Here is a 72,089-nt window from a genome sequence, read left to right on the forward strand (position 1 = left end):
CCACCCACAGCAAATGTGTGTGCAAAACATTTCTCTCGTTTAGGGCAGATAGAAATAATATGAGAGGCATCTCCACAGAAAAAAACATAGCTTATTACTCCTTCTATACTCCTGACGTTGCATCCTAGACAAAACTCTATCACATTGCATAGGTTCAGACATTTGTTGAAAAGGTGGCAACACCTCTCGTGTAGTTTTACGTTCACGTAAACGCCGATCAACTTGAATGGCTAATGACATAGAATTGTCAAGACCAGAGGGAACAGGAAATCCCACTATAATATCTTTTACAGTTTCTGATAAACCCTTGCGAAAGAGAGCTGCCAAGGCACCATCATTCCATGTAGTAAGGACCACCCACTTTTGGAATTTTTGACAGTATAACTCTGCAGAATCCTGACCCTGGTTCAATGCCAATAGGGCTTTCTCAGCTTGATCAATGGCATTAGGTTCATCATACAACAACCCCAAGGCTTGAAAAAATGCATCCACATTAGTCAGAATAGGATTTTCAGGTGTCAAAGAAAACGCCCAATCCTGGGGATCGCCGCGCAGCAAGGAGATGACAATTTTAACCTGCTGCGCAGAGCTCCCTGATGAGTTAGGCTTCAAGGCAAGAAATAAGTTACAATTATTCTTAAAATTCAAAAATTTAGACCGATCCCCAGAAAACACATCAGGAGTAGGGATTTTTGGTTCAACAGCATGTGATTGAGCGAGATAGGCGGAAATTCCCCGCACTTCAGCAGCGAGCAGCTCCACACGATCAGACAATTGCTTAATCTCCATTAAGGAAAAAATCCTCCTACGGCCCCAGAAAAAAAGAGGAAAAAATACATATAAAAAAAAAAATCTGACACTTTATTTTTTACAATTTTTTTTCCTGCTTTTGAGTACCCTAGGATCTGCGGTATGGTTGGTGATTCTGTTATGAATGAGTCACCGAGGAGGAAAAACAAAAACAAGCTAAGCCCCAGAAAACCAGAGAAGTTGGTAACTAAGCGGATTGCAGACCCCTGATCCTATCCACACAACTAGCAGTAGCCGTGGAGGGTACCTATGATGATCCTAGACGCCTCATCACAGCCGGAGAACTAAATAAGCCTAAAGCAAGAAAAGGGGAAATCTAAACTGCCCCAGAGCAGACCCCTAAGCAATAGACAGCCCCCAAACATGTATTGTCGGTGAGACAAGATGAAAACACAAACACAGATAGAAAAATAGGTTGAGCAAATGATGGGGCCCACACTAACTAGAAAGGACACGAAAGGAAAGATGCTGTCTGCAATCACGCACAAAACCCTGACAAAAAATATCCAACACTTTCTGATAACAAAAACCCTGAAGTCGCTAGACTTCAATTCCCTATATCAGCACTCTGGTATGTTCTGAAGACAGAGCAAAAAAGAGACCAATCTGATCAGGGACAAAAAGCAAACTGGCATAAACAGAGGCATAAGAATGGAAATTCAGCACAGCCCCAGCAGGGGCTGGATGACCACAAACACTGAGTAAACCAGACCAAATCTCATGTGAAAAAATAGCAGAGCACACTTAGCTTGAGAAGACAGGAACAGAACTGGAAACCAGAACCTCAGGGCAGGAAAAATCACCAGCACAAAATTAGGGAGTCCGCTGTCTTAAATCCAGTCAGAGACTCCTGATGTCCACTCACAGTCCTCCTCCTCAGGTGGCAGGTCTCTGCCATTTAGATAAGCTTCACTACCTGCTGTCACCACCAGAGGGAGCCCGGATGGAGAACTTATGACTCCTCTGTCAACACAGCCAGCTCCACCACCCTCACCAGAAGCCAGAGGTAAACCAGAAAATGAGTTCACAGCAGTACTCCCCCTTGAGGAGGGGTCACCGAATACTCATCCATGCCACCAGGCCGATCAGGATGGGCCCGGTGAAAAGCACGAACCAATCTATCGGCATGAATGTCAGAGGCAGAGACCCAAGAATTGTCCTCCTGGCCACAAGCCTTCCACTTGACCAAATACTGGAGTCTCTGTCTAGCCAGACGAGAATCCAGTATTTTCTCTACCTCATATTCCCCATTACCTTCAACCAACACAGGGTCAGGAGGTGCTGCCATAGGAACCACTGGCTCAACAAACCTCTTTAACAGAGACTTATGAAACAGGTTATGGATCTTAAATGTAACTGGAAGAGCCAATAGAAACCGGGTTAAGAATCTCCAAAATCATATAAGGTCCAATAAATCTTGGCTTGAACTTTGGAGATGCAACCTTCATAGATATTTTTTGACGACAACCAAACCATATCATCCACTTTAAACTGGAGACCAATGGTCCTATGCCGGTTGGAAAACCGCTGGGCCTTTTCTTGAGAGAGGGACAACTTATCCACCACTTGGTCCCAAATCTGCTGCATTCTCTCTATCACAGTGTCAACACCTGGGCAGGCTGAAGATTCCACTTGCCCTGAAGAAAATTGAGGGTGAAACCCAAAGTTACAGAAAAAGAGCGACATCAATGTGGCAGAACTAGCTCTATTATTTAGGGTGAATTCAGCCAAGGGCAAAAATGAGATCCAATCATCCTGATCAGCAGATGTAAAACATCTCAAATAGGACTCCAAAGTCTGGTTTGTTCTCTCAGTCTGCCCATTGGTCTGTGGTTGAAACGCAGAGGAGAAGGATAACTGAATTCCCAGCTTGGAACAAAAGGCTTTCCAAAATCTGGAGACAAACTGGACTCCTCTGTCCGACACAATGTTCTCAGGAATCCCATGCAACCGAACCACCTGTTGTAAAAACAAGGGCACCAACTCTGAGGAAGATGGCAGCTTTGGGAGTGGTACAAGATGGACCATCTTAGAAAATCTATCACAAATCACCCAGATAACAGTCATTCTCTGAGAGACAGGAAGATCAGAAATAAAATCCATTGAGATATGGGTCCATGGCCTCTTGGGCACCGGCAAGGGCATCAACAACCCACTAGAACGAGAACAGGGTTTAGACCGGGAACAAGTCCCACAGGACTGCACAAAATTCCTGACATCACGAGATAAGGCGGGCCACCAAAAAGACCGACTCACCCAATCTCTGGTACCAAAAATACCTGGATGACCAGCCAACGCGGAGCAATGAACTTCAGACATCACTCTCTTCCTCCACTGGTCAGGAACATACAATTTTCCCATAGGACAATGCTCAGGTTTGTCCTCTTGAAATTCTTCCAGGGCCGTCTCAAATCGGGCGAGATGGCAGAACTACCCCCTCACCTAGGATGGTAGTACGTTTGGTCACAATAGGAGAATCAGCAAAGAAACTCCTAGAAAGGGCATCTGCCCTAACATTCTTAGTGCCTGGAAGAAAGGAGACCACAAAATCAAAACGCGTGAAAAACAAGGCCCACCTAGCCTGTCTAGTATTCAAGCGTTTGGCCGACTCAAGGTAAATCAAATTCTTGAGGTCAGTGAGGACCACAACTTGATGTCTAGCTCCCTCCAACCAATGTCTCCACTCCTCGAATGCCCACTTCATGGCCAACAATTCCCGATTCCCAACATCATAGTTGCGTTCAGATGGGGAGGACTTTCAGGAAAAGAAGGCACAGGGATTCATTTTAGAAGTCATCGGATCTTTTTGGGACAAAACAGCTCCTGCACCAATCTCCGAAGCATCTACCTCTACCTGAAATGGAAGTGAGACATCAGGTTGCCGTAAAACCGGAGCAGAAGTGAACCTCCGCTTCAGCTCCTGAAATGCCAAAACAGCCTCTGGAGACCAATTCAGCACATCAGCGCCCTTCTTGGTCAGATCAGTCAGTGGTTTGGCAATACAGAAAAATTAGCTATAAATTTACGATAAAAATTAGCAAAACCCAAAAAATTCTGGAGAGCCTTCAAAGAAGTTGGCTGAACCCAATCATAAATGGCCTGTACCTTGGGCGGGTCCATTTCAGTAGTTGACAGAGACAAAATAAATCCAAAAAATGAAATCCTCTGTACACCAAAAAGGCATTTCGATCCCTTAACATACAGGGAATTCTCCCTCAAAATCCGAAACACAGTCCGAACATGTTCCACATGAGAATCCCAATCACTTGAAAAGATCAGAATATCATCCAAATAGATGATCAAAAACTTATCCACAAAGTCCCGGAAAATATCATTCATGAAGGATTGGAAGACAGAAGGGGCATTAGTGAGCCCAAAAGGAATCACCAGGTACTCAAAATGTCCCTCCGGAGTATTAAACGACGTCTTCCATTCATCTCCATACTTGATGCAAATAATATTATACGCCCCCCTGAGGTCAAGCTTAGTAAACCAGCAGGCACATTTAACTCTGGAGAATAAATCAGAAATCAGGGGTAACGGATACTGATATTTAACCGTAATCTTGTTAAGGGAACGATAGTCAATACAAGGCCTTAATGAACCATCTTTCTTAGCCACGAAAAAAAAACCAGCACCTAAGGGTGAAGAAGATGGTCTAATATGACCCTTCTCCAACGACTCCTTAATATACGATCGCATAGCCTCGTGTTCTGGTACAGATAAGTTGAAAAGCCGACCCTTGGGAAATTTACACCCAGGCCTCAACTCAATTGCACAGTCATAACTCCTTTGAGGAGGCAGGAACGCAGACATACTCTCACTAAATACATCATAAAAATCAGCCAAATAGTCAGGAACATCATGAGACTGGGAGAGGTGGAGAAAACAGGAGTGTCACCAAGAACACACCGACAGCCCCAACTCACCACAGACACAGATTTCCAATCCAAAACTGGATTATGGATTTGCAACCAGGGAAAACCCAGAACAATAGTATCATGCAAATTATGCAGTATCAAAAATCTACAATTTTCTTGGTGGTCTGGGGCGACCCGTGTTATCACCTGGGTCCAAAACTGAGGTTTATTCTCCGCCAAAGGAGTAGCATCAATACCCCTCAAAGGAATAGGCATCCGCAGAGGTATCATGGGAAAACCACAACGTTTAGCAAGATCCAAATCCATCAGATTCAAAGCCACTCCTGAATCCACAAAAGCCTTGGCGGAAAATGTGGATAAGGAGCAGATCAGAGTAATTGCCAAAAGAAACAGGTTGTACGCCACCCACAGCAAATGTGTGTGCAAAACATTTCTCTCGTTTAGGGCAGATAGAAATAATATGAGAGGCATCTCCACAGAAAAAAACATAGCTTATTACGCCTTCTATACTCCTGACGTTGCATCCTAGACAAAACTCTATCACATTGCATAGGTTCAGACATTTGTTGAAAAGGTGGCAACACCTCTCGTGTAGTTTTACGTTCACGTAAACGCCGATCAACTTGAATGGCTAATGACATAGAATTGTCAAGACCAGAGGGAACAGGAAATCCCACTATAATATCTTTTACGGTTTCTGATAAACCCTTGCGAAAGAGAGCTGCCAAGGCACCATCATTCCATGTAGTAAGGACCACCCACTTTTGGAATTTTTGACAGTATAACTCTGCAGAATCCTGACCCTGGTTCAATGCCAATAGGGCTTTCTCAGCTTGATCAATGGCATTAGGTTCATCATACAACAACCCCAAGGCTTGAAAAAATGCATCCACATTAGTCAGAATAGGATTTTCAGGTGTCAAAGAAAACGCCCAATCCTGGGGATCGCCGCGCAGCAAGGAGATGACAATTTTAACCTGCTGCGCAGAGCTCCCTGATGAGTTAGGCTTCAAGGCAAGAAATAAGTTACAATTATTCTTAAAATTCAAAAATTTAGACCGATCCCCAGAAAACACATCAGGAGTAGGGATTTTTGGTTCAACAGCATGTGATTGAGCGAGATAGGCGGAAATTCCCCGCACTTCAGCAGCGAGCAGCTCCACACGATCAGACAATTGCTTAATCTCCATTAAGGAAAAAATCCTCCTACGGCCCCAGAAAAAAAGAGGAAAAAATACATATAAAAAAAAAAATCTGACACTTTATTTTTTACAATTTTTTTTCCTGCTTTTGAGTACCCTAGGATCTGCGGTATGGTTGGTGATTCTGTTATGAATGAGTCACCGAGGAGGAAAAACAAAAACAAGCTAAGCCCCAGAAAACCAGAGAAGTTGGTAACTAAGCGGATTGCAGACCCCTGATCCTATCCACACAACTAGCAGTAGCCGTGGAGGGTACCTATGATGATCCTAGATGCCTCATCACAGCCGGAGAACTAAATAAGCCTAAAGCAAGAAAAGGGGAAATCTAAACTGCCCCAGAGCAGACCCCTAAGCAATAGACAGCCCCCAAACATGTATTGTCGGTGAGACAAGATGAAAACACAAACACAGATAGAAAAATAGGTTGAGCAAATGATGGGGCCCACACTAACTAGAAAGGACACGAAAGGAAAGATGCTGTCTGCAATCACGCACAAAACCCTGACAAAAAATATCCAACACTTTCTGATAACAAAAACCCTGAAGTCGCTAGACTTCAATTCCCTATATCAGCACTCTGGTATGTTCTGAAGACAGAGCAAAAAAGAGACCAATCTGATCAGGGACAAAAAGCAAACTGGCATAAACAGAGGCATAAGAATGGAAATTCAGCACAGCCCCAGCAGGGGCTGGATGACCACAAAAACTGAGTAAACCAGACCAAATCTCATGTAAAAAAACAGCAGAGCACACTTAGCTTGAGAAGGCAGGAACAGAACTGGAAACCAGAACCTCAGGGCAGGAAAAATCACCAGCACAAAATTAGGGAGTCCGCTGTCTTAAATCCAGTCAGAGACTCCTGATGTCCACTCACAGTCCTCCTCCTCAGGTGGCAGGTCTCTGCCATTTAGATAAGCTTCATTACCTGCTGTCACCACCAGAGGGAGCCCGGATGGAGAACTCATGACTCCTCTGTCAACACAGCCAGCTCCACCACCCTCACCAGAAGCCAGAGGTAAACCAGAAAATGAGTTCACAACAGTACTCCCCATTGAGGAGGGGTCACCGAACACTCATCCACGCCACCAGGCCGATCAGGATGGGCCCGGTAAAAAGCACGAACCAATCTATCGGCATGAATGTCAGAGGCAGAGACCCAAGAATTGTCCTCCTGGCCATAACCCTTCCACTTGACCAAATACTGAAGTCTCCGTTGCCAGACAAGAATCCAGTACTTTCTCTACCTCATATTCCCCATTACCTTCAACCAACACAGGGTCAGGAGGTGCCGCCATAGGAACCACTGGCTCAACAAACCTCTTCAACAGAGACTTATGAAACAGGTTATGGATCTTAAACGTAACTGGAAGAGCCAATAGAAAAGAAAATGGCACAAATGTCATTCTGTGCTCTCTGTTTGTGTTTTGAGTCAGTGGGTGGTATGAACAGTGTCCTACCGACTTGTTCATATGTGTGCATGTCACATGTGTTTTTAATCCAGTTTTTTCCGTGCCTATGCATGATTTGAGAGACCCCACCCCTCTCTTGTGTGACATGCACATAAAGAGCTGGCTTACACCACGTGCCCATGCTAGGAAGTGGCCTATCTTCATCCTGATCATTTAGAAACTGTTCACATGTTCAGGTTTTAAATACATTAGATAGGGACTGCTTCAATAGGGTTACCTTGACGCGGTGAAGCAGCTTGATATACATTTTTTTGCAAAAAAAAGTATCGATTAAATACCCTGTATTTGTTATCATCTTTTCATCATCACTTGCTGACTACTGCTATATGTTTTACTGCAGGATATTTCTGCACAATTGTCATTCTGTGCTCTCTGTGTGTGTTTGACCACCCTCATCAGAAGCCAGAGGTAAACCAGAAAATGAGTTCACAACACTAACCCCACCTGCTGGCCAGAACTTATAAGGAAGCTCCCCTTTCTGGCCTGCAGTAGTAATTGCCATGTAAACTGTGTTACCTGGCATGGGGACCCCCCTCCTGCCTCCAGGCATGACATCACCCCTTAGAGGGAGGCAATGTCACTATGGCAACTGGACTGCCACACAAGTGCATAACATTATATAGCAGACAAAACCATTTAGCACTTGAAATCAATCAATGAATAGTGTGATACATGATAATAATAATAATAATGCAAATAAAGTGCCATATAGTGCAAAAAAATCAATATACATTTATAATCGATATAAAATTGTGTTTCAAGATAATTGGCAATCAGTGGCAGCTGTGTATAATATGCAAAGAGCAAGACTCACCCCACGCATAATGAAAAAAATGTGCCGTTAACCAGCGTTCTCAAGAATACACTGCGCATGTCAGGAACTTGTTGTAACACATCACCACTACTTCCGCTCACGTGCGGATAAAAATTGTAGTCCATAGCAAGGCGCCATGATGGACAACACACTGTGCAAGCATCACCAGAAAGAAATCAAAAGTACAGTGAGATAATACGCGCATGCCTACTGGTGTATTAACACTATCATGCGGTGTGTATTGCGCAAGTGCAGAAAAAAGAAACCAGATTGTAGCGCTAAAATATATGTGCGCTCTCTGGATGTCAGCAATCCAAAAGGAACCCTCTTTAGACAAAATGAGAGTCGGACATCAAAGTCTCCAACAATCAGTATAAGCACACATAAGTATACCAACATGCAGCTCTATTCCCGAGGAATAAGACCAAGGGAAAAACCCAATGGTGTCGGGAGCACCCCCATAGGCTGGGATGGGTCACCCAAGACACCAAAGGTCGGTGGGAGTACTCCCCCAACCAGGAGAGCACTCAACCACTAACCAATCGGGTAAACATCCACAACAGGCCACTAAATACCACCGAACAAATGTGTGCACAGGAGGTGCTGATAAATACTTTATTCTGCTAGACATATAACTAAATGATCAAAAAGTGATGTGGCAACAATATACACATATAAGAATAATTTTAATGAATGCAGTCAACACAAGTGGGAGAAGTCATGCTTCTAAACAGTAGAATAAGGTCACCCCATTCATCTGTAAAAGAAAAAAGATAAAGAAAAAAGAATATATATATATATATATAATTTTTTTTTATTTTTTTTTTTAAAGTAGTTTTCTGCATTGCCATATTTCGAGAGCTGTATCTTTTTTATTTTTTGGTGAACCGAGTTGTATGAGGGCTTATTTTTTGTGGGACGAGTTGTAAAAATTTTTTGGCACCATTTTAGGGCACGTAATATTTTTTGATGGATTTTTGTTCAGATTTTTCAAACACAGAATAAACAAAACCCAGCAATTCAATTATTGTTGTTATTTTTTGCACTGTTCACAGAGCAGTAAAAGTGACAAGACCGATTTGTTAGTTGGACCAGTACAATTACATCGATACCAGATTTATATAGTTTTTTTGATGTTTTGCTATTTTTACACACTAAAAACAATATTCTGCAAAAATGAATTTGTTTAAGTATTGCCTTATTCTGAGAGATGCAACTTTTTTATTTTTATTAGAGCTTGTTTTTTGTGGGCCCGTTTGGCACTTTCATTCATACTTTTTTGAGGCATATGACTTTTTGATCACTTTTTATTAACTTTCTTGTGAGTATAATGTAAAAGCAATAATCATTTTTGGCATGCTTTTGCATTATTTTTTACGGCTTTCACCATATGGAATTCCAGTTTTATAGAGTGGGTTGTTCTGGATGCGGCAATACCAGTTATGTGCAATTTTTTGTTGATTTTTATTTTATCACAAACGCTGTGTTTTGAGTGGCGAAACAGATTTTAGTAATTTGTGTGCTCTTTTTTGTGTGTTTCTTTACTTTTTTACATGTTTTATGTAACTTTTTTTCACTTTTTTACTAAGCCCCATTGTGCGACATAAATATAATTTTCAGTTTGATCACTGGCCTCATACATTGCAGTATGCACGTACTGCAGTGCATGAGACTGTCAGTGTCTCACTGATACAACCTGTGAGACCCAACTTATAGCTGGATCTCACAGGCCACCATAACCTGGGTTCATCATATGACCTTAAGATTCCATGGTAACTATCAGGACTCACAATTCTCATCGCAGGGGTCCAATGTTTACTAAGAGGTTCTTGTACCCCCATTTGTAACCAATTAAATACCCCTGTCACAACTGACAGCAGTTTTCAAGGGGTTAAATGGCCCCGATCGGTTACCAACCATGGCAGGTAATGCAGAGTGTCAGCTGTCATGTACAGCTGACGGGAATTGCAGCCGCTGGGTGGCGCTATTCTTTTATTCCTCAGTGCCATTAAAAAGCAGCTGTGAGGAATAAAGCCCCTTAACGATCGCTGTTAAAAGGCCTATTGGCAGTCGTTAAGGGGTTAAATTGCTTTCATTGTTTATAATTGAGAACAAGCGATTCACAATATTCATAGCCTCCCTGACATAAACATGTTTTGCCTGACTGGTGTTCCTTAATAGAATTTGGTTAAAATGGAGGCCCTAACCCCTTCTAGATGCCAGTCAGGTGAAACATGTTGGATTAGGCTTTGAGTGTTGCTTTTTAATTGCATGTGCAATTGTTCTCAAATATAAACAATGACAATAATTAATTTGTAGTATAGACTGCAGCTATCACAGCAGATTTAGAAAAGAGACATAGCATAAGGGTCCCGTTTCACATTGCGACGCACCAGCGATCCCGACAATGATACAACCTGGTAAAGATCGCTGGTGCGTCGTTACATGGTCGTTAGTATAAGCTGCCAAACAGGCAAATCTCTTCAGCGACGCACCAGCGATCTCGACAACAATGCGACCTGGTAAGGATCACTGGTGCGCAGCTGCTCTGAACGATTCCAGCCTGCGTCCCTGAGTTCTGCGTCGCCAACAAGGTCGCAACGACGATGAAAAAATGGCCGGTCGCCGCTATGTGTCACATGTAGCGAGATCGCAGGTGAGATCGCTGTTGCGTCACAAAATCGGTGATGTATCAGCGATCTCGCTAGCGATCAAGCGATGTGAGACGTGGCCTTAACTTTAGTAATGAGACTTTATCTGGCCTGAACTTCACCCTGTGACCCCTGTACAGGGATTTAAGCTTACATTGACACCACTGGGCTGGTGCCACGTAGTCAGTTGCTGATCAGTGGAGTAAGCAGGCCTTAAGAAGGGTCATCACAAAAATCATAAAGCAAGCGAGTGGTCAAAATACAAGCCGAGGACAGAAAATGGAATAGACATAGTAGCTGTGGAGGACACAACACAGGACCCGTTCCTCCCACGTCACCAATGTGACGTAACTACACAGGCACAGCTCTCCGACGCCCCCTTGGTCTCTCAGGTCAGTAAGGGAAATGCACCTAGAGCAAATGGCCGCCGGGGAGGATGTCCTGTTACCCACTGGGTATTCTAAGATTTGTGATCAGAGTAAAAGCATCAGCCCAAGATTAATTTTATAGTTTAATTGCCTTAAGTGCGCACTAGATAATTACAGAAATATACAGAAAGCTATACAATGGAATTACAGTGCATTTGCAGTCAGAGTAAAATATAACAATAAGGGTACAAGACTTAGAGATATTAAGCTGGAGGTCAATTTACCCGATTGTAGGGTGCATGTGGGTGCCGGGAGCTCTGCAGTCCACAGGTACAAGAATCTTAGTTGCCGGACAGACCCCCAAAGCACGGGCCGCTGCTCCCCTTGGCAGGTCTGTCCCCAGTTCCTTCTTAGATCACCATCGTCTGGTTCTTCTGTGTGAGTGTCTGTCTCTGCCATGGGCTGCTAGTTCTTAAACACGCTAGGTTCCTCCCCCTGTGTCAGAGGGTGGGCTAATATTCTCCACCCTTTAGCTCTCTGCAGAACTTATTCCCAATATCTAAGAAAGGGGGTAACATTCAACAGCATGATCGGATCAGGACATGAGAGGTACCAGTGAATGCGGTTTGTTTTGCCTGTCATGTGGAGAGCAAACATGACCCCGTTGGGTCGCTGTGGAGGGCCAATCTATGTATCTCAGGTCCCAGAACCCTCACCGACTCAGGAGTCACACTGCCAGATGCGCGATTTCCTCAGAGTCACTCAGATATTTTTCATGAGTCCATAACTCGAAAGATGTGCTCATAATCCATGATCCTAGGATGCAGCTGGAGGGGCTGGGAGAGACAATGGATGTGTATTTCTGTATCTAGCTGGCAGGTACCTTCTAATTGAAGCCGTCAGGCATCTTCCTGCCCCATGCTGGCGTGGCTTCTTACCTAACTTTGAAGTTCTGTTTTGAGCCTTATCTCATTATCATACTAAAAGGCCTTGCTATTCAGCATTGGAACACTAAATCCTGCTTTCTTGAATATGCTTACAGGCCCAGCAGTTAACTCCTTCATCACAGTAGCATTATATGAGAAATGTATCACAGTTGTGACCAATTCTAACTGAGCTAAATAACTGGTAGCTAGAGGACAGGAAAGGAACAACTAGTATCAGCAATCGTAGAGCTAGACAGCCACACGCTGCCATCGACCAGCAGTATCTGCAGAACTAGTGAGGTGCCTCATAGCAATCAGGGCTGAGATATCATCAATATGTTCAGACATGGATGTGACACTATTATCTTAGACAACCACACAATTGATGAGTAAAGCAAAACATGTAGGAGTACATGATATGTACATATACATTTAATTTCAAGCACTGAAAAAATGTACTGTAGACAACTATATCACTTTTAATCTAAGTGTGCAGTATATCATTTAGGTTTATTTTTATTAATAAGATTTAAATGTTGTATTTTAGTTCTGCTCTTGACTTTAGGTTTTTTTTGCCTTGGGCAATTTGTATCTAATTATATATTGAGTATGTTCTACCTAGAGTCTTGGACACTCAGTGTTGTTAATAATTTGTAATACAGTGTCAGTTTCACTTTTGTAGGCAAGCATGCACACATGGATACAATAGCCGTGCCACTGCACTTATGTTCGTATTAGTTTCACAATTCTTATGCATGACCTAAACGTTACCAATTCTAGAGGAGGGATGAGTCAAATTTACTAAAGTACAAAAAAACATTATTAACATCCATTCCCGAAGCATTTAAACTGTAGGTTACACTCATACATGAAAGGTCGGCACATCTCACTATCCATGAAGTCCTGTGAAATGGACTTGAAATGGCTGAAAACATTGGTAATAACAGAGGCCTGGCTATAAAGGGGTGAGAGATGGACTTCAAAAGCTGAAGTGAGACTGCTGCACATACACGGCTCAAGAGTTCAGTCTCCAACTTTTATTTTGTTCTCTTTGAAGAATGAAAATTAGCGGGGGAAAAATCAAACATTTTTGACATAAACTCTGACACTAAAATTGCAAGAGAGTGAGAGATAAAAAGCAGGCCGCCTTGATTGTCTACAAAATAAGAAAGGAGTGCCTCCATAATCATTGATCCTGAAATGTTTCTTCTAAGATTAGTGCTCTCCATGTGAAGGGTATTGGAAATGCTGGAAAAAGCCATCCCGCAGTAGAAAAGGATGATGTACACTGGAAACACTTTAACCCACAATCTGCCAAGTAGTATGGTAACTTAAAGTCATGCAGTGATGCTGGAATATTTTTCCATACATAAGAACACAAAGGAGGACAAATAGCAGCAGGATTTGTACAAGGAGGAGAACTGGACAAGGATTAACAGATAAACAGATTGACCTATCAATAGCTAGACAGACAGGAGGATGGACTGATGGATGGACAGACAGATAGACATCTAAATACAAATGGATCATGGATGCAAAGGTGTTATAATTGTATATCAAATCATAATACTGAGCAAAAGACATCATATAGATGATTCTTCCCAGAGCTGTTTTCATACACATTTTTTGTGTTGTCAAATTTAACCACTTTACGACCGCCTATATGCCTTTTAACAGTGGTAACATAGTAACATAGTAACATACTTATTAAGGTTGAAGGGAGACTTTAAGTCCATCTAGTTCAACCCATATCCTATCCTAACCTGCCCTAACATGTTGATCCAGAGGAAGGCAAAAAAAACCCATGTAGCAAACAGTAAGCTTCACATTGGGGAAAAAAATTCCTTCCCGACTCCACATACGGCAATCAGACAAGCTCCCTGGATCAACGCAATATTAAGGAAACTAGTGTATATACCCTCTAATATTATACTTTTCAAGAAAGGCATCCAGTCCCTTCTTAAATTTTAGTAGGGAATCACTCATTACAACATCATATGGCAGAGAGTTCCATAGTCTCACTGCTCTTACAGTAAAGAATCCGCATCTGTGAGTATGCTTAAACCTTCTTTCCTTCAGACGTAGAGGATGCCCCCTTGTCCCCCTCACAGGTCTAAGAGTAAAAAGATCATTAGAAAGGTCTTTGTACTGTCCCCACATATATTTATACATTGTAATAAGATCACCCCTAAGCCTTCGATTCTCCAAACTAAATAACCCCAAGTGTAATAACCTGTCTTGGTATTGCAGACCCCCTAGTTCCCTAATAACCTTGGTCACTCTTCTCTGCACCCGCTCCAGTTCAGCTATGTCTTTCTTATACACCGGAGACCAGAACTGTACACAGTATTCTAAGTGTGGTCGCACTAGTGACTTATATAGAGGTAAAATTATGTTCTCCTCATGAGCATCTATGCCTCTTTTAATGCATCCCATTATTTTATTTGCCTTTGCAGCAGCTGCCTGACACTGGCCATGAGTTTGTCGTCCACCCATACACCCAGGTCCTTTTCAGTGACAGTTTTGCCTAGTGTTTTACAATTAAGCACATAATTATACATCTTATTCGTTCTACCCAAGTGCATGACCTTACATTTATCCCCATTAAAGCTCATTTGCCATTTATCAGCCCAAGCTTCTAGTTTACATAAATCCTCCTGTAATATAAAATTGTACTCCTCTGTATTTATTACCCTGCAGAGTTTAGTGTCATCTGCAAATATTGAAATTCTACTCTCTATGCCCCCTGCAAGGTCATTAATAAATATGTTAAAAAGAAGTGGGCCCAAAACTGACCCCTGTGGTACCCCACTGCTAACTGTGACCCAGTCCGAGTGTGCTCCATTAATAACCACCCTTTGTTTCCTATCCCTGAGCCAGCTCTTAACCCACCCACACATATTTTCCCCTATCCCCATTGTTCTCATTTTATGTATCAACCTTTTGTGTAGCACCGTATCAAAAGTTTTTGAAAAGTCCATGTACACCACATCCACTGTATTCCCTTGGTCCAGTCCGGAACTTACCTCTTCATAAAAGCTTATCAGATTAGTCTGACAGGAACGGTCCATTGTAAACCCATTTTGATATTGGGTCATGAGGTTATTCTTCTCCAGATACTCCAGTATAGTATCTCTTAGAAAACCCTCCAGAATTTTACACACAGTTGAGGTTAAACTTACTGGCCTATAATTTCCAAGTTCACTTTTTGTCCCCTTTTTGAATACTGGCACCACATTTGCTATACGCCAGTCTTGTGGTACAGACCCTGTTATTATGGAATCCTTAAAGATTAAAAATAATGGTCTATCTATGACTGTGCTTAATTCCTGCAGTACTCGGGGGTGTATCCCATCCGGGCCCGGGGATTTGTCAATTTTAGTGATTTTTAGATGCCGCCGTACTTTCTGCTGGGTTAAGCAGGTGACATTTAATGGAGAATTTTTTATCCATGATCATGTTATCCGTCATGGGATTTTCTTGTGTAAATACTGTTGAAAAAAAGTCATTTAGCATATTGGCTTTTTCCTCATCCTCATCCACCATTTCACCCAGACTATTTTTAAGGGACCAACACTATCATTTTTTCGTTTCTTACTATTTATGTAGTTAAAGAATATTTTGGGATTATTTTTACTTTCTCTGGCAATGAGTCTCTCTGTCTCAATCTTTGCTGTCTTGATTTGCTTTTTACAGAATTTATTTAATCTTCTGTATTTAGTTAATGCCTCGTCATCACTACCTACTTGCTCTAATTCTCTAAATGCTTTCTTTTTATCTCTTATTGCACCCCTTACAGCTCTATTTAGCCATAGTGGTTTCCTCCTATTTCTCGCATGTTTATTCCCAAATGGTATATATTGTGCACAGGTCCTATTCAGGATGCTAATAAACGTCTCCTATTTTCTTTGTGTATTTTTATGTCTCAGGATATCGTCCCAGTTAATTGCACCAAGATCATGTCTCATCCGTTGGAAATTTGGTTTCCTGAAGTTTAGTGTCCTTGTAACCCCTCTACTACACATTTTATTAAAGGATACATGAAAACTTAATAATTTGTGATCACTATTACCCAAGTGACCCCCAACCCTTACATTTGATATGCGGTCTGGCCTGTTGGTTAATATTAGGTCTAGCAGTGCCCCCCTCTTGTTGGGTCCTGAACCAGTTGTGAAAGGTAATTGTCTCTCATAGTTGTCAAAAACCTATTACCTTTGCCGGAACTGCAGGTTTTGGTTCCCCAATGTATTTCAGGGTAGTTGATGTCCCCCATAATAATGACTTCTCCTTGAGTCGCTGCTTCATCCATTTGCTTTATGAGGATATTCTCTGTTGCTTCCATTATTTTTGGAGACTTATAGCAAACCCCTATCAGTAATTTATTATTTTTCCCCCCTCCCCTTATCTCTACCCAGAGGGACTCTACATTTTCATTAGATTCATATATATTATCACGAAGGATGGGTTTTAAGGATGATTTTACATATAAACACACGCCTCCCCCTCATTTATTTGTATGGTCATTTCTGAACAGACTATAGCCCTGTAAATTAACCGCCCAGTTATAGCTCTCATCCAGCCATGTCTCAGATATCCCCACCATGTCATAATTATGTTCCAACAACATTAACTCCAATTCCTCCATTTTGTTGGCGGGGCTTCTGGCATTAGTATACATGCACTTTATGTATCTCTCTGTACCTCTATTCTTTCTTAAATTATTAACTGTTCTAACCCCACCCCCCATGCCACCCCCACCCCCAATTTCATTATTTGTGCCCAGGTCTCTATCTGCACTGTCTTCCCCTCCTATAAAAGGAATACCCTCCCCCCATCCCTAGTTTAAACACTCCTCCAACCTTGTAGCCATTTTCTCCCCCAGCACAGCAGCACCCTCCCCATTGAGGTGCAGCCCGTCCCTAGCGTAGAACCTGTAGCCAACTGAGAAGTCGGCCCAGTTCTGCAGGAACCCAAACCCCTCCTTCCTACACCAATTCCTGAGCCACTTATTAACCTCCCTAATCTCCCATTGCCTCTCTGGCGTGGCACATGGTACAGGAAGTATTTCCGAAAATACCACCTTGGAGGTCCTTGCTTTAAGCTTACAGCCTAATTTCCTGAAATCATCTTTAAGGACCTTCCACCTACCTCTAACTTTCTCATTTGTGCCAATGTGCTCCATGACCGCTGGATCCTCATCAGCCCCTCCCAGTAATCTGTCAACCCGATCAACGATGTGTCGGACTCGAGCGCCAGGTAGGCAGCACACCGTTCGACGATCTCTGTCTTTGTGACAGATTGCCCTATCTGTTCCCCTAATAATTGAGTCTCCCACTACCAGAACCTGTCTGGCCTGCCCTGCTCTCCTATTTCCCCCCTTACTGGAGCAGACACTTCTCCGGCTTTCAGAGGACATGCCTTGCTGCAGCAGTGCTACTCCTGTACTAACACTCCCCTCATCTGCCAACTTAGCAAACTTATTGGGGTGTGCCAGATCAGGACTAGCCTCCCTGGTGCTCTTCCCTCTACCCCGCCTTCTAACTGTCACCCAGCTAGCTGCTTCATTGTCCTGCAGCTCCAACCTAGCATCCCCCCCTCATCTATCCCATTGAGCGTCTACTCAGTGAGCAGAAGACTCCTTTCCATATTGTCTATGGATCTCAGTGTTGCCAGCTGCACATTTAGATCCAGTATCTGGGCTTCCAAATGCACAACGTGCTCACATCCTGCACAGCAGTATGCGCCCTCGACCGGCTGTTCAAGGATTTCGTACATGCGGCAAGACGTGCACTGGACGGCATTGGCAATAGTGGAGCACATCCTAATGGGGATTGCACCAGACAATAAGATAAGCAAAAATAAATAAAAAGTATTAATAAAATGTAACAGAAATTCAGTAATACCTCCCTTGGAAACTCCCTGAACCCAAAGTAACTGAATCTCAAGTCACACACTTACCACAGTTCGCACTTGCGCTCAGGTCACACTCAGCTCATTCACACTCGCTCAGGCAGAAGATTTAAAAGATTTTTTTTTCCCTTTTACCAGTACACCACCCTGCTGCTCAATGCATTTCCAAAAGGAGTTGAGGCCCAACCAGCTGCCGCTTACAAACCCTTAATTATGAACTCCCACCCTTAATTAACCCCTTGTGAATATAGTTACACTTCAAGATTTAAATGCAATATAGTTAACCCTTAAAAACACAGATAGTAAAATAAGAGATTAACCCAGTAGAGAAAAAATAGGCTAAACAAGCCCCCAAGCCCCCCAAAAATTGAACAGGTAGAAAGCACTCAGCAACCTACAATTCAGCAACTCACACAGGTATTTGTTATAGGTTTTCCAAACACCTCTTCACTGAATCTCAAGTCACACACTTACCACAGTTCGCACTTATGCTCAGGTCACACTCAGCTCATTCACACTCGCTCAGGCAGAAGATTTAAAAGATTTTTTTTCCCTTTTACCAGTACACCACCCTGCTGCTCAATGCACTTCCATGGTAGTGAATGGTACTTAAACCACAGCGCCGTTAATTAACAGCGCTGTGGAAAAAGTGTATAATGCCCCCCAGAGTTGGATTTTCTCTGGGGTCTTGTCTGCCGGGGGTAGCTGAGACCCCAGAAGGCATGATTCGGTTCGGTTTTTAACGACCCCACTTTTGCGATCGCTTTTATTAACCGTATAACGGTGACCGCAATAAAGCCTCGATTTTGCATTTACTTTCTCTCTCCTCTGATGCGATTGCCCTCCTGCATCCTCTGGTGGGCTCCACCATCTTCTTCCGGTAAATAAATGGTGGGCGCATGCGTAGTGCGCCTGTCGAGATCTGCCGACTGGCAGATTTCATTCATTCATTCAACGTACATTTTGATCACTGTGATAAACCCTATCACAGTGATCAAAATAAAGAAAAATAGTAAATGACTCCCACTTTATCACCCCCTTAGTTAGGGGAATATAATTAAATAAAGAAAATATATTTATTTTCATTTTCCCATTAGGGTTAGGGTTAGAATTAAAGTTAGGGTTAGAATTAGGGTTAGTGTTGGAATTGGGGTTAGAGTTGGAATTAGGGTTAGGATTATTGTTAGGGTTGGGATTAGGGTTAGGGATTAGGATTAAGGGTAGGGTTGGGATTAGGGCTAGGGTTAGAATTAGGGTTAGAATTAGGGTTGGAATTAGGGTTAGTGTTGGAATTAGGGTTAGAATTAGGGTTAGGGTTGGAATTAGAGTTAGGGTTGGAATTGAGGTTAGAGTTGGAATTAGGGATAGGATTAGAGTTAGGGTTAGAATTTGGGTTAGGGATTAGGATAGGGTTGGGATCAGGGTTAGAGTTGGGATTAGGGTTAGGGGTGTGTCAGGGTTAGGGTTGGAGCTAGAATTGAGGGGTTTCCACTATTTAGGCACGCAAGGAGGTTTCCAAACGTGACATTGATTCCATCAAATTTTGCGTTCAAAAAGTCAAATGGTGCTCCCTCCCTTCCGAGCCCAGACGTGTGCCCAAACAGTGGTTTACCCAAACATGGGGCATCAGCGTACTCAAGCAAAATTGTACATCAACTTTGGGGGTCTAATTTCTCCTGTTACCCTTGGGAAAATAAAAGAAATTGGGGGCTAAAATATCACTTTTGTTGAAAGAAAAATTTTTTTTTTTTTTTCACGGCTCTGTGTTATAAACTTCTGTGAAGCACTTGGGGGTTCAAAGTGCTCACCACACATCTAGATAATCTCCTTGGGGGGGGTCTAGGTTCCAAAATTGGGTCACTTCTGGGGGGTTTCTACTGTTTAGGCTCATCAGGGGCTCTGCAAACGCAACATGATGCCCGCAGAACATTCCATCAAAGTCAGCATTCCAAAATGGTGCTCCTTCCCTTCTGAGCTCTCCCATGTGCCCAAACAGTGGTTCCTCCCCACATATGGGGTATCAGTGTACTCAGAACAAATTGCACAACAATTTTGGGGTCCAACTTCTCCTGTTACCCTTGGGAGAATAAAAATTAGCAGGCTAAAAAAATCATTTTTGAGAAAAAAAATTTTTTTTTTATTTTCACGGCTCTGCATTATAAACTTCTGTGAAGCACTTGGGGGTTCAAAGTGCTCACCACACATCTAGATAAGCTCCTTCAGGGGTCTAGTTTTCAAAATAGGTTCACTTTTGGGGGGATTTCTACTGTTTAGGCACATCAGGCGCTCTGTAAACGCAACATGATGTCCGCAGAACATTCCATCAAAGTCAGTATTCCAAAATAGCACTTCTTCTCTTCTGAGCTCTCCCGTGCTCCCAAACAGTGGTTTGCCCCCACATAAGGGGTATCAGTTTACTCAGGACAAATTGCACAGCAACTTTTGTGGTCCAATTTCTCCTGTTAGCCTTGTTAAAATAAAAAATAGCGGGCTAAAAAATAATTTTTGAGGGAAAAAAATGATTTTTATATTTTTACTGCTCTGCGTTATAAACTTCTGTGAAGCACTTGAGGGTTCAAAGTGCTCACCACACATTTAGATAAGTTCCTTAAGGGATCTACTTTCCAAAATGGTGTCACTTTTGTTTTTTTTCACTGTTTAGGCACATCAGGGGCTCTCCAAATGCAACATGGCATCCAATTTCTAGTCCAGCCAATTCTGCATTGAAAAAGTCAAACGGTGCTCCTTCCTTTCTGAGCTCTGCCGTGCACCCAAACAGTGGTTTACCCCCACATATGGGGTATGGGCATACTGAGGACAAATTGCACAACAACTTTGGGGTCTAATTTCTCCTGTTACCCTTGTAAAAATAAAAATTTTGGGGTGAAAAGATAATTTTTGTGGAAAAAATATGATTTTTTATTTTCACGGCTCTACGTTATAAACTTCTGCGGAGCACTTGGAAGTTCAAAGTGCTCACCACACATCTAGATAAGTTCCTTAAGGGGTCTAGTTTCCAAAATGGGGTCACTTGTGGGTTACCACTGTTTAGGCTCATCAAGGGCTCTCCAAACGCAACATGATGTCCGATCTCAATTCTGCATTGAAAAAGTCAAATGGCGCTCCTTCCATTCCAAGACCTGCCATGCTCCCAAACAGTGGTTTACTCCCACATATGGGGTATTGGTGTATTTAGGAGAAATTGCACAACAAATTTTGTGGTTTATTTTCTCTTTTTACACTTGTGAAAATAAAAAAATTGGTTCTGAAGTAAAATGTTTGGAAAATAAAGTTAAATGTTAATTTTTTCCTTTCACATTGCTTCAGTTCCTGTGAAGCACGTAAAGGGTTAATAAACATCTTGAATGTGGTTTTGAGCACCTTGAGGGTTCAGTTTTTAGAATGGTGTCACTTTTGGGCATTTTCTGTCATATTGACCTGTCAAAGTGACTTCAAATATGATGTGGTCCCTAAAAAAATGGTTTTGTAAATTTTGTTGTAAAAATGAGAAATCGCTGGTCAATTTTTAACCCTTATAACTTCCAAACAAAAAAAAGTTTTGGTTCCAAGATTGTGCTGATGTAAAGCAGACATGTGGGAAATGTTATTTATTAAGTATTTTTTGTGACATATCTCTCTGATTCTAAAGCATAAAAATAAAATTTTGAAAATTTTCGCCATATTTCCAATTTTTCATAAATAAACGCAAGTCATATCGAAGAAATTTTACCGCTAACATGAAGTAAAATATGTCATGAAAAAACATTCTCAGAATCGGTGGGATCCGTTAAAGCATTCCAGAGTTAGAACCTCATAAAGTGACAGTGGTCAGAATTGTAAAAATCAGCCTGGTCATTACGCTGCAAATTGGCTCCATCACTAAGGGGTTAAAATAATTTCAAACAAACAATATGCACTACTTTATTGGATACTTTATAGATACTGACTCCCCACCTCCAAAAAAATGTCAGTGAAGTCTTTAAACTCATATGCATAAATAAGGACCAGGGTTAAAACCTTTGCGTGGGTACGTTATAGGTATACTCGTTGATTTTCTGAAATCATTCAGGATAAGTGCAGACCTCCTGTACTAACAGAAAGGTAAAAAAATGTTCTGGGCCTAGCTGAACCCAAAAAAAGAGCCAGATCATATGTTGGTGTAAGTGCAACGCATAAGTGTGCAGTCACACTGTGGCCATTTAACAGGCAGAACCTAAGATAACATGGTGAATAAGTGAATAGGGATGACTGATATGACTTCAGAAAAGAGGTTTGATTATGACTAGAGTTGAGCGATACCGTCCGATACTTCGAAGTATCGGATCGGAATGGATCGGCCGATCTTAAAAAAAAGTATCGGTATCGCCGATTCCGATACCGGAAGTCCCATTCAAGTCTATGGGACTTCCGGTATCGGAATAAGAAAAATCCTGTTTTTCCCTTGTACAGCCTCTCTGGGGTCTGTACGGGCCTTTCGGGGGGCTGTGCCGGCCTGCCAGGGGGTCTGTGCAGGCTCCGGTGGTCTGTGCCGGCCTGCCGGGGGGCTGTGCCGGCCTGCCGGGGGGCTGTGCACCCTGTAGGGGGCTGTGCCGGCCTGCCGGGGGGCTGTGCCAGCCTGCCGGGGGGCTGTGCTGATGTCCGGGGGTCTGTGCAAGCATCGTCCGATGGGACTACAAGTCCCATCTGGCGATGCCTGCTACCATGTCAGTGATTGACACATTAGCCAATGATGGGACAGTAGTAGTCCCATCATCCGGCTAATGTGTTAAATGTTAAAAAAAAAAATAAATAAAATAAAAAATACTACATACATACTACATGCATGCTACATACATACTACATGCTACATACATACTACATACATACTACATACATACTACATACATAACACATATATACTACATACATACTACATACATACTACATATATACTACATGCATGCTACATACATACTACATGCTACATACATACTACATATATACTACATTCATACTACATACATACTACATACATACTACATGCATGCTACATACATACTACATGCTACATACATACTACATATATACTACATGCATGCTACATACATACTACATGCTACATACATACTACATATATACTACATACATACTACATACATACTACATGCATGCTACATACATACTACATGCTACATACATACTACATATATACTACATGCATGCTACATACATACTACATGCTACATATATACTACATACATACTACATATATACTACATGCATGCTACATATATACTACATATATGCTACATACATACTACATATATACTACATGCATGCTACATACATACTGCATGCTACATACATACTACATGCTACATACATACCACATATATACTACATACATACTACATGCATGCTACATGCTACATACATACCACATACATACTACATACATACTACATGCTACATACATACTACATATATACTACATGCATGCTACATACATACTGCATGCTACATACATACTACATGCTACATACATACCACATATATACTACATACATACTACATGCATGCTACATGCTACATACATACCACATACATACTACATACATACTACATACATGCTACATGCATGCTACATACATACTACATGCTACATACATACCACATATATACTACATACATACTACATACAATACATTCATACAATACATACATAGACATACAGTACATATAACATAGAGTAACATACTTACCAATACTTGTCACATTGTTCCCCGAAGCCATTGTCTTTTACGGAATAAATATTAACATAACAAACCACAAAAATACTCACCCACGATCCGAAGCAGTCCACGAGTGTGTCCCACGACGATCTTGGGTAGAGAACTGCAGCATCAGCTGTTGCTGCCGTTCTCTACGGGCTGCAGGAATCCAATGACGGAAGGTAGGTATCCTTCCGCACTGTATTCCTCCGCCACTTAAAAAAAAAAAAGTCCCTAGTCTCACTTTATGCCATTGCTGTGTGGGAAATTCCCACGCAGCAATGGCATAAAGTGAGACTAGGGACTTTTTTTTTTTTTAAGTGGCGGAGGAATACAGTGCGGAAGGATACCTACCTTCCGTCATTGGATTCCTGCAGCCCGTAGAGAACGGCAGCAACAGCTGATGCTGCAGTTCTCTACCCAAGATCGTCGTGGGACACACTCGTGGACTGCTTCGGATCGTGGGTGAGTATTTTTGTGGTTTGTTATGTTAATATTTATTCCGTAAAAGACAATGGCTTCGGGGAACAATGTGACAAGTATTGGTAAGTATGTTACTCTATGTTATATGTACTGTATGTCTATGTATGTATTGTATGAATGTATTGTATGTTGTATGTATGTAGTATATATGTGGTATGTATGTTGCATGTAGTATGTATGTAGTATGTATGTAGCATGCATGTACTATATATGTAGTATGTATGTAGCATGTAGTATGTATGTAGCATGCATGTAGTATATATGTAGTATGTATGTAGCATGTAGTATGTATGTAGTATGTATGTAGTATGTATGTGGTATGTATGTAGCATGTAGCATGCATGTAGTATGTATGTAGTATATATGTGGTATGTATGTAGCATGTAGTATGTATGTAGCATGCAGTATGTATGTAGCATGCATGTAGTATATATGTAGCATGTATGTAGCATATATGTAGTATGTATGTAGCATGTAGTATGTATGTAGCATGCATGTAGTATATATGTAGTATGTATGTAGTATATATGTAGTATGTATGTAGCATGTAGTATGTATGTAGCATGCATGTAGTATGTATGTAGCATGTAGTATGTATGTAGCATGCATGTAGTATGTATGTAGTATGTATGTAGTATATATGTAGTATGTATGTAGCATGTAGTATGTATGTAGCATGCATGTAGTATATATGTAGTATGTATGTAGCATGTAGTATGTATGTAGCATGCATGTAGTATGTATGTAGTATGTATGTAGTATATATGTAGTATGTATGTAGCATGTAGTATGTATGTAGCATGCATGTAGTATATATGTAGTATGTATGTAGCATGTAGTATGTATGTAGCATGCATGTAGTATGTATGTAGTATGTATGTAGTATGTATGTAGTATATATGTAGTATGTATGTAGCATGTAGTATGTATGTAGCATGCATGTAGTATATATGTAGTATGTATGTAGTATGTATGTAGTATATATGTGTTATGTATGTAGTATGTATGTGTTATGTATGTAGTATGTATGTAGTATGTATGTAGTATGTATGTAGTATGTATGTAGCATGTAGTATGTATGTAGCATGCATGTAGTATGTATGTAGTATTTTTATTTTTATTTTTTTTTTTAACATTTAACACATTAGCCGGATGATGGGACTACTACTGTCCCATCATTGGCTAATGTGTCAATCACTGTCATGGTAGCAGGTATCGCCAGATGGGACTTGTAGTCCCATCGGACGATGCTTGCACAGACCCCCGGACATCAGCACAGCCCCCCGGCAGGCCGGCACAGCCCCCCGGCAGGCCGGCACAGCCCCCCACAGGGTGCACAGACCACCGGCAGGCCGGCACAGCCCCCCGGCAGGCCGGTACAGACCCCCGCAGGGTGCACAGACCACCGGCAGGCTGGCACAGCCCCCCGGCAGGCCGGTACAGACCCCCACAGGGTGCACAGACCACCGGCATGCCGGCACAGCCCCCCGGCAGGCCGGTACAGACCCCGGGCAGTCCACACAGCCCCCCGGCAGGCTGGCACAGCCCCCCGGCAGGCCGGCAGAGACCCCCGGAAGGCCCGAAATGACGGCGCATCACGATGCGCGCACACCGCGCATCATGATGACGTCAGGCTGTCAATCAACTTTGAACTTCCGATTCCGATGCCGACTTCCGATATTGAAAAAATATCGGAAGTCGGTATCGGAATTCCGATACAGCAAGTATCGGCCGATACCCGATACTTGCGGTATCGGAATGCTCAACACTAATTATGACAGAAAGTTGTAACAAATAGATACCCCACTCCAGAAGCGGATACAGACAGAACAGGGCTCTTGTGTAAGAACAATACATGGGCCCTTTGCAGTTCAGTAGCTCATCATAATGCACAATTCCACTTGCTATTGACATAGAATTGGCCCCCTTACCTCTTGGGCCCATGTGTGGCTGCTCAGTTTTCACTAATGGTATGTCTACCCCTGTTCCTCTAAGGTGCTTGCCATTAAAAGTTGGCACTCATGCTTTTAAGTGACATTATTCTCTGACTGGCAAGGAGGACAGATTTTCCAGTTAAAATCTAATTGACACCCATATATTTAAATTTCACAATACAGAAAATACAGTAAAAAATAGGTTACCTTCAAAATATGTGAGACTTCAAAGTTAGCTTGATACCTGAAGCTTGTTAAGGAAATAATACAGCACACTTATTATCATGTAAAGCACAAGAAGATGAGCAACTACTAGCCACTTGCGGAAAGATTTTTGGATCTTGATACAGTGGGCAAGTTTGTATTTTGCAGCTACCCGACCAGAACACTGCAAATCTACTACTTCTTGCCAAATCTTCCATCTCCAGTACCTCTTCTAATTAGTAAATCTCCATGACATCACACCACAATGGAATGATGTCACAGGGATATACTAACCATCAGAGGCACCAGCGATGCCACATGAAGTAGGGGGTTCATAGTGCTGAAGTGGCTGTTGCTCCAGTGGCCTACAGATTGTTTTGCTCATCTCTAGCAACTATCAAGTACCTCCTGTACTACCAATTTCAGGAAAATGAAGATGTGGATAAATTAAGTTACTCCTTTCTCCATTAGTAATGTTCACATTGTCTTCTTTAAATAAGCCCTCCCATCAAAGTTTTATTGCATTGGAAACATCATATTATACTGCACTATGTACTTACAATTGCTCATTTTACCTTTCTACCCAGCTAATTCTTCTCTTTTCTCTGCTCTATGTAGAATCATGACGTCTCTTGTCCCTGCATTTATTTTTTCCCTGTTCAACTCTTGACCCAGCTGCTCACTCCTTCCTCTGCCTGAGACTTTTGCAGTAATTACTCATGCAAGGAAAATCGACCTCCTGTTTCTACATAGAGCTTAGAAGGATTTAGGTTGCAAATTTTTAAACATGAGATATCATGATTAAAGAATTAGCTGAGTAGAAAGACAAAATGAGCAATTGTAAGTACACAGTGCTATATCATATGATGATTGCAATTTATTAAGAGGATAACATTTTGATGGGAGTGCTTCTTTAAAAAGATTTAAAAGGAATACACTCTTGGACCCACATCACTTTGACATGGCTTTAAACCTAGAATGTGAAGGTCCAGAAGATTAGAATCATAGAATGTTAAAGTTGGAAGGTTCCTCCGTGGTCATCTGGTCCAACCCCCTTGATTCAGATGAAAAACTCAACAGAACCACCCACCATAATGAATCATTGAATGGTAGAGTCTGAAGGGACCTCCAGGGTCATTGCGTCCAACCACCTGCTCAAAGCATGATTCATTAAACCATCCCAGACAGATGTCTGTTTGAAGACTCACCACCTCTTGTGGCAGCCTGTTCCACTCATTGATCACCTTAACTGGCAAAAAGTTTTTTCTAATATCTAATCTGTTTCTCCTCCGATTCAGTTTCATCCCATTGCCTCTAGTCTTTCCGTGTACAAATGAGAATAAAGATGATCCTTCTACAATGTGACAGTCCTTGAGATATTTGTAGACAGCTATTAAGTCTCCTCTCAGTCTTCTTTTTTGCATGCTAAATATTCCCAAATCCTGTAACCGTTCCTCATAGGACATACTCAGACCGGTCACCATTCTGGTTGCTCATCTCTGAACTTGCTCTAGTTTGTTGATGTCTTCTTATAAAATGTGGTGCTCAAAACTGGACACAGTATTCTAGATGAGGTCTGACCAAAGGGGAGTAGAGTGGGATAATTACTTCATGTGATCTAGATTCTATGCTTCTGTTAATTCATCCCAGAATTGCATTTGCCTTTTTTGCTGCTGCATCACACATTTTCAGTCTGTGATCTATTAGTATACCCAAGTCTTTTTGACATGTGCTGTTGCTTAGTACTATTCCTCCCATACTATATATGTTTTTTTCATTTTTATTGTCCAGATGTAGTACTTTGCATTTTTTCTGTTAAAAAACATTCTGTTAGTTGCTGCCCTCTCCACAAGTTTATTTATATCTTTTTGAATCCTCTCTCTCTCTCTTTTCTAGTATTAGCTATCCCTCTTAGTTTTGTGTCATCAGTAAATTTAATCAGTTTACCCTCAATTCCTTTCTCTAAATTATTGGTAAAGATGATGAACAATACAGGGCACAGGACCCAGGACAGAGCCTTCTGGTAATCCACTTGAGAGACTATTCCAACTTGATGTGCAACCATTTACAACCACTCTTTGAGTCCGATCACTAAGCCAGTTATGAATCCACCTAACGGTTGCCTTGTCCATTCCAAACTTAGTCATTTTTTCAATATGAATTGTGTGAGACACTTTGTCAAATGCTTTGCTGAGGTCAAGATATACTACATCTACCGCATTTCTCTGATCCACCCAGTCAGTGAGTCTGTCATAGAAGGAAATTAAGTTAGTCTGACATGACTTATTAGTTAAAAACCCATGCTGACTCTGGTTAATCACTTCATTCTTATGCAGGTACTTACATACATATTTTTTAATAATTTATTCAAAGATCTTTTCTGGTATAGAAGTCAGACTCACTGGCCTATAGTTCCCTGGGTCTACCTTCTTCCCCTTTTTGAAGATAGCAACAACATTTGCTCTTCTCCATTCTTCTGGGACTTCTCCTGTTTTGCAAGAATTTTCAAAGATTATGGAGAGTGGTGCAAAAAATTCTTCTACTATCTCCTTCAGTACTCTGGGGTGTAATTCATCTGGACCTGAATACTTGAATTCATTTATGTTAGCTAAGTGTTCCCTCACTATCTTTCTGTTTATAGATAGCCTGGCTTCTTCTATTCCTTTAATAGAACAGTGAAGATCAGTTGATGTTACATTTCTTTTCTGAGAGAAAACAGAAGCAAAATAGGAATTTAAAAGTTCGGCCTTCTCAACATCCTTTCTTACCATTTCATTAATTTTATCCTGTAAAAATCATATCACATCTTTGACTTTTCTTTTACTTTTGACATATCCCTAAAATCCTTTTTGATTGCTTGCAAGCCTTAATTCATTGTTACCTTTAGATAATCTGATTCATGCCCTGCAGGTTCTGCAGACAGCATTATATTCTTCTTTAGATATACCTCCCTCTTTCCATTTCATAAACATTTCTTTCTTCCTTTTTAGCATGTGTTTAAACTCTGTGTTCATCCATCCTGGTTTCATTAAATGCTTCCTATTCTTCCCTCTTTTCAGAATCGTTAATGATTGTGCTTTGAGAATCTCATTTTTCATGATTTCCTTGGACATTTTTGTCCTTAAGGATATCCAACCATTGGATCCCTCTGATTCTCTTTCTCAGTCCCTTAAAATTTGCCTTTCTGAAGTCTAACCTTGAAGTCTGAGTCTTAACAGGACTTTCTCCTCTAGCTATCCAAAATTCTAAAATAGCATGGTTGCTACCTCCTAGGGTCCCAGCCACTCTTACCTCTTCAACCATTTCCTCCCTGTTTGTAAGGATTAGATCCAAGGTAGCAGAGCCCCTTGTTTTTCCCCAACCTTTTGAAAGATAAAGTTGTCAGCAAGAAAGGATAAAAATTTGCTTGACCTGTTAGTGTGGCCTGAGAGAGATTCCCAAGAAATGTCTGGATAGTTGAAAACTCTCATGACCACTTTGTCATATAACATAAGACATGTCTCATATGACATGAGACATATTTTCAAACAGTTATTGAATGACTTTTTACCAGGGACAAGACTTTCAATCATTATTTGTTACTAACCATATAACTAAATTGTTCACATTATGAATAAAAAGACCTGTTTCAAGAAAACACAAATAGACAATGACATACAAGCAAAGGCCACATTCACATGGTCAGTATTTGGTCAGTATTTTAAAACAGTATTTGTAAGCCAAAATCAGGAGTGGACGAATCAGAGGGAAAGTATAATTGAAACAGGTCACCACTTCTGCATTTATCACCCACTCCTGATTTTGGCTTCCAAATACTGATGTAAAATACTGACCAAATACTGAACGTGTGAACGTGGCCTTTGGTTGATACTGAGAGGAAAAATCAAAATGATACTGGGTATATAACAGCTATATCCAGACATGCAACATATTTCTAAATAATTTCAAGTTTTGCATGATGTAACAGAGAAATGTAACATATAATGATATAACTTCTTTAGGAGAAGGATGCTTCCTAAATATTGTCATCAACATGACTGTTTTCTGTGTTTTTGTAAATAATCTCATCCAATTGTTCAAGGCTATAGAAATCATAATAATCCAATATTCTATTTATTATTGTATTAATGATCTCATCAGTGTAAAGAATGGCACCAATCATGGTTACCATAATGCAGACATATGTCCTGTGATTGTTTTGTGGCGCTGTGTTTTCTCTGCATTGTATTCAGCTGTCTGTCACTACACAACCATGGAATCACAATGAGCTTTTTGCTAAATAATGCGTCATCATTAATGTAAACGAAAATCAAATAGCTGCTCCAGCAATCCCGTTAGATGTTTGGTTGCAATCCATTAGCATATAACTAAAAGTGGAGCAGATGTAAGAGAACACATTCCTTAAGGGAGCACATATTTTTACATATTTTGTAATAAGAAAACTGTCGCTCCCAGATGGCAGCCTGCGATTACTGCTGGTATTCTTACTGGTGAGGCCCTAAAAAACAAATTAATTGTAGTCTGTTTCACGGCATGCAAGCAATAAGCCATCATAGGACACTCGTAAAGTAAACTTGCCCAAAAGATAATTTACCGCGCACCTTAAAACCACAAAATCGATTAACCTTAATAAGAGAAAACAGCTGGTAACAATACAATTACCACTTAGAAACAAAAGATCCTCATCTTATAGCCATCTTAACAGGCAGATTCAGTATCCTAATCTTTTTTTTTCTTGCGAGTCGGCTTGTTTTAGCGTTCCATTCACTTCATATGTTGAGTTTCTAGCTCTCAACACATCAATACCTGATCCTCGGAGTCTATAGCTCTTGCCCCCTCTTTCTCTCCTTCTCGTTCTTATATTTCTTGACCGCCTCAAGGTGCATCTAAGCACCTCTCACAAATAATTTAGTCTGTAAGCTCTCACGTGCAGTGCCCTTGTCTGCCTTTCTATCACTGCCTATTCATTTTAACAGTTACAAGTCTCAAGCTCTATTGCTTGTCATCCTGAGCTAGTGCTGTAAGTGTGCCATCATGGGCAGCAATACGATTCCCGCTTGAAACTATTTACAGAAATAGAAATCTCTAGAGTTTAGAGGATGAGCAAGTGGTGCACATTATAAGGGTCCAGAAATGATGTATATTGTGGGCAGAATGTTAAATCACAGGGTAACACTGTTGCCTTGGAGCACAGGGATCCTAGGTCCAAGTCAGACAATGGATGACATCTACATGGAGTTACTTTGACTTCTGCAGAAAATAGGAAAATGTATTTTCATGATATTATTTAGATGTCTGTAAAAAATAAATGTATTATTTCTGCAACATGACATACAGTATATCTAACCAAAGAAAAGCTTTTACTATTAGAGTCCTTTTCATACCAAAGAGGAATTAAGACCAGAAGGGGAATTCACAGCAAACTTTACCATTCAACCTCAACATATTTCAAGTATATCTTTATGGTTTATAGATGTTTTCATGGTTGCTGTCCAGGCACCAGAAATTTTAGGCAAGTCCCATTTTAGAGACCCCTTTCTTGCCTAAAATATATTTAAACTCCTTTGCTAGAACTGTAGAAAAAAAGACATGGTCCGCACATCCAAAAATCATAAATTGATCTAATGCCGTAAGGCAAAAATTTACAAAACCGAACAAGAGATTCTTAGTTTAACATTCTGATAAGACTATGTGAAGCCCACTGCGAACCTCTCACTTTTTTTAGCCTTAAAGGTGATGTGCCATGTGTCATCCACAACAAGGGAGGTGACCTGATGCCTCACAGCACCCATGCTACAAGGCTTAATCACTATTTAAAGAAATAGAAATCTCTAGACTTTAGAGTAAGAGTAAGTGGTGCACATTATAACGGTTCAGAAATAATATATAATGTGGGCAGAATGTTAAATCGCAGGATTTAAAACACTGTTGCCTTGGAGCCCGGTTGTCCTAGGTCCAAGTCTGACAAGGGATGACATCTACATTGAGTTAGTTTGACCTGAGAAAAATAAGATAATGTCTTTACAAGACATAATTTGGATGCCTGCAAAAAATAACTTTATTATTTCTGCAACATGACATATATCTAACTAAAGAAATTCTCTTACTGTTAGAGTCATCTCCATACCAAAGACAAATTAGGACCAGTAGCTGTATCCACAGCAGATTCTATCACCTACAAAATATTCAAGTATATCTTTATGGTTTATATATGCTTTCATGGTTGCTGCCAAGGCATCAGACCTTTTAGGCTTTAGCAAAACCTCATTTTAGATATCCTCTTGATGCCTATAATATATTTAGGCCGCTTTACCCATGATGAAGTATTTTAAGATTTTATCAATGGTGGTTGCTGTCGCTTGTGCAAGTAAGGTGGTGTACACTGCGAGTACATTATCATAACTATTGCAGTAGTAGGAGAGTGTAAACGTATAGTAAAAGTGCTGAAAATTAGATAATAATATTGGAATATCCATAGATTAGAGATTTTGTCCACTAGGTGAAATTTTAATAATTTAGTTCTGAGTATGTCACATTATTAAATTGAGGAAAAACCTTTATAAATTAATATTTTTAAAAATGCAAGTGGATATGGTGAAAGAAGGGTAAGTATATGCACCTTATATTCCCTACCTCCTTTCTACGGTCCGAAACCTGCTATTGCTGAACCCTTTAATGCCTATTTTCCACATATCCATGAGTATTTTTCACTCCATCCACACATTAATCCCTGCCTTTCAGAGATGGTGGGGCTTCAAAAACCTTCCTGAATCTGTGAAATTTACTAAACTGAGCATGCTGCATCTTAGCTCTCATTATTTCCAGTATTGGAATCGCCATTGATCAAGTAGCAAAGCAGGGAGGACAGAGATAAGTTTGGAGAGTGAGGAACAGGGACATTATGTGACTAGTTAGGTTTGAGCACTGAGACCAGCTCAGTGCCACATTCGGAGGATGCAGTATGCAAAGGAGCAGAACTATACAAAACTGTACAAAAAGACAAAAAAACAGTATAGAAGGCACTTGTGAGTGTGGACTTGTGCATTTTTTTGTGATACTATGCACTGTCACTTTAGAAATGATCAATAGTAGGGGATGTGGGTGTGCAGCGCTAAAGGTTGGTATGAAATATCCAGACTATTGCTAAATCACTGTGGCTTTATTCTCAAATGTGTCATTAAATATATATAACTTCTTCATCATGAGAAACCACTAACAGACTGTGGTTCTCCTGTGGAAGAAGTTCTAGATACTTTGAAAATCTTTGAGATTAATACTACAATTATTTAACAGCATCCTGGACTCACTGGATATTTCTTATTTCAGCACTGCACACCCTCACCTCCTACTAACGATTTCTACATTGGACTCGCCAACCTGCGGAGGAGCAGCAGCAACTGGATTTATATCTTGAGTCTACAAAGTGTGTTCAAGTTTCGCACAATACCGGGTGAGCATGGCGCATCACCATACAGCGCTGTTAGTTACATAACGCCCTATTGCGTTTCTTTGTCCCCACCCCAGTTTTACCAAATAAGACTGTGATGGTGCCTTATAGTCTTTTAAAGGTGATCTCAATGGCAATCATGGCATTAGATGTCAGATCATTCTACTCCGGTGCTAATATGGGGAATTCGACAAATAAATTGCATATAAAAAATAGATGAGTTATCAGCAGCATCAATAGTGAGTGCATGTACCAAGGAAATACATAAGGTGTATCCTTGTCATGGTCTTGTGAATAAATGTCATTTACTTTTACCTTTATTATATTATCATGTCGCTGTATTACAGTTATTTCATGAACACTGCTAAACAAGTCTGCCGATGAATAGAGACACAATAAAAGTATTCCTGTGGGACATCCTTACCCAACAGTTAATATAATTACTGACGACAGTACCGAAAACAGCAGAGAAGGGAGGATGTTAGTCGAACAGATTTTATAATAGTCATAAAAATATCAGCAGAGGATATACATAATCATTAAAAATTAGTGTAATTAGGAAACATCATAAACCACAGAGATATTAGGATTACTTTTAATAGGGAGCCATCAACATTGATAGCACTGTTAACAATTTAATAATTTTATAATCTCTATAATAAAAGAATTGAAAGATGGTGTCAGACAAGAAAACACAAACAACGATAGACAGTGATGATATATAGATTCAGAACACATGACACATGCACAAAAAATGAACAGGTCAGTAAGACCCTGTTCACACCACCCAAGAACTAAGACACAGAAAAAACACACAGTATGACAAACGTGCATAAATACTCTGTTGTAAAATATATGTAACAGTAAGTGGCCATTTTGCCCAGCGAGCCCATACTGGGCAGCACCTTTCTGAACCCTGCTCATGGAGGTATTGTTCACATGATCAGGTTTTAAATATATTAGATAGGACTGCTCCGAGAAGGGTATACCGTGACATGGTGGAGAGGCTTAGCATACTTTTTTTGCAAAAAAAGTATCAACTAAATACCCTGGTTTTGTTAACATCTTTTACTAGCACTTGCTGCTTACTGTTACATATATTTTACAACAGAGTATTTATGCACGTTTGTCATACTGTGTGTTTTTTCTGTGTCTTAGTGACGATATACAGTAGGCAACTGCATATGGCAACCATATACCTTCTTCTAGTCTAAGCAAGCATCACAGTGCGGTTATTGCTTCTTAAAAAGTCTGCACTGTTACCATGATTTAAAATATTTCAGAACTAAATCCTAAATGTTTATTTAGTTATAATTACAACTATAGCGATCGGTTCATAATGACTTGTGTTTTTGGCTAAGTCACAAATTAAGTGTTTCCCCAATGACCTCCAGTTGCCTGCTGATTGAATGTGTCATTTTACCAAAGTAAATACAGAAGGCATTCCCCAATTAGCAGTTGTTAGTCAAATTACCACTTTTGAGGTATGGTCCCATGTGGCATATCTCCTGAACTACTCCTGGTTCATCCTACTGTTGATAATGCTGTAGAAAAGGTGAATATTTTATGCGCATTTCACGCTGATACTTCTGGTGCTATAGAATGCAGTGGAAGGTCTGTGAGTAAATACTCAATGGCATATCTGCTGCATTTACTCTATGTGAAAACTTACTCTTAAACTTTTAAGAGGAGGATATTGAGTTGTTCGTCCTGTGGACTGTGAAGTGGTTGTCCTTACCTAAATATAGTGGACAGCCCTCTAAATCAGGGTTCCCCAACTCCAGTCCTCAAGGCCCACCAACAGATCATGTTTTCAGGATTTCCTTTGTATTGCTCAGGTGATAATTGCTTCACCTGTGCAACACAAAGGAAATCATGAAAACATGATCTGTTTGTGGGCTTTGAGAACTGGAGTTGGGGAACCCTCCTCTAAATGATCTGCCCCAAGATGAAGCAGTGACGAAACGTGTGAAATATTACAAACATCTGAGCCGGTGTGGTTTGTTTGATCCAGTCTTACCATATTTACTGTTTCTTATCTTTTGTCCCTTTGTGGTCTCTTACATGGACACATCAGGACTAGCTCACCCATTATACACTTATTAAAGGGAATCTGTCACCCCATTTTCAGCCAATAAGCTGCGGCCACCGCCATCAGGGTCTTATCTACAGCATTCATAGGACACTCGTAAAATAAACTTGCCCAAAAGATAATTTACGGCGCACCTTAAAACCACAAAATCGATTAACCTTAGTAAGAGAAAACAGCTGGTAACAATACAATTAACACTTAGAAACAAAAGATCCTCATCATATAGCCATCTTAACAGGCAGATTCAGAATCCTAATCTTTTATTTTCTTGCGAGTCGGCTTGTTTTAGCGCTCCATTCACTTCATATGTTGAGTTTCTAGCTCTCAACACATCAATACCTGCCCTCAGCAGGGCAGATAAAGTACGCCTATGCAGGAGCCACAGCAGAAGTAAGAAGAAGGATGTCATCTCTACAAGATGGGAGGCAACGGACCTTACCGCGACACCCATCAGACCGGACCGGATTCCCGAGTGAGAATAATCTAACTTGTTTCTCTTATCTTTCAGGTTACATTGGGGGCTTATCTACAGCCTTATAGAATGCTGTAGATAAGCCCCTGATGGCGGTAGCTGCAACTTATAGGCCAAAAATGGGGTGACAGATTCCCTTTAAGGAGATTTACTTACTTATGCCTCAGTATACAACTTATTATATGCAGTACTTTTCTTGCACTTTGAAGTCCCTTTTTCACCTAGATATCTATTATTATTATTATTATTATTATTATTATTTATTGTTATAGCGCCATTTATTCCATGGCGCTTTACATGTGAGGGGGGTATACATAAAAACAAGTACAATAATCTTAAACAATACAAGTCATAACTGGTACAGGAGGAGAGAGGACCCTGCCCGCGAGGGCTCACAATCTTCAAGGGATGGGTGATAATACAGTAGGCGAGGGTAGAGCTGGTCGTGCAGCGGTTTGGTCGATCGGTGGTTACTGCAGGTTATAGGCTTGTCGGAAGAGGTGGGTCTTCAGGCTCTTTTTGAAGGTTTCGATGGTAGGTGAGAGTCTGATATGTTGTGGTAGAGAGTTCCAGAGTAGGGGTGATGCGCGAGAGAAATCTTGTATGCGATTGTGGGAAGAGGAGATAAGAGGGGAGTAGAGAAGGAGATCTTGTGAGGATCGGAGGTTGCGTGCAGGAAAGTACCGGGAGACGAGGTCACAGATGTATGGAGGAGACAAGTTGTGGATGGCTTTGTATGTCATGGTTAGGGTTTTGTAATGGAGTCTCTGGGCAATTGGGAGCCAGTGAAGGGATTGACAGAGGGGAGAAGTTGGGGAATAGCGGGGGGACAGGTGGATTAGTCGGGCAGCAGAGTTTAGAATAGATTGGAGGGGTGCGAGAGTGTTTGAGGGGAGGCCGCAGAGCATGAGGTTGCAGTAGTCAAGGCGAGAGATGATGAGGGCATGGACTAGGGTTTTTGCAGATTCTTGGGTGAGGAATGAACGGATGCGTGAAATATTTTTGAGTTGAAGTCGGCAGGAAGTGGAAAGGGTTTGGATATGTGGTTTGAAGGAGAGATCAGCATCAAGGATTACTCCGAGGCAGCGAGCTTGTGGGACTGGGGAGAGTGGGCAGTCATTTACTGTAATTGATAGGTTCGTAGGGGGGGTCACGTGAGATGGGGGAAAGATGATGAATTCTGTTTTGTCCATGTTGAGTTTCAGATATCTAGTGGAGAAGAAGGATGAAATAGTGGACAGACATTGAGGGATTCTGGTTAGTAGGGAGGTGATATCTGGTCCAGAGATGTAGATCTGTGTGTCATCAGCATAAAGATGATACTGAAAGCCATGAGATTCTATGAGCTGTCCCAGGCCAAAGGTGTAAATAGAGAACAGCAGGGGCCCTAGGACTGAACCTTGTGGGACTCCGACAGATAGGGGGCGAGGTGAGGAGGTGGTGTGTGAGTGGGAGACGCTGAATGTCCGGTCTGTTAGGTATGATGAGATCCAGGAGAGGGCCAAGTCTGTGATGCCGAGGGATGAGAGGGTCTGTAATAATAGGGAATGGTCCACTGTGTCAAAGGCAGCCGACAGGTCCAGGAGGAGGAGGACAGAGTAGTGTCGCTTGCTCTTGGCAGTTAAGAGGTCATTGGTGACCTTAGTAAGGGCAGTTTCAGTGGAGTGGTGTGACCGGAAGCCAGATTGTAAGCGGTCGAAGAGGGAGCAAGAAGAGAGATGGGAGGACAGTTCAAGGTAGACGTGTTGTTCCAGTAGCTTGGAGGCGTATGGGAGAAGTGATATAGGGCGATAGCTAGATGCAGAGGATGGGTCAAGAGAGGGCTTTTTGAGGATAGGTGTGATGGAGGCATGTTTAAAGCTTGAGGGGAAAACACCAGTTGTTATTGATAGGTTGAAGAGATGGGTTAGGGTTGGGATGAAGACTGTGGTGAGGTTTGGGATGAAGTGGGATGGGATCGGGTCGAGTGCACAGGTGGTGAGATGTGATCTTGAGAGTAGAGTGGAGAGTCGATCTTCTGTAATGGTGGAGAAGTTGGTTTTGAAGGTGGAGGGCTGGGAAGTCGGGAGGAAGGGCTCTGGGGGTTGTTGACCAAAACTGTCCCTGATGTTATCAATTTTCTGCTTGAAAAATGAGGCAAAGTCTTCAGCTGAGATGAGTGGGGAGGGAGGAGGTGCTGGGGGGCGGAGGAGAGAATTGAAGGTGTTGAATAACTGTTTAGGGTTGTGAGACAGGGAGGATATGAGAGATGAGAAGTAGGTTTGTTTAGCTGTGGCGAGTGTGGTCTTGAAAGTAGTGAGGGACTGTTTGAATGCGATGAAATGCTACCTCTGTTAGTGGTGACATCGTGCTACTGTAGAATATACTCTTTAAATCTATATATTAAGAATGTTCAGCATCAGGTTTCATGAAGGTTTCCATCATTTCATCAAGATAAATATCACTAAAAGTGATGCTATTTTTGCAATTAAATTAATAATAAAATCTGCAAGCTGAGTGAGTAGAGCCTTTTCTATTACTAATGTGCTCTTTCCTTTAATGGATATATTTTTTTAAATGAGTTCTAGACTTTCGAATGCTTGATTCTAGACTATACATCAAGAAGGTCCTTCAGCACTGAGCTCACTTCTAGGAAGGACTCATATACATTTGCTCATGATTAAGAATCAGTTGTAAAGTTACGTCTGCCTGATACCAGACTGGAACACGGATTGTCGGAGGGCTAATGATTGCAATAACTGTTTTTTTTTTTTCTATCTAGCATAGAAAGTATGTCAAGCAAAACTGTTTCCACCTGTGTGAAATGCTTGCATTTTAAGCAGGGTTAACTATGGAGCAGCATTTGGAAATGGTTTATAAAAATGCCTGAGCACTCTCAGGGGAAGCTGTGTGCACTGTGTATCCTGCTTTGTGGTTTGCTGAATGCTTTGGAGTTTATACTGTATCTCGGAGTCCGTCAACTGGGATCAGGGGAGAAGATTGGATAACAATTTTACTAATCAAAACAATTTCAGGAACATTATTGAGCTCTAAAGACATTTTCCATTTAACTGAAGGGATAGTCACAACAAGTGAATCAAGTTAAAAAGTGAGTTCTTTAAATACACAATTGTAAAAAAATATTTTGCTATTTCTCCAGCTTGTAATACTGAGCTATTTCCACAATATGGATATAATATGTCTGTATACATATATGCAATGCTATGTAGTGCTCCCTGCTAAATGCTGCAGGAAAGGAAGAGTAGTCTAATTATAAATATGCTATGGTGGGCAGGATGTGCCTTTACTATATATATATATATATATATATATATATATAGTATAATATACTGTCATGGCCAAAAGTGTTAGCACCCTTGAAATTGATCCAGAAAATGACATTTTTACCCCTGAAAATTACTGCAATTATGTTTTCTAATACACATGTACTTTTTGTATGTATTGGAACAATAAAAAACAGAGAAAAAAAGCAAATATAATTTCACACAAACCCCAAAAATGAGCATCCAAAATTATTGGCACCCTTAACTTAATATTTGGTTGCCCGGCCTCTGGAATAAATCACTGCAATCAATTGTTGTGTATAACAATCAGAAAGCACTATCCTGAGGGAAGACCCATGACCTAAGATGCAAACCCAGCTTTATGACAAGGGCACTGCATTGTGACCCCAAATCCTTTTTAGGCAGAAAAACAACCCAAGAGCATATTTGAATCTCCACTATATTTGACTGTAGGTGCTGTGCCCTTTTCATTGTAAGCCTCATTCTGTTTTTGGTAAACACAAAGAATATTGTGCTTTACCAAAATGCTCATTCTTGGTCTCGTCTGTCCACAAGATGTTTCCAGGGCTGATTTTGGCTTACTCGCGTACATTTTCGCAAACTGTAGTATAGCTCTTCTATGTCTTTGCATCAGCTGTGGGGTCCTCCTGGGCCTTGTACCAGAGCTTTTCATTTAATTCAAAATGTTGATGGATAGTTTGCACTGACACTGATAAACCCTGAGCCTGCAGGTTAGCTTGAATTTCTTTGAAACTTGATTGGGGCTGCTTATCCACGTCCATCCACCTTCATGGAGATCCGCTACAGTTTTATGGGTTGTAGACTTCTTCATTAGGTTGTGCACCTTTAAGGAGGTTGCTGGGAGCCTCGTGTACCTTCTCTCTCCTTGATGCTATTCACTTGTATTACTTGCAGCACCTTGATGTTTTATTAATGCTTTGCTATTGTGTGCACTTTAATGTATTTGTCATGTACTATAATGTGATGTATTGTGATTTAGCTTAGGGATAGATTAGTGAGTAGTGCAGAACCATAGGGGGATTAGAATACAGGGGGCACTGTAGAGATATAGCTTGGAATAGATAGAACTGTTAGTTAGATACAGGCAGCATAGGGGTTAAACAGATGGGAGGTGTCACAGAGCAGAGCAGCACAGAGCAGAGAGGTAAAGGAAAATCATTTCCTGATTATAGGCAGAGACCCGGGCAGCTTGCCCAAGGGCAGGGAGTGTGAATATAGAAAAAGAAAATAAAGTCCTCTCTCCTTCTGTACTTGTGTGTCCCTTGCCTTACACATGTTTATTGTACTTGTCTATATTTTCCCTTTTCACATGTAAAGCGCCATGGAATAAATGGCGCTATATAAATGTATAATAATAAAGGACTAAAGCCGTGGGGATAAGTGTGTGGATTGCAGTAAGGGTCCTCAGGCTGAGAAACGTGCAGGCAGTCACCAGCTTAGACAGAACCGTTTCAAGGAAGGACCCTATGTGCAAGGTGCCGGGGTGCTCACTGACTGTTGCTTAGTGAACTCGCCCATGACTACCACCCCGTACCACTTTGCTACACACCGTGGACAAAGTAACATTAAAATCTCTAGAGATGGGCTTGTAGCCTTGAGATTGTTGATATTGTTCAACAATTTTGGTTCTCAAGTCCTCAGACAAATCTCTTATGCTCTTTCTGTTCTCCATGTTTAGTGTTGCACACACAGACACACAATGCAAAGAACATCTCCTTTTTTATCTAGTTTCGGGTATGATTTTCATCTTGCCCACACGGGTTACTTGCCATAGATGAGTTTGAATGAGCATCACATGCTTGAAACAAAGTTGCCTACCCACAACTTTGGAACAGTACCAACAACTTTGTCTGGATCATTTTGGGTTTTTTTTGTGAAATTATGTCCAATTTGCCTTTTTTCTCTGTTTGTGTATTGTTTATATTAAAATACAGCCAAAGGAATTAAACATTTGTATAATAAAACATCTGTATTTGTAATAATTTTCTGAAAGAAATACATCACTTTCTAGAATGATTTCAAGGGTGCCAACATTTTCGGCCATGATTGTATGTGTAGGGTAGTGGTAGGGTAGATGAAGATACCATGTCAACAAGGGGGTTACATAATATAGTTTGGTATTTGATATATATTTATGTGTGATAAAAAGTTTGTTTTATTCTTATCACTAGTTTTGTGTTTCAGTTCTCCTGTAGGCTTTGCCTGAAGGCTGTACCTGGGAATGTGGGAGGTTGGTCCACTAGGGGAACCATACTAGGCATAGAAATATAGCTTTTGCACTACCTAGCGTATTAGAAAGTTAACAGTGTTAGGAATAGCCCCCTTTTGGGAAGGGTTAGATGAGTTTTATATGAAAAGGTTTTTCCAGTTAGAGAGTGGTTGAGTTCTGAGAGAGGGTTTAGTCAGGTGTGAATGAGTGGACGTAAAGCTAGACATTACAGTGCTGACTGGTTCTAAGAAAAGTAGATGCAGCAGTGGCGAGAAAGTTCTGTCAGTTCATGTCTCCCCACAGCATGAGGACACATCCGAAGTTTCATCTGGACGCCGGGACAGTCTTGGGCCCCAGGTCCGGAAGAGTTATTGAGTGCCATATCTCTGTCTACCCTATGAGGAAGGTGTCAGTTGGGTCACAGAGAAAGGGATGGCTGCTGGTCCTCAGAGAAGCTGTTATGCCGGAAGGGGGATCCCTAGAGTCAGCAACAACAGTTGGGCTTGGGACAAGTTGGGCACAATGGAGACGAAGATTGATAGGACAGAAAATAATTGGGAACATCACTAAACAGTGACTCTGTCTTATTCTGTATTCTGCAGCCATGTATAAATAAATTGCACAGTAAACCTGAACCTGTTAACCAGGATCAAAAGTCTCAGCTACAGCCGTACCTGGTTCAATTGATGGGGAGATAGAAAGAACTTTTGAAGGAATAGTGAGCAACGAACAAACTACAAAGCACCCCACACACCTGTCTGACTCCTGTTTAGAAGAGGGGCTTCTGGGATACTATAACTCAGTTCCAGAGCCCAGAGCAAACTTGCCCATTACCTGCCTTCATGTGTATATAAAATTATCTGTCCAATGTCTTCATGGATAGAGGATAGATAGATAGATAGATAGATAGATAGCGAAAAAAAATGGTCAGCACTCTATAGCAAATATGCAATGGAAAAAATGGTTTATCAGCCCATGTGAACAGGTAGCACTGTTACTACCTGTTCACATTGACCAATAAGTATACCAGTTTTTTTCCAATAAAGCCGGATTCACATTAGCGTCTGAGTCCGCAGCGTGGTGCTGCGGGCTTGTTTCCTTAAGCTCTGCCTATTTCCGCATGTGTCCTGCGTACCTATTTTGAACATTGCGTTACATGCGGATGTGTCCACGTGCGTCGTTTTGAAGTGCCCTCTGAACTCATCATGTTGCATTTTCTTGCGTTCGTAGGGCACGTCAAAATGACACACGGCCACATCCGCATACAACGCATGTCCCTGCGTACACAATGTTAAAGACAGGTACCAGGACGCATGCGCAAGTAGGCGGAGCTTAAGGAAAGAAGTCTGCAGCACAACGCTGCGGACTCAAACGCTAATGTGAACCTAGCCTAACTGCACTATTTCTTGTACCATTCAATTTTTAGTTTAGATAGACAGATTGATAGCAGGTGCAAGAGTTCACTCCCAAACAATAGCCAATCCATAGAAAAGACAGCTCTCCAGTACAAAATGAAGAAAAGATGATACTGTTATTTGCCTATTTACACAACAATTTAATACAGTATGTTTGGACCCTTTTGAGGTTAAGTGGCTTGTCTCAGGAGTGAAGCATTTATGGCATATCCTTCAGACGTTTGCTCGATGCTGTTCCAAAGTCTGGAACCTGCAATTCTCGATCAAGGGTTTTCAAGTAACCCCAATCCCTTTCTGGCTGGCATCTGAACACCAGTAAGTGGAGGGGTGATGATGTATTCTTTCTCCATTCATTGCTACTTGAGTTCCAAGTGCAATCAGCAAATACTCTTAGCTGAATTCAAAAATTCCATAGCAAGGAATGCAGCTGGAGAATGTGCCACCAAGTTTCCACACACACTGGTGATCAGCCAGGTGTTTCAACTTCAACCATTTCTCTTCTAAGCTGCAAAGGAAGCTCAAACCTGAAATGTTGCTTAGATGTGCAAATAAAAAGGATAGATAGATAGATAGATAGATAGATAGATAGATAGATAGATAGATAGATAGATAGGCATACTGCCCCTTTTTTTCCCGTAAAGCTTACCGGGCTTTGAACCTAGCTTTATAGCTTTACTGTAAATCAACATGTACCAGAATCAGTGCGGAATTTACTTGTGGATTTGTGCAGATAAAATCCACAACAGATTGCAGTGCCAGGTAAATGGATGAGATTTTATTAATGCCGTCCCATCCCTAATAAAGCAATGCTGCTGGAGCAAGAGAGACGTTGCTAAATTAGCTGATTTTGCATTCAGGGCATTAGAAAGATGGGTGCTCGTCATTATAGTAACGGCAATGTTAATATATTTTTATTCTTCATCTGGCAGCGACCATTTTGATGAAGTATAGCATCACAAAGACTTACAGTGTACATACTGGTGTATACTGGTGTTTACTGTTCTATTTACTGGTATAAAGTACAAATATTCCCAGTTGTTCTGTCTGTATCCCACCATTTTTCAGGACTGTCCTTTTAAGTAGGAAATGCATAATGTGTAAATAAAACAATGCAACACAAACTAAACTAGGGCATATTCTGTGTCTCCTCTAGCACCAGGAATAGTGAAGGTCTCTGCAGGGGGACTGTGGACAAAACACAGCAGATTGTATGTACCCTGAAGGAATAGCTGGAGACGCAGTTAAGGTTTTCTCGATCAGCACTGCCGCATGTTCTGACATTGGCCCTTGGGGTGAACATGATCACGTCAGTTCAAAAATACACATAACCTTCTTGGTTAAAGGCACCTCGCTTACTAAGTATGTCAGTGATACCAGGCTTTTGGCTGTTTGATGTCAGTTCAAGAAGTTTTGCTGGGTTTGAGACATAAAGAAAAGAACAGAACAAACAACATCCATGTTTATGTTCCTGTTAAGCGTAAAAGTATTTAACCAGTGGAGAAAAGGATAAACAAAATATTTAGCAAAGCACAGTCCACTTTATATCTGTCTCATATGGGATGCGATAAAAGTAAGTGTTATTATTAGTTATTTATTTTTTGTTTGAAGTGGTAAGTGCTTACAAATGTTTCCAGCAATGGGGATATTTGGAGAAACGAATAAAGGAGCCAATGCTGGAGATGCTGTATTCTTTTGTATGTTGTTTAAATGTTTTTTTCTATTTCATTTAAAAATGTAAATATTTCCAAAAATGTTTTATGCATATTTAATGAACGCTTGTAAATTTAAGGAAAAATGCTATAATTTTTTCACAAAACAATATTTTATATGTAAATAATTACTTATTTCATTATATTCAGAATTTATTGTAAGATGAATCTATTTTTAAAGAAGCATTACTATTAAGAAATTTTTAATAAATAAGTGTACTGTATCCAGTGGCATAAAAAAGTTTGGTCACCCCTGGTCAAAATTACTGTTAATGAGAACAGTTAAGGAAGTTGAAGATGAAATGTCTCTAAAAGGGCTAAAATTAAAGATGGCACATTTCCTTTGTATTTTATACAAAATATATCTGCATAGTGTCATCTTTTGTAAAAAGAGAAAAGAAAGTGGACAAATACAAAAGTTTAGGCACCCTACATGGTTGATACTTAGCAGCACCCCCTTTTGCAAGTATCACAGCTTATAAATGATTTTTGTAGCCAAGAGTGTTTGAATTCTTGGTTGAGGGATTTTCATCCATTCTTCCTTGAACTATTCTTCCTGTTCTGTGAGATTCCTGGGTCGTCTTTAATGCACTGATATTTTGAGATCTAGCCACAGATTTTCATGATGTTCAGATCAGGGGACTGTGAGGGCCATTGTAAAACCTTCAGCTTGTTCCTTTTGAGGTTGTCTATTGTGGATTTTGATGCGTGTTTAGGATCATTATCCATATGTAGAAGCCATTCTCTTTTCAACTTCAGCTTTTTTACAGATGGTGTTATGTTGGCATCGAGAATTTGTTGAAATTTCATTGAATCCATTCTTCCCTCTACCCGTGATATGTTCCCTGTACTATTGGCAAAACAACCCTAAAGCATGATTGATTCCCCCCCACCCCATGCTTAATGATTGGCGATATGTTCTTTTACTTAAATTCTGTGACCTTTTTTCTCCAAACATACCTTTGTTCATTGTGGCCAAAGACTTCTATTTTAACCTCATACGTCCACAGGACTTGTTTCCAAAAATGCATCAGACTTGGTAAGATGTTATTTTGCATACTTCTGACCGTGAATTTTATTGGGAAGACGCAGGAGAGGTTTTCTTCTGATCACTCTTTCATGAAGGCCATATTTGTGCAGGAGTCTCTGAACAGTAGAACAATGTAACGCACTTCCAAAGTCTACTAAATCTTTCTAAAGGTCTTTTATAGTCAAGAGAGGGTTCTGATTTGCCTCTGTGGCAATCCTACGAGCAACTCTCAGTGAAATTTTTCTTGGTCTTACCTTGACCTCCACTGCTCTTCTTAACTGTCATTTCTTAATTACATTTAGAGATGAGGAAAGCGCAACTTGAAATCGTTTTGCTCCCTTCTTTATAGCCTTCTCCTGCTTTGTGAACCTCCACCATTTTCATTTTCAGAGTGCAAGGCAGCTACTTAGAAGAACCCACGGCTGATGCTTTATGGCCCAAGGTAAGAGGAGACTGGGTTTTTATAAAACTGGGAAATTTGCATCACCTGGCCATTCATATTTATGATAGTGAACAAGCCATAACCCTAACAAGCTAATTAACGTCTGAAACCTTCATCAAAGTTATTTGAGCACACAAATCTCCAAGGGTGCCCAAAATTTACCTTGGCCCATTTTCCTTTTTGCTATTTTTAAAATGTAAAAATGCCAATTTTTTTTTTTGCCTAAAATACAAAGTAAATGTGTCATCTTTAACTTTAGCCCTTTTAGCCCTTAGATCATTTCATGTTCAACTTACTTAACTGTTCACAGTAACAGCAACTTTAACCAGGGGTGCCCAAACTTTTACATGTTACTGTATGTGTATGTAATCTAGTGTGCTAACATAGTCACCTACCACCACTTTCTTTAAGATCCAGTGCCATTCTCCTCTTCTCAGCGACATCACCATTATTCAGAGAGTCAGGGTCACCATGATCTCTGTGTGACCCAGAAATGGCTTTTATAATGTAAGCCTATGGAGCGTCAGAGCAAGACCCCATATACACTTACATTGTATGAGAGACTTCCGGATCACACATAGAGCATAGAGTGAGACGGAGAGTCTGAAGTGAGGTGATGTCACTGTGAAGAGGAGATGTATGATGCTGGATCCTGGTGAAGATAGTGGTAGGTGAGTGTATAAACACATACAAACTATATCACATGCACATATACAGTATATATATGCAGATTTATAAAAAAAAAGTGCTCCTTTAAAGGGAATGTGTCATCAGAAAAAAAGACCTACTGTTTAAATTAGGTGTATTTGTTAAATGTATATTCGTCTTTTTACATTTTTAGTCATTTTTTTACATCATCTGTATAAAAATTTAGAACTCTTCTAATATTCACACTGACTACAGGATCAAATTAGACTCATGTTTCCTGTTCTTTCAGGAAATCCACATGTGCATTAGCAGCAACAGACTGACTTCGACCTTAATCTTTTGCATTGAAGCAGCTAATGAGCATGTGCAAAGCTAATTGCAAAGGGAATGGACCAGGGTGAATAGTGAACGGTGGTTCCTATTTGTTTTAGCGTTTTGTGATATGCAGTCATTGCGAAATATGAAAGTATACATTTAAGAAAAAAACTTTATTTAAGTTTTTGATGAAACCTGATTTTGACATTAAAATCAAACCATTTTTATTCTGAATTTATTCTGCTTTGTTTACATAGCGGCATCATATTCTGCTTCGCTTTTATGGACAATATTATCACTATCCCCAATGGGGCTCACAATCTAAGTTCCCTATCAGTGCCGTATGTCTGCAGGGTGGGAGGAAACTAGAAGACCTGGAGGAAACCCACTCAACACACAACCTTATCTCTCAACGCTATTGGAGAATTTTGCATGGGTGATGGAACTTTTTATTGGAGAATTTCACTTTAGTTACCATAATAAAATTTGGAAACATTTCCTAAATCCTGTTTCATTCAAGTCTATTATAAAATGTATGTAATGCGTGTCTGCAGGTCAGTATTTCTTCATTATTGCATTTGTATTTGTACAGTATTCATTGGAATTATTTTCTATTGACCAAATCATAATCTAGAATCTGTATTCTCTTTTTGAGCTTTATGGTCCATGAATAAAATCAGAGCTAAAGTAAAGACTGACACATGCATAGAAATACGAGGGAACATATTTGTATAATGGTGGAGATTTATATGTCATTCAAGGTCATGATCGATGTCGACCATTGCTGATTCCCTGTACGATGGGAAGCCTGGAGTAAGCGACTCTGGAGCAGATGTCTGCCTGCTATTGACTGTCAGTCGCTCTCCGCTGGTTGCTAATTATTGTGATGCTCCTAAGTTTGCGATGAGAAAACCAGAGACCTGACTTCCTAATGTTTTATATTAGGTGATACTGTCTCTCCTTGTATAAACTGAGAAAGAATTGGGAAGGGATGAGGCTCCAGTGCTAAATCGGATCCAGCCTTCTCCCTAAAGGCAGCTTGGGAAGGTAAAATGAGGAAAGTCTTAAACTTCACAATTTCCAATAATGAACAATCATTACTCAAATTACACCAAGCACTGATTAGGTTTAAAGTAATGAAGAAAACAACACAATCAATCACCATCAACCCTAAGGAAGTCAATCTGTACTCTCAGCATAGCAGGTGGGGAGGGATCAGAGCGCCATCTGCAGGATTTCTGGTTATGACTTACAATTCTCTAACGACATTAACAGTAAGATTTGCATAGAATTCACTAAATGTTGCATGTAAGGAAAATACTTTGCAAAACTTTTTGCACTGCAAGTTGAGGATACACAAGAGATTTTTTTATAGTAATATATCAGATTCTTCTTTATTTTTAAGCCCCAAATTTCCAATAGCGCACTAAATCTTTAATTCAACTGGACTTTGTCAGTACCATTCAGAAGCATTAATGCTATAAAGGTAAACTCCTAAATTGGATCTGTCACCGGTTCTCACAAAAAAATGACATACAGTACATTTTTATACAGATTTTTAGATCTGATGAGGCTGGTGCATTTATATTAAATGTTCATGTCTGAATGGCTGTATAAATCCTGATATTAAAATAAACATTTTATCAATCCAGTTAGAGCTGGACTCATAAAATTCTTATTTAATATTAGACTTCACAAATTTTAGACAGGATTATACAGTCACCTTGACATGGATTTTCACAGGAACTACACCAGTCTCATCAGGCAAAGAGATTATATATATACATATATATATATATGCAGATTGTTTTATGAAACCTGGTGATGGATCCTCATTAAACAAAACTAAGTATCAAGAAATCATTCAAGTCAGTCAGTGCAACATAGCAATGAGAAATGGATATTTTACAAAGACAGACTTTATTTCCACAAGCCCCAATGCAGCCCCTAAATCTGTCCATCTCAACCATACTCTTGCTAAAGAGGCCTGACAGATTCTCTTCCAGATAGGTTCCAAGTAATTTTCCAGAACCATCAATCCTCAAGATAATCCATCCATCCATATACAATCAGTGGAGTGATCTTTCAGAAAATCACCATCCTGATTTGTGTATGTAAGTAAACATTTATTATGTACAAGTATTTGATTATATATTATTTTTTGCAGTGTATCAATAGCATCAACATGCTCCACAATGCTATGCAAAGTCCCTGTCCTAGATATCAAATGTCAAAGACACGCACATGTAAAGTAGGACCAAATGTATAGGAAGCCATTTAACCATTTTGGTTTTATAGTGTGGAAAGATACCTGAATAAACATCTAGAAAACATAAAATTACATTTAGATGCTATTCATGACTGGATGCAGCCCAGTTGGGGTACAGTGCTGACCTCCGAGACATTATGCCACCCTGCCTTATGAGAAGCACTCTGGAGCTGCCACCCACCACTGAATGCTTACAAATGCTCAAGACCAACTTTTTGATGGTAAAAGTTGACCCATAAAGTGTATTTAAAGCACAATCATTTATCACATATGCACTAGATAAATATTTGTTGGATTAGTGGAGTTCTGCCAGTTAGAAACCTTTGCAATCTCTGAACTGGTAATCCTTTTCTCCCTCTTTACTACACCTCCACAGTGAGAAGTTGAAATGGAGTACTGATCAAGAGTTTATGCTGAAACACCTTTCCAACTTTATGGTTCCATTCAACTTGCAAGTCTAATGTCAAATTGGACTCTAAGTGACCAAGTCTCTAATAAAGTACATTTGTGGCCAAAAATCCTCTTTAAAGTGAAATTCACATATTTTACATTTATTGACAATCCACCGTAAATGTCATAAAAGTGTATTAGATACAAGTCGGATCAGTGGGACCTGCATCTATTTCAAGAACGATCCTCCATATTCTGCTTCCAGTGGAGATGTCGGATATCTGGATAACGGGGCACCATCGCACAATACTTCCAGTGTAGTGGTGGTTGAATATCTGGAGAATGGGACACCATCACACCTTGATTCCAGTGGAGAGGTGGTTGATTAACTAGAGAATGGGACACCATCACATCCTACTTCCAATGTGTCATGGTCCAGTCCGGAGTTTATTTTCTGCTGTCTTCACTCCAGACTGGTCATGCGGGAGTTAATCTCCTCAGCCTCATTCTGGAGCTAGCTGGGCTATTTCAGCCTCTCACAGCCTGCTGACCAGTGTTAGTGATAGCTCAAGTTTCCAGTTTAGAGCCTCTGACCCTTGTACCTTGGTGTTCCTCCTGCCTTTGACTGATATTCACGTGTATGACCCGGACTGATTTCTGACCCGGTCTCTTGGTATTCGTCTCTGCTGTTACGTTCCCTCTCTGGCATCTGACTCCCCGGCTTGTACCCCGACCACATATTTCGTCGCACGATTTGGTCCCCGTGCTCATGTTCTGGCTTTCTGACTCTCGGCTTGGTATTTTGACTGCGTGTATTGCTGCTCCTTCTGGTATGTCTGCTCCTGCTAGTTTCTGACTCGGTTCATCTGACTATTCTCTCTCATTACCTGTGGCACCTGTGCTGTTGCTCAGGGTTGCTGCTCTTAGTGTGTAACCTCTCTTTCCTCACCAGCTCCCCCTGGTGGAGGTTTCACTACACAATGGAGAGGTGGTTGGATATTTGTAGGACGAGGCACCATTGCACCCTGCTTCCAGTGGAGAGGTGGTCGGATATCTGGAAAATTGGGAACCATCACACCCTGCTTCCCGTGGAGAGGTAGTCAATATTCTGGAGAATGGATCACCATCACACCCTGCTTCCAGTGGAGAAATGGTTGGATATCTGTAGAATGGGTCACCATCACCACATGCTTTCAGTGGTGTATATGATATAAAAGGATTGGTCAGATGAATGTGATAAGCATAGGCCTACATGACAGGGAGTGGCTGTGAGTAAAATTGTATGGGATAGGGGATTAATGGATTGAGAAAAAAGGAATGGGAGATGCGAAGATGGGGGAATATATAAGGAAAGGTGCAGGGAGGCGGCCATTTTAGGGGATTTTAAAGTTAAGAGTCTCACCCACAAACCTTATTTAATTGTATGTTTGCATTTTTGTTTAATTAAAACAAAAATAGTTTGTTTTTGCCTGCTTAAAGGTCATTTTAATTTTTGAGTCGCAGTGCTTGAGGTGGTGGGGGTGGTCCGTGGAGTTGTTGCAAAATTGGATTTGGGGGGATTATATAGATGGTTCCCTTTAGGATGGAATTAAGAATGGCTGAACTGGCACTTAGTGGGTCTCTGGACGAGGGTGGACCCTGGGAGCCCTCGGTGGTTGTGGTTATTTTACCACTGACAGTGGCGTGGTGTCCTTATGCTGAATATTACGACTGAGGGTGAAATAATTCTAATTTTGAATAATTGATGCCAGATCTCATAGCGCTAAGGACCTCCCCCATTTCGATAAGCTATAATTATTGCTGTTGTTATTAATGGCCTCTGTGTCCAATTTATCCAAAATATAGTCTCCTGTGCATGATTATTACAGTTGAGAGGGAGTTGTACTGAGAAGTTAGTAAATGGGGAAAGGTTATGAATGGAATGAATCGGCCGTACCCTGTCATGTACGCAAAGGGAATACTCCTTTGATGAAATATTTGACAGACATATTAAGCAAAATAAGACTTCACCTTAACTGACTTTAGTGGTATTTTCCCCCATAACGTATTCACTATGGAATTTCTGGAGTTTGAAAATATTTGGGAAATCATAATCAATAAATAGTCCTAGAGATTCTGCTGGAAATAAGGTGTAGATTTTCTGCATCTTTCGCATAGGGTGAAATATGCACTGACACCCACAGCATGAATTGACATGCTGAGGTTTCCAGATCCGCAGCGCAGGTCAATTTCCTCTGCAGATTTTTTTTATGCAGTATGGGCATAGGATTTAGTTTAATCTTATTCCCTTGTTAAATCCCTCACTACTTCCATAGCTTTTTTAAACAAGGTCTTTCTATATTTCCACGCTATGTATTCTTATAAGCAGGAGAAACATTACTGAGTATAAACTTTGAAATCATTTTCTTATAGACTACATACATTGTTACTGGAGAATCAGTGTGGAGAATCTATTTAAATGCTTAAAGCCGGCTAAGTTGTGTGAGTTACCGACAGGTCATTGGTGCCAAATGAGAAATAAGTTACTTTGCAAAAAGATTGAGTTATAAAACTATATTTGTGACTCTAACTTTGCAAATTATGCTTGCTATTCATTTTCTGTTTATTTGGTTGCCTCTGAAAATGTGCTAAGTGGAGGATTGTGACAGTTTCACTAGCAAAACTTTTCCTTGTTAGAGAATAAAGTTTTCTTTAGTTGAGGATAATAAACTATTTCCATGGAAACACTTGGAAAGAACAAAAGAGGATCATCTCAGAATGACAGGGAAAGTAACAACCTTAAATAGTGTAGAAAACAAGCTGCCATAGGAAAGTCCATTCATCTGTGCTTTCAAGAATTATCAGAATGAAAGTAGAGCCCTTTCAGAAAGAGCGGGGGCCTCTACATCCCCAAATAGATATTCTTAAAGTACGAAGCAGATCTTCATTATCGTAATTATTAATTATTTGTACCGATCTTTGCTGTTTCCTGACAACTGTGTAAATTTCAGCAATGCCGGGCGAGAGACATGAATAATCTATTTCGTAGCGCTTTAGTTATGGAAGTTATCACCTTTAGTTGATTCTGTTTTGTTATTTCCAAAAGAAGAATAATATCATCCCTTTTCCCTTTTTCTCGGGAGGCCAGCATTGGAAACAGAAGGCATGAAATCAATTTCTTTTGTCCGATCGAGTACAGAGATTGCTGAATCTTTCGAGAGCAAATAAAAGGTCATTTACTAAGGCCACACGCAAACATTACAGGGAAGGCAAGTGGTCACAGCACCAAAAATGATGTAACTGTACATAATAATTTTGAGATTACTGTTGGTCAATAAGGACTTGGAGACTTTACAGATTTTGAGAAAATATAACACAGCCTGCGCAGTGTAATGTAAAAGATCTGGAAAGTTAAAATGTAGTTATTTTCACCTGTTTATTGCCTTGAGACAGGGGTGACATACTAGATTAGTTTAATCCTATTTTCCAGTGGGTCATTAGGTCTTAGTAGTGGAGAATTTCCAACTTCTAACATACTGTAATATAAGTGAGGAAACTTCCCCACTTTTAATAGAAAGAATACTCAGGTATTGATATAGTTTTGTGAACCAGGAATAGACGCATTGAGGACAAGAATGGGGCAAATGTGGTGTCTAAGCTACGTAGTATATTGCATTCTATGGAAGAAATTCATAAACTACAAGTCAACTTGAAATGTATACATAAGAAGTTAAGCCTCCTGGAACATATAACCTGCATGCAGCAGATGTCTGAGTTGGAGAAAACCCCAAAAGTCACTAGTAGGGAAGGATGTGGGCGTACCATAGACTGAATAACAGTAAGCTATGTCAATCAGCTATTTCTGAGGCCAACAGCATACAGGTGTGTTTTATAAGAGGCATAGAAACACAGGAGGGAAACATACTATTGCTGCTCTTCAAAGCATTAGTGTGGCCATCAGGGAAATGTGGCCTGGGTTAGACACACACAGAAGAGCAAATAAAACTGATGAGGGGCATGAAGAATCTTAGCTATGAGAAAACACTAAAATTATTACATTTATTTTTTTGAGAAGAGACACTTAAGGGTCCATTTACATTGGCTGACCACAGCTGTTAAAGGAAACCTGTTCCATCCCGAAACACTATCTTCCTGCAAATATGGGGTTAATCTGGAGGTTCCTAGAGTTCTAAAGCTGCCTGGACAATGGACTGAAAACACACCTATCGGGAAAAATTAACTTTGTTCCTCCCTGCAACCTCCAGTTTTCAGCCAAGGAGGTGCGGCCGGTGTGGTTTCAGTCTCCACTCAGCGCATAGTGAGTGACAACTGTTACCATGCCTTGGCACTGACTGACAGCCATTTCTGCAGTGCATCAGTGCCTCTATGACTGAAAGCCGAAGGCTGCATGGAGGAATACAGTTAATTTCCTCCTGAGCTTCCAGTAAGATAGACAGGCAGCTTTAAAACACTATTAACATGCAGATTAACCTCATATCTGGAGGTTAACAGCACTTTGAAATGATGGCTGATCAGCTCTTCATCTGTCATTTAATGTTCTCTTTAGAAAGGCAAAACCCAATTCTATGTGCATAGAATGATTGTTGAGGTGAATGTGCTATGCACATAGAGCATCATGTTATCGGCAGCACATCACCTGTTTAAATACGTTGATGTGCTGTTGAGAAAGATGATTTTTAAGCTTGCTTTAAAATTATCACATCACACAAACAAGTTATTTGCTCTATTGTCAGCTGATTGCCAACCTGCAAAAATGAACTGGAAGGAAATGAGCTGTTCTATGAATGATTGTTCCCCAATTATCAGTCTGCCTTAATGGGCCTTTAAAAAGAACAAGAGAAATTTGCAGAAGCAATGACAATAAATGACAGTATATGTAGAAACACAGCCAAACAACAAAGCATCACTGAAAATATGAAAGGATGAAATTCTTAAATAAATGTTGAAACATTCTGATTGCCACTTGGGATCAAGAAATCATTTTTTGGAGGTCTGATGGCTTCATGTTTTCGTGGATTACTTTTTTATATCTTGCTCTGGATAAGAAAGGTGAACAAAGTGTTAATGTTTAGCTATATACTTTCCCTTGAACGAAACATGTCTTTTTTCAACTTCATTTCAGAGTGATCTATTTAACCTCTTTCTGACATTGGGCATAATAGTACACCCACTTTGATGTAGGCTTCGGTGGTGAGCCCACATTTTTCCCAGCACATGTCAGCTGTTTTGAACTGCTGACATGTGCCTGGAACAGTAGCAGGTGGAATCACGATCGAACAGGAGCTATTAACCTGTTAAATGCCGCTGCCGAACACTGACTGCGGCATTTAACATGCGCTTCTGGCAATCGCACCAGAAATCCGCCCATCGGTGACCCCCATCACATGATTGCAGGTCACCAATGGGTTGACATGACAACCAGAGGTCTCCTGGAGATCTCTATGATTGTCACTGCCGGTTTGCTGTGAGAGCTGCCCGGTGGTCGGCGCTCATAGCAAGTGAGTAATTCTGCTACATAGAGGCGATCTGATCATTACCTGTATGAAGCTGAGCCAATCAGGTTGTGGCAGCTTATAGTCTCCCATGGAGACTATTCAAACATGCAAAAAGTAAAAAAAAAATGTTTTTAAAAACATAAAAAAATTAAAAAATATAAAAGTTCAAATCACCCCCTTTTGCCCCTTTTAAAATAAAACAATTTAAAAAATCAAACATACACATATTTGGTATCGCCGCCTTCAGAATCGCCTGATCTATCAATAAAAAAAGGATTAACCTGATCGCTAAACGGCGTAGAGAAAAAAAAAGTGAAAACGCCAGAATTAGGTCTTTTTCGTCGCCACAACATTGTATTAAAATGCAATAACTGGCAATCAAAAGATCATATCTGCACCAAAATTGTATCTTTATAAATGTCAGCTCAGCACGCAAAAAAATAAGCCCCCCCCAACCCGAGTTTATGAAAAATGGAGATGCTATTGGTATTGGAAAATGGTGCCATTTTTTTTTTAACAAAGTTTGGAATTTTTTTTAACCACTTAAGTAAAAAAGAACCTAGACATGTTTGGTGTTTATGAACTCGTAATGACCTAGAGAATCATAATGGCTGGTCAGTTTTAGCATTTATTGATCATAGTAAAAAAGCAAAACAAAAAACAACTGTGAGATTGCATTTTTTTTGCAATTTCAGTTTGAATTTTTTTACCGTTTTTCAGTACACAATATGTTTCAACCAGTGGCGTTGTTCAAAAGTACAGTACAACAAGCCCTTATATGGCCATATTGACAGAAAAATAAAAAAGTTATGGCATTGGGAATAAGGGGATCAAAATGTGAAACCACAAAATTGAAAATACCTCCGGGTTAAAGTGTTTATTTCTGTTAATGTTGATGATTATGGCTTACAGCCAATAAAAACTCAAAAGTCATTATCTCAGTAAATTAGAATAATTAGCAAAAAACATCTGTAAATGCATCCTAAGTGTTTAAAATTGTCTCTTAGTATGTTTCAGAAGGCTCCACAATCATGGGGAAGACTGCTGACTTGACAGATGTCCAGAAGGCAGTCATTGACACACTCCACAAGGAGGGTAAGCCACAAAAGGTCATTTATAAAGAAGCTGGCCTGTTCAGAGTTCTGTATCCAAGCATAATTATGAAAAGTTGAGTGGACGGAAAAAAGTGTGGTAGAAAAAGGTGCACAAGCAACCACAGCCTTGAAAGGATTGTAAAGACAAGGCCATTCAAAAATTTGGGGAAGATTCACAAGGAGTGGAGTGCTGCTGGAGTCATTGATTCAAGAGTCACTACACACAGACGTATCCAGAACATGGGCTACAAGTGTCGCATTCCTTGTGTCAAGCCGCTCATGACCAATAGACAACGCCAGAAGCGTCTTACCTGGGACAAGGAGAAAAAGATCTCAGTGGTCCAAGGTGTTGTTTTCAGACTGAAGTAAATTTTGCATTTCATTTGGAAATCAAGGTCCCAGAATCTGGAGGAAGAGTGGATAGACAGACAGTCCAAGCTGCTTGAGGTCTAGTGTGAAGTTTCCACAATCAGTGATGGTTTGGGGATCCATGTCATCTGCTGGTGTAGGTCAAGACCAAAGTCAGCGCAGCCATCTACCAGGAAATTTTATAGCACTTCATTCTTCCTCTGCCGACAAGCTTTTTGGATATGGAAATTTCATTCTCCATCAGGACTTGACACCTGTCCACACTGCCAAAAGTACCAATACCTGGTTTAAAATCAACAGTATCACTGTGCTTGTTTGGCCAGCAAACTCGCCTGACCTTGACCCCAAAGAGAATCTATGGGGTAATATTAAGAGGAAGATGAGAGACACCAGATATAACAATGCAGACGAGCTGAGGGCTGCTATCAAAGTAACCTGGGCTTCCATAACACCTCAGCAGTGCCACAGGCTGATTGCCTCAATGCCACGCCGCACTGATGCTGTAATTGATGCAAAAGGAGCCCTGACCAAGTATTGAGTGCATTTACTGAGCAAACATTTGAGTAGGCCAACATTTTGGATTTTAAAATCATAGAATCATAGAATCGTAGAGTTGGAAGGGACCTCCTGGGCCATCTGGTCCAACCCCCTGCTCAAAGCAGGATTCGCTAAATCATCCCAGTCAGATGTCTGTCCAGCCTCTGTTTGAAGACTTCCATTGAAGAAGAACTCACCACTTCTCGTGGCAGCTTGTTCCACTCATTGATCACTCTAACTGTCAAAAAGTTTTTTCTAATATCTAATCTGTGTCTCCTCCTATTCAGTTTCATCCCATTGCTTCTAGTCTTTCCTTGTGCAAGTTGTTGTTATAAAGTTTCTAATTTAACTGAGATAATGACTTTTGGGTTTTCATTGGCTGTAAACCATAATCATCAACATTAACATAAATAAACACTTGAAATAGATCACTCTGTTTGTAATGAATCTATATAATATATGAATTTCACTTTTTGTATTGAAGAACTGAAGTAAATTAACTTTTTAGTGATATTCTAATTTTGTAAGAAGCAACTGTATGTACTGTGACAATGACTCCACTGTGATCTTTGCTACTGGCTCTCTGTCTTCTATTCAAACCATTGAGTAATTAATTTCTGGTGATATAATATTACCACTAAATAACTTGTGATAATATAAAAAGTAAAATACAGCACCTAATATCAATCCAGTCTAGTTGCATCAGCTCCTACTCTATTAGGAGTAGGAGCCGATACAATATTGGTTGCTGTTTATGTACATCTACCATCAGCTACTATTGTAAGAACTGGAGGAACCATCAATGCGTAATAAACTGTGGACGAACTGTAGACCACCCAACTAGTTGCTGCATATACTACTGACTGCTAAGAACTAAACATTGTTTATACCCCTATGACCACTTGAACCAAGACACTAATAATGCCACTAATGCTTGGCTCTGACCTCATCCAGTCTCAGTTTGAATCTCTGAAAAACTGAATTAATAACTACCCCGATAAAGCCAATGACTTCATTTCGACAAGCGGAATCCAAGACATGAAATTATGGAGTCTTTTTGACCTTTCTTTCAGGGTTTGTCCAATTTTTCAGACTACGATATTTTATCAGAATAAAAAGCCACAGTCAAAAACCTTCATGTTTTGGACTCCGTTTGCTTAATTGAAGCAAATGTCTCGATCAAATGCATGCCTGAATCCCATTTATCTGGGATTCAAATGAAACACCTCAGAGTCATCAATGAAGGTACTGACATGGTCCGTACCTGGTCCTACTCGTGAAAACTGAATAATGGGACTGACATTACTTAGGAATAAATTTCTTCAAACCTTCAAGCCATCAGCAGACTGATAGGGAATGGCAAAAGAAACCCGAACGAACTGCTAATATTGCTGAAGGCTGCGGAGGGTGCTGTCAAAATCTACTATAACAAGTAATCCTTTAAATTAAATCTCCCTCAGTGAGAAATTGCTGTTTAGATAAAGTAAAGTCTTGTGTACAGGATGGTTTCCTAGGGAATATTTATGCCCTTGTACTCGTCTTGGAACTAACCTCAATGTATTTGAACAATGGGACTGATTCATTTTAGCATTTATGCTTTTTTCTGTTTAGTTTTGGTGTCTTTGGTGACTTTAGGACTTTTTTTATTTTAAAGATGCTTCTCACAAATTCATCAATTGCAGCTTTTTAAAAATTCGCAACATTTTTACACAGTTGTATTACTATCCTTTTTTGTGCAACTAAACATTTTTCACAATTTCTTTTACGCTTTTTACTTTTTACAAATTCTTGATTTACTGTATTTGCTCCATTTTGCAGAATTTGGCCTAAAAAACATCAACAAATACCACAAGGCAAATGAAGAAAAGTGACTTTAAAAAATCCCGCAAATGATGAAGAGGGTCCAATGTGTCATGTGTTTGCTTTGAATATACAGTGGGGCAAAAAAGTATTTAGTCAGTCAGCAATAGTGCAAGTTCCACCACTTAAAAAGATGAGAGGCGTCTGTAATTTACATCATAGGTAGACCTCAACTATGGGAGACAAACTGAGAAAAAAAAATCCAGAAAATCACATTGTCTGTTTTTTTTTCATTTTATTTGCATATTATGGTGGAAAATAAGTATTTGGTCAGAAACAAAATTTCATCTCAATACTTTGTGATATATCCTTTGTTGGCAATGACAGAGGTCAAACGTTTTCTGTAAGTCTTCACAAGGTTGCCACACACTGTTGTTGGTATGTTGGCCCATTCCTCCATGCAGATCTCCTCTAGAGCAGTGATGTTTTTGGCTTTTCGCTTGGCAACACGGACTTTCAACTCCCTCCAAAGGTTTTCTATAGGGTTGAGATCTGGAGACTGGCTAGGCCACTCCAGGACCTTGAAATGCTTCTTACGAAGCCACTCCTTCGTTGCCCTGGCGGTGTGCTTTGGATCATTGTCATGTTGAAAGACCCAGCCACGTTTCATCTTCAATGCCCTTGCTGATGGAAGGAGGTTTGCACTCAAAATCTCACAATACATGGCCCCATTCATTCTTTCATGTACCCGGATCAGTCGTCCTGGCCCCTTTGCAGAGAAACAGCCCCAAAGCATGATGTTTCCACCACCATGCTTTACAGTAGGTATGGTGTTTGATGGATGCAACTCGGTATTCTTTTTCCTCCAAACACGACAAGTTGTGTTTCTACCAAACAGTTCCAGTTTGGTTTCATCAGACCATAGGACATTCTCCCAAAACTCCTCTGGATCATCCAAATGCTCTCTAGCAAACTTCAGACGGGCCCGGACATGTACAGGCTTAAGCAGTGGGACACGTCTGGCACTGCAGGATCTGAGTCCATGGTGGCGTAGTGTGTTACTTATGGTAGGCCTTGTTACATTGGTGCCAGCTCTCTACAGTTCATTCACTAGGTCCCCCCGCGTGGTTCTGGGATTTTTGCTCACCGTTCTTGTGATCATTCTGACCCCACGGGGTGGGATTTTGCGTGGAGCACCCAGATCGAGGGAGATTATCAGTGGTCTTGTATGTCTTCCATTTTCTAATTATTGCTCCCACAGTTGATTTCTTCACTCCAAGCTGGTTGGCTATTGCAGATTCAGTCTTCCCAGCCTGGTGCAGGGCTACAATTTTGTTTCTGGTGTCCTTTGACAGCTCTTTGGTCTTCACCATAGTGGAGTTTGGAGTCAGACTGTTTGAGGGTGTGCACAGGTGTCTTTTTATACTGATAACAAGTTTAAACAGGTGCCATTACTACAGGTAATGAGTGGAGGAAAGAGGAGACTCTTAAAGAAGAAGTTACAGGTCTGTGAGAGCCAGAAATCTTGATTGCTTGTTTCTGACCAAATACTTATTTTCCATCATAATATGCAAATAAAATGAAAAAAAAACAGACAATGTGATTTTCTGGATTTTTTTTTCTCAGTTTGTCTCCCTTAGTTGAGGTCTACCTATGATGTAAATTACAGACGCCTCTCATCTTTTTAAGTGGTGGATCTTGCACTATTGCTGACTGACTAAATACTTTTTTGCCCCACTGTATTTATATAACACTACTATATTTCTTATTGTTATGCAATGATGCACCATGGCCACTCAAAGAGTTAACCCTTACGCTTGGTAGAGTTAACAATCCTATACATGCACTTGGCAGTTCCATTGATTAACAGAGCTAGTAGCGTGGCACACAGATTGAAAGCAGGTGTCCAGAACAAAGAGTAAGTGCACACACACATACAGATTAGTAGTAAATGGATATGTCAGCTAATATAAAGATAGGCAATGATAGGAAAATTGAAAGGGATAAAACTAGTTCTATTGGTAGCTTTGATACCCATGGGCCCCTTTCTGCAGTGATTTACTGTATATGGTCCGTCTTTCCATTATTTGCTAGTGGGAAACAGCTGCTACATAAACCACTGGTGAATAAGACCCTGTATTAATTGTATCAATATGAAGGGTCATAAATATCACAATGCTGGCAGTATCAATAGCTGACTTCATTCCCCAAGCTCTCCAAAAAAACAGCTGAAACCCATGTAAATAAAAGCTGTTGATACCACTTAATTTGGCCACCATTCAATATTAGTTAAGATGTTGTAGAAGTGCGTTTTATCCAAAAGACATCCACTATGGTTTTTTAAATGAGTGTGATAGAAGTGGTAGACTCATCAGTGTTTCATAAAGTGTATGGTTTTCCTACTGATTTCCTGAAAGCATTAATAGGAATATATGAGAGTTGATCTACAACATCTGGGGGGCATAATATTGCCACTAATGAAAGTTAATCAGTATTTGTGTCTTCTGCCTTATCAATAGCATATCCGTAACAGAATGACGCTGCAGCAGTTGTAAAGATGATGTAAACCAGGATAATACAGATGCAGTAAACTGTATTGCTCTATAGGTCCGTGTGACCAGACAGCAGATCTGAAAATGTAGCTACAGAAAACAGTTAGGCTGATTTCACATAAGACTATAAAAAAATCATTAGTTTCATCAAGAAAAATAAAAAAAAATAATTTTTTTTGAGTGCTCTTTTTGACTGTATGTTTTTGTCTCTTTTTGGTATGTTCTGCTTTAAACAAAGCTGCTTTGTTTTTATATATGCTGGTATTTGGTTTTGACAAAAAAATTATTAGTACAGCCATGTGCAGATCACATACATTTTTTATGCATTTCCATTGTGGAAACGCACTAAAAAGGCATGTACATTTCTTACTTACGGATTTTCCGCATTTAATGCAAATCAATGGGAAAAAATATGCATATAAAAATCAGCGCATCTGCAAGAGAAACTGACATGTTGTAGATTTTAAGCACGCACCGCAGGTTAGTTTACGCTGAGTAAAAAAAAATGCACAGTGGGGATGAGATTTCCTATCCACTTTAATGGAACTGTAACACTCTAGATTTTGATGCCATGAAAATACATAGCATCAAAAATTCACCAAAAACTCATCGTGGGGACACAACTTTAGTGATAACTTTCCAAGTCTGCATGTATTCTCTTACACTCTCACCAAATCTGCATCAATTGTAGTTTCTTTATACTGTAGTCATTATTAAAGGAGTTTTCCCTTTTCATCATCATTTTGTTAAAAAACACGGTTGTTGTGGCGACATAATTTTTTCCTAATTAACCAGATGTCTATTATCAGTAAGCCAGGAGGAATAGACTGTTATCTATATGTTGACTTTTGAATTTATGTGTTTCTTTCTGGTTAGTCAAGAAAACACAGACTTTTGATTGCATAAGCCTGTAATACTGACTTTTAAGTTGACGTTCCTTGTAACATATTGTGCTGTTATTCTGGGTTACAGAAACACAGGGCCACTGAGCAATGATGTTTAGTGATATGTTGATTACACATTGTCCAATCCAGCTAGCTTGTTGACTTGAAAACAGAGGAGTAAAAACTATGGAAAATGATGAAAAAGTTAAACAATGCAAATCAACCTTATCACATCTTCCTCTTGACCTCTGGATGCTGGTTTGAAGGACAACAGTTGTGAACTATAAAAAGGGGGATATATCCCTCTGTAAAGAGATACATCCATGCATCCAAGACATCCAGAGATCTAAAGAACCAGAGACTCTTTACAAGATAGCAGCCAAGACATCTTAGCTCCATCACGAGGGACGCAGATGTGACATTCTACAGAATGTCAGCTTAGGGGACTATTTGCTCCACTGGCCATCACTGAACCAGAGATAAATTTGGGGTAGTCAAGAATTTGACCCACCAGTCACCTGAGCTCCATGGATACATTTGTGAAAGCCTGAAATGGGAATGGGTTCTGAAGTCAGAGCTGCCATTATCCCGGTGAGTCAATGGTAAGGTGAAACTCTGTAATTTGCACCATCTTGAGTATTTTGCTGGGACTATTCTATGTGTTATTTGCCGTGTAGTGGTTCAGTAAAGTATTGCCACACTGTTTTACCCTCACCCTATGTTGTCTGAGTATTATTACGCCCATGGGGAAAGGAGAGTGGGCATTCTGTGGGATGTGCTCTGGTTCATGCGGTTTCGGCTAGCGGACAACAGCACCTGCTGACCTCCGTGTCTCCACAGTTGTTTTCTAAAATAATTAACCATATGAGTTGGCACTCATATTTCCAAGGTCCATCAGCAGAAGCCCTGAGCTCAGTGATAGGCTGTAGAGCTGATGACATGATGTCATGGCAGGAGTCTAAACAATTTTACCAGAACTGCAGCAGAGACAAAGTGCTGGGCCCAGAGAGTTTGAGGACCAGAGGATTTTATTATTTTTATCACGACAAGCACAAGTTTTTGAAGGAATGAAAGGAAAACCAACTTTTATGAATGATCCTTTCCTCCAGTATTTCACTTGTTGCTTGCTCCCAATGTATATCACTTGGATTATTTATCCTTCATTATGGATTCCAGTCATTCATAAAAATAAATACAGTGATTTTTTTGATAAGTTGTCCAGAAAAAGTGAAAAAAAATCAGCTTGACAATCCTGCAGTATATGTGCAGACAAAGCGTCGATCATCATGAGCAACGCTTTGTGTCAGGTGTGTCAGGTGTGTGTCAGGAGTGACAGTGATCCTCGAATTGGCTGTAGAATGTCTTTGCGTTTAGCTCAAGCACCTTCTTTATTTGTGCATCTCTGTTATGGAGCCATATCCTTCTCCCTCTAGTTACCTCCATCTTCTGATGCTAATCATACACCTGTGATGAAGATTTAAATGCATTCAATTGCTGCAACATGGTGCAGATGTTGGCTCATACTTACCTTAGTCTTGTTGGAAGTTCTAGCAGTCAGTTGGTGTTTTCCCTGAGGACCCTTGGAGGACTGCAGGCGTGACATTTCAGTTGCCTTCTCAAGCTAAGTGCTTTCCCCATCCGTCTATCCTCTCTGTCTTTAGTTTTAATGGGGACTGACTAATTTCCTCCCTATGTAGGGCGTATTGTTACGGTCAGTCAGGGATTAGGCTCCTGCTCGGTGATAGGTGTAGAACCTATATAGGGAAGTTTTAGGTAGACAGGGTGATTTTACATCTGCCTAGGGGTTTCAACTCCCCTCTTCCCTGGTGTTTGGGCTCCCCCTTCCCTCTTCCCATTGTTGTGCACTTACTTATCCTTTACCCAGCGTGACAACAGGACTCGCAATGTCTGCTTTGAGTCCTTTCAGGAATTATTCTGCTTTTTACTAAGAAATCCTACTCTACGTAAATCTCATAAACAGTACAGTCATGGCCGAAGGTGTTAGCACTCTGGAAATTGTTTCAGAAAATGAAATATTTCTCCCATGAAATTATTGCAATTACACATGTTTGTTATACATATGTTTACTTCCTTTGTGTATATTGGAAAAACACAAAAAACAGAGGAAAAAAAGCAAATTGGACAAAATTTCACGCAAAACCCCAATAATGGGCGAGACAAAATTGTTGGCACTCAGAAACTTAATATTTGTTTGCACATCCTTTGGAATAAAAACCTGCAATCAATCACTTCCGATAACCATCAACAAGCTTCTTACACCTTTCAACTGGAATTTTGGACCACTCTTCTTTTGCAAACTGCTCTGTTAATTGCAATAATTTTCTTGGAGAAATACTTCATTTTCTGGAACAATTTCAAGAGTGCCACCAATTAGGTCATGACTGTATATCAGAGCTCAGCTTCATTCCATTCTCAAATAGGTAAATTAATAACACAAAGCATGATTGCAGATGCAGATTTTACTGGGAAATTCAATTTGAAGAGAAATTATTCTCCAGACCCCAGAGATTAAAAAACATAAGATATGAAAAAAGTGTTCACTTCTCTAGCTGCTCCCCTCTGCTGGGCAGTCCTTCCTGCATCATTCACGTTGCATATCCAGCCTGATGTTCACTCTAGACCAATTCTTTTGACCACGATTAGGCCCCAGAGAATGCACAGTGAACTAAAGGGCCTACTCATTGCTGGAAGTCTTTGCAGTGCAACTGAGGCATGGAGTAGCAGACTGGGGGCAGGGAAAAGATCCTACTGCCTGATAATGTATGAACAACAGACAGTAGGTTCGACAATTCATTGGTCACTACCTCTTTTTATACTCCCACTTTTCCTTTTTGACCCCACCCCCTGACAAAGGCAACTGTCAAAATGCACGTGGGGTGGAAACCATTTTTCTGGGAGCAATGTTGGAGCGCCCCACAAGGCCGTGGGGTACTCGGTACCAAGCCGGGCAGTTCTTAAACAGGAATGTCACGGCAGCGGTGGCCCTGGGCATCCAGTACATTAATAAATGGTTATGATAGGGTAGTTTGTAGAGGAAATAGTTATGTGGTGTTTAATCGTGACACCACTCGTGGTATTTGGCAAGTGTAGCCGACGCTGCAATGCAGATCCTCTGGGATAGTGTTAGAGCAGCAAAGATGGTTAAGCTCTCCACGGGTAGAGCTGTGTCCCAGGGCAGTTAGGATGTTAAAAGCTATGATAGTGGCTGCTGTGGTGAGTGCAGTGCAGGGCAGGTGAGATGTGAATGACTCAGATGACACAGCAGGGTGCAGTTTCCAATGCTTTACTCACAGTTCACTTGTGCACAGATGCCTGCTTAGTGCCATGTCCTCCAGGTGACGGGTCCAGCAAACTCCCAGATATATTGGTATACACCTTTCCAGGACTCCTTTCTGTGTGCTTCCCTCGTGGCCATCTCACTGCACTGGTTCCGCTCTCCTTCCCAGCATCTTCACAAACAGTGTCCCAAGCCAGCAGCCATGGACCTTGTCGGGCAACGTCCTCTGAGTCCCCTTGCTCCTATATAGCTGCCTTTTTGGTGAATGAATGTGGTTGTGGCTGAGGCAAGTACAGCTTCCCCAGCCTCCAGCTTGCTAGCTGAGTCTTGTAGTCCTCCACTAGTCTTAGGGGCCAGCTCCTGTGACCTGGTCCTTCCACTTTTGGATACCCCTTCTGTCCTCCCAGGAGCTTCCTTCAGGCTCCCCTCACAACTCTATCTCCAGCTCTTCCTACTACACTCCTTCTCCTTCTCTGTCTCCTCACGTTCTCACTAATTCTCCTCAGACTCTGTCAGCCCTCACTCCTTCTCTCACTCCCCTGTGACTGACTGACTCTTTCCAGAACAATCTTCTTGCCTCAGCACTAACTCCTCCCACCAGCTGTCACTCCCTTAAGCTCCACTACTTCTCTACCTTCTCCATTCATTCCCCAACACCCTTTCCTAGCCAGTCTGGGATGAGGCCATCCTCCCTAAGGGTACACCCAGATGCCCTGACTGAACTGGTGTGTGTTGGGTGCAAGTGTTAGAGTCCTGGGTAGTGCTCCCTCCTTACCTGAGAGTGGAATACCACACCTCTGGATAAGGTGCAGTACCTCTGTGGTGACTGGACCCTCAGGGGCGCCACAATATCACCATGTATGAATCCTGCTGGTTACTTCTTCTAAAATATCCTACATTTGTGTAATGCGCCCTATATGTGCTAGTATTTATACTGATACATACAGCCATATTTAGCAATCATGGTATCTTTACAGAGAGTCCTTGGCAGTGTCTCGTAAATTATATACATTTATAGGATTTTTTGGTGCATGCATTATGTAATTATGCAGCTATATTATATATGTCTCTCTCAATTAATTTTGTCACTATGCACACTCCTAACTGCTGAACTGGGACATAAAATAATGTCAGGGACTAACACTTTGAGTTATTGTGACAATGTCCCATGTTAAGGAGCTAGATGAAACCCTGTCAGAAGGAGCGCAAAGAGAGGGGATGATGAATTTAAAATTCTTCTTTTATTGCATAGTCCACAACTCATTTCGACAGAATCATCTGTCTTCCTCAGGTGATCTGCCACCTGAGGAAGACAGATGATTCTTTCGAAACACGTTGTGGACTATGCAATAAAAGAAGAATTTTAAATTCATCATCCCCTCTCTTTGCGTTCCTTCTGACCGGGTTTCATCTAGCTCCTTAACTACTTTCCTCCTTTGCGGCACCTGGCTGGAGCTGCATTGTACTGCCCTAACCACGCACGGCTGGTGCCCCTCCATGAACGTCATCACTATTACCTGAAATGTCCCATGTTGACACCTTTGTACAAAGCCATGTTTGTTTATCTGAGCGTCTCATTTCTAAATTTTTAAAGACAGTGAAAAACACCAGTATGGTCAAAAACTTCACCTATATAACAAGGACCCTTACAGCAATTGTTTGATGTACATATAGATTAAAAGCTAACCTTTAATAAAATCTAACTATGAGACAACACAACCACACACTAATAACAAACAACCGTGTCACCTACTACACCCTACAATGGGGACCTGATATCACAAACTGCCTAACAACGGAGGTTGGCGCCCTAAACATTGTCGAGATTGGCGCCCCCATTCCACGGCGGCTGTACCCTAAACCTCCTAGATAACCCTGAATAAGTGCCACATGTAGTCACCCCTATTCAGAAAATGAGTGTATAGGGGTTGCCATTAGGTAGTTTGGTAGGCAACAATAAAAAGAAGTGCAAAAATAGTGCAAAAAAGACAAGACATTAAAGTGACATGTGCAGGTTGGAGTACCTAACTAACTGTTCCCTGTATTTAAACATCTTCCTGTCAGCGGAGGTTGGCACCCTACTGGTCAGCGGAATGGCGCCCCCGCTCCACGACGGCTTACCCTAAAAATGCCCTATTATGCCTATTGATGGAATATTAGGGTAACATAACAATATTTTTGAAAGGAAAAACCATGCAAATGATCCATAATGAAACAATATATACAATTTGTTGATTATAAATAGAGGGGTACTCAGATTTTGATGATGGATAGGCAAAACCTCACTATTACCTGAAATGTCCCATGTTGACACCTTTGTACAAAGCCATGTTAGTTTATCTGATCGTCTCATTTCTCACACAACTACATTATTACTGAATAAATGTGTCTAATTACTAACAGTGATGCCAAATTTATAAATAGTTTTTTTTCTCTGTACAGAAGAAGACATTGATCCTTATCAATGTACAGGATTTTCTTACATTTTTGATCCAGGTATCCAGTTTTACCATCAACATATTATGCTTTTTTGCATACAAGAAAAAAACTGATGGAAGTCACCCAAAGAGGAGGTTGCATGTTTTTATTCTAGATCCACTTGAATAGATGAGTTTGGTCCACAGTCGAACTACACTTGCTAATGTCTGAAAAGGACAATAAACTGAATTGGATATGTGTTCTATCTGCAAAAAAAAGAAAAAACGGAAATTAAACTTGGAGATATGAATAGAGACTGAGTTTGTCTTTTATTATTCTAGCAAAGTCAAATTTGTGACTTATATAAAAAAGTGAGTTTGATTGGATCCATTGGGGTAGGCAAAGTTGCTTTTCTCTACTCAGGCTACATTTCCATCATGCACTCCTAGAAAGTAGGAGAAATGTCTAAATTCACTAGCATTGTTTCAATTAACAATGTCTCATTACACAAATTATCCAGATAGCTGATATGGTTTTATCTAACAGAAAGGCCAGGTCAGTCAATTGACATCAGGGTATAGATAATCAGTGGACACTGAAAGGTTAACTCAGTTCTAAGAAGTCTCCAACATGTCAGCAAAAATTATCAAAAAAGGTGGCTGAGACGTCAATAAAGGACAGTTGCAATTAGTTAATAATAAGGATAGTAACACTAAGAAATCAATGACAAACTGAGACAACGTGTACAAATTTGCATGCATTAAAAGAAATCTATACTTAACAAAACTTACAAAATAATGCATGGCACATTAAATAACAGGTTTCACTGTCAGAGGCCGTAGGCCTACAAAGGACAGACATGGGGTTAGTTACTTCATTTGGCAGGTTCCTGAGGAACCACATCATTCACCCTTTAAACTTTGCCGGAATCTGGTCTTACCATGGAGTTCAATGGATTGTTTGCACAAAAGAGCAGTCAAAGGTACAAAATAAGACAAAACACGGTATGGAAACAGGCCATGGTTAGACAAAAGGTATTCAAACAAGCTAAGTAGGCAAATAGCATAATGACTCAACTAAAGAACATACAGTAAACCTTTAACTGGCAGTGAGAGTCAGAGGTTCAGGCATTTAAATAGAAAACAACCTCACTAACAGAAAGAAGTCAGGAATTAGTCCCATTGTCCCCAAACTGAATCCCAAGAATTAAATAAGACTGCTGCGTCACTGCCTTGAGTTATCCACAACAAAGGCACAGCACTAACCAGCGACTGAAGTGGAAGCAAAGGGAATAGGTACAGGCCTGAATGTTATATTGGGGATATGGCCTGAAACATACTTTCTCCAATTAGTGATATTTTAATTTTTTGTTATTTTTATCAACTCATGGATCACAAGTCTGTAACATGGCTATGTGCATGAGGCCTGTCCCTTCTGTTTCTGCTTCGGCCACTGGGCAGCACCGCTTTTGTTATGGGTGAAATGAGACAGCAACAATACTGTTTTGTTCCTGGGACTTTTGGTGCCACTAAATGAGAGATCTATGGGGCTAAATTTTGTAGGGCTTTGATAACTCCTTCTTTTGAGCCATGGGAGGGTCTGGCTGCTATTTAAACCACTGAACCTCTGACATTCACTGCCTGTCAATAAATTCATCTTAACTAGTCTATAGCCCTATTTGTTGCTCTTGTGTCGTTCTGATTGATCCCATTTTTTTTTATTTCAACTTGTATATGAACAACTTGCTTGCTTTTTTATTTTTCCCCAGATGTGACTTCTTTATATCAACACTAGTGTTTCCCCTTTTTCCTTATAGATTGTAAGCTTGCGAGCAGGGCCCTCATTCCTCTTGGTATCTGTTATGATCTATGTGATTATTGTTATGCTGTAATGTCTATTGTCTGCAGAAGTCCCCTCTATAATGCAAAGTGCTGCGGAATATGTTGGCACTATAGAAATAAAAATATTATTATTATTAACAATAATGTGATCTGGTTAATGTAGTGGCTTGCACTAAGCCTGTCCATGGAAGCTCTATTAACAGCTACTAAACTTCCACAAACAGTGCAACCGTAAATATACTGTTCTGAGATATCTTTTTTAGCATGAAAAGTGCAAACATAAAACACAAGTGTAAATTTGCCTTTTTGTATTTTACTGCCTCCATGAGTATCATTTTTTTTCATATTTGCTTTGGTGGATTGGACAGCTATGGGATGCATTACATTGAATGCTATTTACCTGTTTGCAACTTTGAAAGTTTGCTGCGTATCCATGCATTTTGGAGTGATTTTTAAGCAGCAAAAAAACATAACATTAATTTTGCTGATTTGCAAATAGGCTGTTCAACAATTTAGCTTTCAAATAAGATCAAGTTGTATGAAAGGCACGTAAGCCATGTAAGCTAATTTAACCATTCAACAGGGCATTTGCTATAAACAGAAGGCTTTTTTAAATCTACCATAATCTTTGAACATTTGAATGGCTATATATGTAGTGCGGAAAATAAATATTTGATACATTGCCAATTTTGTCATTTTTCCACCTACAAATATAGGAAAGGTCTGGAGTTTTGATCGTAGTTACACCAACTGTGATTGACAAAATCTTTAATAAAATCCAAAAAATCAATTAATCTGCATTTTATTGCATGAAATAAGTATTTGATACAATAGAAAAATAGAACTTAATATCCGGTACAGAAACCTTGCTTTGCAATTACGGAGGCCAGACGTTTCCTGTAGTTCTTGACCAAGTTTACACACACTTCAGCAGGGATTTTGTCCCACTCCTCCATACAGATCTTCTCCAGATCTTTCAGGTTTTGGGGCTCGCGCTGGGTAATATTGAGTTTCAGCTCCCTCCAAAGATTTTCTATTGGGTTCAGTTCTGGAGACTGGCTAGGTCACTCCAGGACTTTTAAATCCTTCTTGCGGAGCCACTTCTTAGTTGCCCTGGCTGTGTTTCAGGTCATTGTCATGATAAAACACCCAGCCATGACCCATCTTCAAAACTCTTACTGGGGGAAGGAGGTTGTTGGCCAAAATCTTGCGATGCATGATGGCATCCATCCTTCCTTCAATGTGATGCAGTCGTCCTTTCTCCTTTAGATAAGCACCCCCAAAATATGATGCTTCCCCACCATGTTTCACAGTTGGGACAGTGTTATTGAGGTTGCACTCATCCTTCATCTTCCTCCAAATATGGTGAGAGAATTTGATACCAAAAAGTTCTATTTTGGTCTCATCTGACCACATGATCTTCTCCCATGCCTCCTCTGCAACATCCGGATATCATTGGTAAACTTTCAAACAGTATGTGCCTTGTAGGATTTTAATCCATGATGGATTAGTGTGTTACCAATGGTAATGATTGAGACTGTGATCCCAGCTCTTTTGAGGTCATTGACAGGTTTTCCTGTGTGGTTCTGGACTGATGCCAGACCTTTCTCAGAATCATCCTTACCCTACGACACGAGATCTTGCATGAAGCCCCAA

The sequence above is a fragment of the Dendrobates tinctorius genome, unplaced genomic scaffold, assembly GCF_039654945.1.
Source record: "Dendrobates tinctorius isolate UK_male_01 unplaced genomic scaffold, ASM3965494v1 ptg000022l, whole genome shotgun sequence".
In the NCBI taxonomy this organism is placed as follows: Eukaryota; Metazoa; Chordata; class Amphibia; order Anura; family Dendrobatidae; genus Dendrobates; species Dendrobates tinctorius.